Source organism: Rhineura floridana, chromosome 11 (genome assembly GCF_030035675.1).
Source record: "Rhineura floridana isolate rRhiFlo1 chromosome 11, rRhiFlo1.hap2, whole genome shotgun sequence".
Lineage (NCBI taxonomy): Eukaryota > Metazoa > Chordata > Lepidosauria > Squamata > Rhineuridae > Rhineura > Rhineura floridana.
Window position 1 is genome coordinate 29976849 of NC_084490.1, and position 72089 is coordinate 30048937.

The 72089-nt window shown below is 40.6% G+C and overlaps 5 protein-coding genes across 5 annotated transcripts; all 5 read left to right on the forward strand.

Annotated features, from left to right (window-relative positions):
* The first annotated feature begins 4430 nt into the window (after positions 1 to 4430).
* Positions 4431 to 5381, forward strand: LOC133367704 (olfactory receptor 14A16-like). Its single transcript, XM_061591802.1, has one exon. The coding sequence runs from the start codon at positions 4431 to 4433 to the stop codon at positions 5379 to 5381; it is 951 nt and encodes a 316-aa protein (XP_061447786.1).
* Positions 5382 to 17425: 12044 nt separating this feature from the next.
* LOC133367705 (olfactory receptor 14A16-like) lies at positions 17426 to 18373 on the forward strand. The gene has a single exon (XM_061591803.1). It carries the CDS (start codon positions 17426 to 17428, stop codon positions 18371 to 18373), a length of 948 nt encoding a protein of 315 aa, XP_061447787.1.
* A 19315-nt stretch (positions 18374 to 37688) lies between these two features.
* On the forward strand, positions 37689 to 38636 carry LOC133367706 (olfactory receptor 14A16-like). The gene has a single exon (XM_061591804.1). The coding sequence runs from the start codon at positions 37689 to 37691 to the stop codon at positions 38634 to 38636; it is 948 nt and encodes a 315-aa protein (XP_061447788.1).
* Positions 38637 to 50467: 11831 nt separating this feature from the next.
* Positions 50468 to 51415, forward strand: LOC133367268 (olfactory receptor 14A16-like). Its single transcript, XM_061591309.1, has one exon. It carries the CDS (start codon positions 50468 to 50470, stop codon positions 51413 to 51415), a length of 948 nt encoding a protein of 315 aa, XP_061447293.1.
* Positions 51416 to 69312: 17897 nt separating this feature from the next.
* LOC133367707 (olfactory receptor 14A16-like) lies at positions 69313 to 71736 on the forward strand. The gene is made up of 2 exons (XM_061591805.1): positions 69313 to 69375; positions 70757 to 71736. The coding sequence occupies exon 2, from the start codon at positions 70786 to 70788 to the stop codon at positions 71734 to 71736; it is 951 nt and encodes a 316-aa protein (XP_061447789.1). The 5' UTR covers positions 69313 to 69375; positions 70757 to 70785.
* Positions 71737 to 72089: the final 353 nt, after the last annotated feature.

Here is a 72089-nt window from a genome sequence, read left to right on the forward strand (position 1 = left end):
CCATTTCAAGTTATGAAAACAGTTTCCTTTTCCTGCTTGTCTCACATCAGGAATTCCGTAAATATATAGCTTTCTGTAGCATAAAGAGCACTTTCTCTGTAAAGGATTCGGACTTGCTTCTGAGTAAACATGCATAGGATCGCACTACAACAGAAGTTCACAGTAGGATATTGGTAGGTATAAAAGTGTACATGAAGATTTTTTTAATTACTTGCAAAAATGGCATATTATACATATCTTTCAAATAATGTTTGAACAGAAGTTTTAAAAGTATATATGCTGCAGTGTTATAAATTTCTAATTAAGGAGTCAAACAAGTTTACATTTTACTGGACTGTTGAAGATGGCAGTTTATTTGTCTTATTCATAATCTGTTTTGAAAACCTTCCCAATATGAATCTTTTCTGGGAGTAAAGCTGCAATGCTAATTCCACATACCTGGGAGCTAACCCCAGTGAATTCAGTAGGACTTACTTTTGAGTATACATGGTTAGGATTGTGCCAGAAATCAATGGGACTTTAGAGTGAACATAGAAAGGAATTGTGTTGTAAATCTTTCTATCCCGATCTGATCCTGTGGTGTTTTTTTAAGCAGTTATGCAAGTCTTACTTAGGTGTCATTGCTTTTATTTGGCAGGAAACTAATACTTATTTTTTTTAAAAAAATTATTCAATGGCCATTTGGTTTTGACAATCAACTATTATATAGGGTATATGCATTTTTACATCTCCAGTGTGTGTATATGGAATATTTCGAACAACCCTGTGAGGTAGGGCTGGAAACCAAGGAAGCTCACAACAAGAAATAAAGCCATTTAAATAGAATGACCATAATCAAGTATAAAACAGCTTCAAAACAGCTTAAAATGGCATGATTCTGAATTTTGGATTGGGTGAGTGAAGTTCCTTATCACTGAATTTGCAGTCCTGTGCATGCTTCCCTGTCTGAGTAAACCACTTTGAATACATTGGGACTTGCTTCTGAATAAACATAAATAGGATTGCACTATAAATATATTTACAGGTTGTGTAAATAACAAACATCTTGGACATTCATGCTTATATAAATATTTCTTCATATTATGTCTTGATATGTATCTGATTTCACACTATCATTGTAAATTATTATTTACAAATTATTATTTCCTGTACATTTTAAGTGGGCCCTTCTTCCTTGGGCTGGTCATGTTCCCCCTCTGTTGTTTTCACCCTGAAGGGCAGATTAGGCTGAGAGATGGTGCATAGCCTATGGTCACCCAGTAAACTTTGTAGCTGACTTCCATTTTAAAATTTAATTAAAATGGTTTATATGCAGGCAAAGTTTATGAAGTAATGCAGAGCCACATAATACCCTTAAAGCACATCCAACTATCATTTAAAGTGCATGACTTCCCTCAAAGAATCCTGGGAAGTGTAGTTCCTCCCTCACAGTTATAGTTCCCACCCCAAACTACAGTTCCTATGATTCTGTTTTGGGATTCATGTGCTTCAAATGTATGTTGAATGTACTTTAAATGCATGGTATGGAACTGCCCTAGTATGTTATGCATTTCTTAGTGAATTGAAAATAACAATTTTAAAAGTTAATTTTTAAACATGGCTGTAGTTCAGTGGTAGGGCACAAGCTTTGCATGCAAAGGTCCAAAATTCAATCTCTGGAAGGGAGTATTGCCTGGAGTCCTGGAGAGCTAGTCCATGTCATCAGTACTGAGCTAGATGGTACCAAATAGGGTTGCCAGGTTCAGGGCCTGAGACTGATCCTGTATCTTTAGGAGAAGAGAAAGTCAGCCAAGTGCAAGTGTTCTTGCAACATTGTAATGGGAAAAACCGCAAGGTAGAATTCTCCCTTCCCCCTGCACAACTTTTAAAGACACAGAAGACCTCTTTGTGGCCAGGCCCAGCCTCCAAGAAGTCTTCTGTATCTTTAAAAGGTGTGCAGGGGGAAGGGAGAATTCCACCTTGTGGTTTTCCCCATTATTGCAAGAACACCTGCACTTGACTGACCTTCTCTTCTCCCAAAAATACAGAATCAGTCTCAGGCCCTGAACCTGACAACCCTAGTACCAAATGGTCTGAGTCAGTATAAGGCAGATTCCTTTGTTCCTAAAAATGGAAAGAGACCCAAGGGCCACAGTGACTCCAAAATGTATTTATGTATTTTATTTACAAGATTTATATACTGTTTTATTGTAAAAAAAACCAAACTCAAAGTGGTTTATAGAAGGAATTAAAACAATAAAATTATTAGCAAAAACAGTTAAAGACACGTATTAAAAACATTCAAAATAATAAAACCAACAATGTGTTAAAAACAGATAAAATATATACTAGCTTCTACATGCCTGGGTAGGCTTGCCTAAACAAAAATATTTTAGCAGGTGCCAAAAAGATTAAAATGGAGGCACCTACTAATGTCAATAAGCAGGGAGTTCCAAAGTGTAGGTGCTGCCACACTAAAGGATCTATTCCTTATAAGAGCAGAACACTTTGAACGTGCCCTGGTAGCAAATCGGCAACGAGTGCAGATTTCAGAGCAGAGGTATTATGTGCTGATAGGGTCTCACTCATGTCAGCAATTGTGCTCCAGCATTCTGCACTAACTGCAGCTACCAGGTCAGGTTGTGCTGCTTGGGGATTTATGTGACCTTGGCTGACTGGCTGCCAGGATATTTTCAGTTTTGGTTAGGAACCCTGATTGGTTGTAGGATGCTGAGTTTTCTGTCTTACTCATAGGGATCTTGTTGTGCTTGGTATGGTATTGCATTTAGCAAATTACCACTGTCTTTCCTTTTTCTTTTTCCATTTGCATTTCATTTACCTCTGACCTTACTCCCTTGCATCCGTGGGAGCAACAACAATGGTTCCATGTGGTCAGCTCAACCCCTTTAAACCCACTGATGATGCACCTTGTTATTTGCATGATGGTTTGTTTCTTGCCCAACAGTGGTAAAAGAGGATTCAGATATTGGGAAGTGAGGCTTCAACTGCTGTTGTTCCCAATATACCGCCTGTGAAGGTAGACCAAACCATGTGTGTTTTCTCTTTGTCAATTACGACTCACTGGAATTGGGTTGGCTGTCAAAGTGGGTTTATAGCAGCCCACAGAGTAGGCAGGAGATAGCAGAGAATCTTCTTAACTCTTACTCATTTTTCAGTCCTCTCTTTGCAGTGAAGGGTCAAGTCTGTCAAGAAGTTTGGAGCAGCATGTTAAAAGGCAGGCAGAGCATTCCAGGCAGGGGGTTGCCAATCTTACTTTGATATGGATATAATTGCAGAGGATCCCTAATCAAGCCTTACCAACAGCACAAACCTAATGATATCTACTCAGAAATAAGTCCTACTGAGTTCTATGGGACTTAGTCCCTTAGTAAGTCCCTTCAGAATTTCAGCCTTTAGGGACATCCATCTTTACTCCTGAGTGCCCCCATCTAATATCTCCACTAATACTAGGCTCCTTTCTTCCTACAGTGGCCTTCTGCTGACTGGACTGGCCTGACGGCCAGAAGCCAGAAGCAGGTAGGCTAGATTAAATGTTCCTTACCCAAGATCTCTAAGCAAGTGAGAAGGAATAATCCTGTCATTTCATCTGGACATGGGAACACTCTCATTCAGCTAAGATTTCTCTTAATTTCGAATCAGAGTATTTTTTTTTGTTTCAGTGGTATGCTCCAAGAAACTGTGGTTGATGCTTATTGTATCATGCTTAATGACATCACTAGCATTCACCTTATGACATCACTAGGGCACACTCCCATGATATAACTAGGGCCCGCCCCTGAAATCTCAGGGTTTGGGATTCTTCTGAGCTGGCAACCCTAACATGGATAGGAGAGCCTAATCATCTACATTAGCTGAATTGAACAGGTAGAGGGAGAATTCTGGGAAGAAGGAGGAGGACACTGAAGTGATGACAGCCCTGAGAAAATCAGTCTAACCAATCAGAGGCATGCTTAAACTTGAGGAAACTAACATGGAGAGAATTCAAGCAGGGCCTTTTCAACTGACTATATCTATTGTCCCTAATGGTCAATAGATTCAGAGCACATAGCAAGACAATGCATTGACTGAAGTTAAACTTCCAACACATGTAGGCGTCCTTGTCTGGCACTGAATGTTCAATTAAACTGGTTTCTATATTAACACTTTCTGTTTTAATGCCGTCAGTCAGTACTTTTCTGAAGTCCGAACAGCTCTCTTGCTCTGACTTTTACTTAAATGAAGTTTTACTTAAATTTCTTCTGATAAACTGTAGTATAGGACTGGGATATCTTTATTTTACTTTAATTTTATTTTTATCCCATGACAATTTCAGCAAAGGAGTGTCTGGCAGATTTGATCATCAAAGTAAACTGGCGAATCAATAGTTCTACATTAATAGTTGTTATCTTCTTCCTTGTACAGGCAGCAGATGAATTAGTACTGTGAACAAAATGCACAATCAAACCTCCATGCCTACATTTCTGCTCATGGGATTTTCAGAAATCCGGCAACTACAGATCTTACACTTCTTTGTGTTCCTAGCATTGTACTTGACAGCAATAACAGGAAATCTTCTCATCATTGTGGCAATTGCCTTTGATCACCACCTTCACACTCCCATGTACTTCTTTCTAATTAATTTGGCCATGATAGACATTGCAACTATTTCAGTCATAGTACCAAAATCAATGGCTATTTCCCTTCTAAATAGCAGGTGGATTTCTTATTTTGGATGTGTTGCTCAGGTTTTCCTTTATTTCTTATTTGGATTATCAGATTTTCTCCTCCTAACCATAATGGCACATGATCGCTATGTCGCTATTTGCAACCCACTCCAGTATGAGACCATTATGCACAAAGGGGCCTGTGTTCAGATGGTAGCCATTGTGTGGGTGACTAGTCTTCTTTATGCCATGTTACACACTTGTGGCACTTTTGCAAACACCTTCTGTTCTATTGCTGTCAAACAGTTCTTCTGTGAAGTCCCTGCCTTACTGAAGATCTCCTGCAGTGACTTTTACTTAGTTGAAGTTGGGTTTCTTGTGATAAGCTGTAGTATAACACTTGGATGTTTTATTTTTATCATCATAACATACATGCAAATCTTTTCTTCAGTGCTTAGAATCCCCTCTACACATGGTCAGAAAAAAGCTCTCTGCACTTGCCTTCCCCACCTCACTGTTGTCTCTGTGTTTCTGTTCACTGGAGTATTTGCCTATGCAAGACCTCCCACTGATGCTTCTTCTGATCTGGACATGGTTTTTGCAGTGATATATACCATCATTCCTCCCACATTGAATCCATTCATCTACAGCATGCGAAACAAAGAGATTAAAACTGCTTTGTGGAAATTGTTTGATCTCTGGCATTCCTCCAAATCTTTCTCCAGGGTTGTTTTTTAAGAGTGGGATGGTATGCAGATGGTTGTCCTGCAGTTTTTACCTTAGTGAAATTGCAGTAAACATTTCAGCATTCAGAAAACATCATTTTTATCTCATAAATGTATCTCTGTCTCTTCTAGCTTATATCCAGTGTCATTGTTTTCTTGTGCATTGCAATTTGTTGGCTACCTACAACCTAACATTCTTTGAAACCAGTTCCACAAGCTAATTTCTAATATAAGCGGATATATACAATAAATGTTAATATTTTCCGTAGAGTATAGACTGGGATAATTTTGCCCACACTAGTAATGCAATTGATAAAAGCCTTCCTCCTAGTATCTTTAATCTTAATATTGTGGGATCTCCTACCTCAATTGCAATTGGTATCTAGATTCATTGCAGACTCAGTGGCAGCCCGACACAACTCACACAACAGTCGTGTAGGGGAGTATGGCATGAGTGAACTATCCCTGTAGGTGGTTATTTTTCTGTCAATTAAGATGAAGCATATGCTGGACCATCAAGACATTGCATATGGATTACTGAAGCTGGCATCCAGAAAGGAAATCTTGTTTTCATGGATAATTCCAAATCTGTTTTTCCAGAGAAGGGGGGTTATTCCATTCATATTTCTCTATCATCATTTAAAAGCCTAACATTTTCTTGAAATGCTAAACAAAGGGCTTCCTTGCTGAATTAGTGAAATGGCCCTTCTGGATCAACTTTCAAATCTCATGCTCTATCCCAGTGGTTCCCAATCTTTTTGGTATGGTGAACCGCAAGTTCAAATTTACTCTCTATGCTGTGTCAGAAAAATGGCTTCTCTGCTTAAGAAACTGATTCCTGGCTCAGACCTGGGGGAAAAATCTGTTCTCACCAAGTGGGATGAGCTTGTCATAGTGGAGCACCTGTGTTATCTGTGCTTGAAAGTCAGGGAATGAGGTCTATTAGTGCCTTCACATCAAAAGGATTTAACTCCCTGTGCAAGCACCTTGTGGCAAACCATCGTCAGGACAGTTCCCCAGTGTTAGAAGTTAAAAAGTAAGATTTAAGCCTTTCTGACAGTATTGTTCCCCTTCTTACTGCAGGAGTGCATTTGCTTCCACCACTCCTCCTTGAAAGAGGACTCGGGAGATTGAATCTCAAAGGGTTGGGGTGGGGGGGCACATGGATGTCACTGACCAATCACGGGGTTTATAAGCCTGCTTGTTCCCAGAGCTCTTCCTCCTTTTCTGTTTGTTATACCCACCTTGTCTCCCTATATGCAGTGTGGGCTCTGACTCATCTCTTGCTTTAAGGGGCTGAGTAGGAACTTTCTGAAGGGAATCCTTGATTGGCCTTCGGATCCCTCTTTTTTCCTTCTACTGTACAATGCTGGGAAGAATTTGATTGACACCTTGGGAGTGATGTGGACAGTTTTCTCTTTGGGCATTGAATCAAGGAGGGAAAGAAGGTGAGGAGAGAAACGTTAGGTATATTGGGACATTGTTAGGTTAAGGGTTTAGGGATCTGCCAGTGCATTAAGACTGGTGGCACTTGTGTGTGTGTGTGGGGGGGTGCCTTTTAGGCCTGACATGCATGTTTTGGGAAACTTCTGGAATGCAGGGCCTGGGTTATGTAGGTTGGGTTCACATATCCCATGCTCACCCAGCAAGACGGGAGTAAGTTCCTCCCCATCCTTTTCTGGGGAGCCAGAGACTGGGGCCGCACTACATGCCCAAGGGTCTGGAGGGATGTTCCTTGCCATAATCAGTTAAAATCCTCACCTGCCCTTACTTTCTGAATTCGGTTTATAGCTCTTCCAATTTGTTATATTGCAAACTATGACCATTGTTTCAATGTTTTACCTCACGGGTCTTCTCTTCAGGTGTGGGGGCAACTGGTTACAAATGTAAAAACACAGCATTATAATATGCCAATAATACAAAAATATGTAAGATGTATTTTTCATACCAGTTAAGGAGAAAAAGCAATAATTATTTTAGGTTTACTATAAATCCTGTGAACCACTTGCACAGGTTTCACAACCCACTTGCAGATGATGATCCACAGGTTGGGAAACAGTGCTGTAACCCATCATTTCACATAAAACACACATTCTAGCAGTGTAACATTAAATAATTTGCCAACTGTAGTTGGATATAATTAACGAAATCTGAGATAATGCTAGTGCAATATGCACTGAGACACATATTGCAAGCATTAATTATTTGTTTATGTTCTCTACAAAAACAGAGTAACAGGGAATTGAGGAATTTCAACAATGTTTTCTGATCAGCTGTGTGACACTCGTGGGAGGGAGGTCCTAAAAGCCAAAGGTGAACTTAACTCACCTAATGCTGTCAGTATTTGGTAATGCATAACATGATCAATATTGTCATTACATATGCAGTAATTTAAAGACCTGTTTTTGCAAGAAAAAAAAAAAAACCAGCTATATACACTGTGGCAAGTGCCACAGGAAGATCGAATGTGCTTTGTTGAGGGGACTCACACATCATCTACACATCATACCCTAAAGAAGCTGAAGGAGAAACAGACTCGTACAATTAAAGGTATTTCAAAATTTAAGGCGTTTGGTAAAATGATTTGGTTATACTCAAGAGGTGTTTGTCAATTTTTCCCTTTGTGTCACCTATCTATTTTCAAGTGGTCTGATGTATAGTCAAAACTTCAAAAAGCTGAGACAGCAAACATTACACTGTTTGACTTAAAAATAAACAATGACCACTTGGCATGGTATAAATATTCCAAAAGAATAGAGAAAATAAATATTATACTAACAGCCAATGCATGAATGGATTCCACTAATGCCCTGCAAATTACTGTTCTTTCAATTGCAGTGCATATTTTATTTATTTATTTATTTATTTAAAATATTTATGCCACGCCCTATTTCCAAGGAACTCAGGGCGGCTTACAAATAAAAACCATAATCAATTAAAAACAAGCAATATACAGTTTAAAACAATTAAAAATAGATTAAATCAGTAAAAGTTAAAAAAGACAATATTAGTTAAAAGCCTGTCTGAATAAAATAGTCTTAACCTGGGCACGAAAGGATGAAAGTGAGGCAGCCAGTCGAACCTCGCTAGGGAGGGAATTCTACAATCTACTGAAAAAGCCACTGAAAAGGCCCTATTCTGTGTTTTTACAAAGCAAGCTTGTGAGAAAGATGGAATATTGAGCAGGGCCTCACCAGATGATCTCAAAGTTCGGACACGGTCATAGAGGGAGACACGATCTAACAGATAGCCTGGACCTAAGCCGTATAGGGCTTTATAGGTTAAAACCAGCACTTTGAATTGTGCTCGGAAACAGATTGGAAGCCAGTGGAGCTGGTACAACAGCGGGGTTGTATGTTCTCTGAGCCCAGCTCCAGTTAACATCCTGCCTGCAGCTCTTTGTACCAGTTTAAGTTTCCGAGCAGTCTTCAAGGTCAGCCCTACGTAGAGCGCATTACAGTAGTCCAATTGGGATGTAAGTAAGGCATGTGTCACCGTAGTCAAGTCTGACAGGTCAAGGAACGGGCGCAGTTGGCGTACCAATCTTAGTTGAGCAAAGGCACTCCTTGCCACAGCCGAGACCTGTGCCTCCAGGTTCAAGGCCGAGTCCAGGAGAACTCCCAAACTGTGAACCTGTGATTTCAGGGGGAGTGCAACCCCGTCCAGCACAAGTTGGATCCCTATTCCCTGATCCGCCCTTTGACTGACAAGGAGCACCTCTGTCTTGTCAGGATTTAATTTCAGCTTGTTTGCTCCCATCCAATCCATCACTGATACCAGGCAACGGTTCAGAACCTTGACGGCTTCCTTAGTTTCGTTAGATGGAAAAGAAAAATAGAGTTGGGTGTCATCCGCATATTGGTGACTTCGAACCCCAAAACTACGGATAACCTCTCCCAGCGGCTTCATATATATATTAAATAACAAGGGGGACAGAACAGAACCCTGGGGGACTCCATAGGTCAATGGCCAAGGGGTCGAAAAGACATCCCCCATAATCACCTTCTGGGTTCGTCCCTCTAGGAAGGACCGGAGCCACCGTAAAACCATGCCTCCAAGTTCCATCCCAGCTACGCGACCCAAAAGGAAACCATGGTCGATGGTATCAAAAGCAGCTGAGAGGTCCAGCAAAATTAACAGGGACACACTCCCCCTGTCCATTTCCCTGCGTAGGTCATCCACCAAGGCGACCAAAGCCGTCTCAGTCCCATAGCCAGGCCTGAAACCAGATTGAAAGGGATCTAGATAATCCGTGTCATCCAAAAATCTCTGGAGTTGGGTCGCCACCACCCGCTCTATTATCTTGCCCAAAAATGGTATATTAGAAACTGGGCGATAATTACCTAATAATGAGGGGTCCAGGGAGGATTTTTTCAATAAGGGTCTTATTACTGCCTCCTTTAAGCAGGACGGTATTCTGCCCTGAAGTAAGGAGGCATTAATCACTTCCCTGACCCATTCAATTAGTCCTCCTCGGGTATTTTTTATAAGCCAGGAGGGGCAAGGATCTAATATACAGGTGGTAGGATGTGCCTCTCCAAGGAGTTATCCACATCCTCGGATTGAACAAGCTGAAAAGAATCCATTCTAATCAAGCAAGTAGAGGCCAAAGTTACATCCACAGAGACTGTATTAACGTTGGTGTCTAAGTCAGAGAGAATCTGAGTGACTTTATCTGCAAAATGTGGTGCAAATTCATCACAGCGGACTGTTGCATGGTCACTATCATATTCACAGGGGTCAGAATTTAAGAGGCCCCTGACCACTCAAAACAGTTCCGCTGGATGAGACTTGGCAGACGCAACGGAGGCGGAAAAGAAGACTTTCTTTTGAGCCCGCACTGCCACGGAATAAGTCCTTAAATAGGTTCTAGCACGTGTTCGATCAGATTCGCTCCGAGTTTTCCGCCAACAGCGCTCTAGCCTTCGTCTTTCGTGTCTCATCGCCCCCAGCTCCTTCGTAAACCAAGGAGCAGATTTGGTTCCAATCCGCGAGAGGAGGCGCTTAGGAACGATTGTGTCCACCACCCTGGTCATTTCCTCATTCCAGAGGTCAACCAGGGCTTCGACAGAATCACCTGCTGAGGTGACAGGAAACTCCCCAAGAGCCGTCAGGAAACCGTCTGGATCCATCAGTCTCCTGGGGCGGACCATTCTAATTGGTCCCCCACCCCTGCGAAGGCTCTGAGTCCCAGTAAGTTTAAATCTGACCAGGAAGTGATCTGTCCATGACAACGGAACTAATGAAAGGTCCTCCACACCAAGATCACATATCTGTCGACCAACACAGAAAACAAGGTCCAGAGTATGACCAGCAACATGAGTGGGGCCAGATATTACTTGGGACAGACCCATGGTTGTCATGGAGGCCATGAAATCCTGAGCCACTCCAAAAAGGGGAACATCGGTGTGAACATTGAAGTCCTCCAGTACCATAAGCCTAGGGGACTCCAATACTAACCCCGAAACCACCCTGGTTAGCTCAGGAAGGGAGACGGTTGGGCAGCGGGGTGGGCGGTACACCAACAGAATCCCTATTCTGTCCCGGGCACCCAACTTCAAGTAAACACAGTCAAACCCTGAAGACTGTGGGAGAGGATACCTGGTCAGCTGTATAGTATCTCGAAAAACCACTGTGACTCCGCCTCCCCGCCCCCCGGGTCTAGCCTGCTGATGTACAGAGAAACCTGGAGGACAAAGCTGAGAGAGATTAACCCCCCCCGCTTCATCCAACCAGGTCTCAGTAATACATGCCAGGTCAGCATGCTCATCCAGAATCAATTCCTGAATAGCACTAGATTTCCCATTTACTGACCTGGCATTGATCAGCAGCATTTTTAACCCGGGGTCATCAAGGCTATCCAGGTTATCTGAGTGGGAGAGCAACTTAGGAGTTATCAGCATTCTATTAGATTCTTCCTTAGTTCGATTAAATTGCTGTCTCCCAAAACCGTATCTCCCTTGACCCATCAGAGTGTCAATGGCCGCCCCTGGAATCCCCTCCATTGATTTACTATTCCATCTAGCAATATTTTGACTTGATTTAAGTCAATGTGATGAATAGTGCATGGTTGAGTTGGCTTGGGATAGTGTTCCTCTGGTTTCATTTTCCATGGCTATATGGCATTGGGAACTCGAGGGAGTAATGCCATTTACAGTAGGGACAAAAGAGATATGAGGGGAACATGTTACAGATGCATTAAGAAATCTAGTATCTGAAACATGAGCCAAAGATGTCGCATGTATTGAGACTGCATCCTCCCGAGAATTAGATGTGTTTGAAATTTCATATGGATCAGTTGAACAGGACATTTTCCTTGCACTTTCCAGGGATTGAAGTAGATTTTTTAGTCTTTCAATAGTCTCCATTTGTTGGTCAGGGTTGAAGTCCGGAAATAGGTCCAGGAGCAGCGTTTCTTCAGGTAATGTATTCTGTATCTCAAGTTTGTTATGCCTGTTTGCCGGAACATCGATGATGTTTTCTGTTCTTAATTGCTGTTCATCTAATACTTTAGCAGGGTTGATGAGATGTTTCTTTACTTCAGCGTTGGTCTCTTTTGTAGATTTTAAATGATTGTTTTGATCCAGACTTAATGGTATTAAATTTAAGAGGCTTTGGGGCAGGGTCTGATTTTCGAAGTATCTTGTCATCTCTAATTGCTGAAATAGAAATTTGGCTTTATTTTTGTATAATAGATCCGGGGTTCTGGTATCTCGAAATGTAATAACTGCTCTAGCCATAGCATAATTTTGAAAGAGATATTGCACATTTATTATTGAGCTTTTGCTAATAAGTCCTGGGACTATTCTCTCAAATAATTCCCATAGGTGATGTTTTCGCTCCAATTGTGTAATCCATCCTCTGGGTTTAGGAAAGTTCAAAAATACTAGTTTTCTTTGGTTCAAGATCAATTCCCAATGTGGCCATATGTGTGTATGTTGGTGGAAGAATCCGATGTTAGATGATAGCTCCACTTCCATTAATATGAAAATTTGCCATTTTTCCCTTACACCAAAAGGAAGGGTGATGACATGTGAATTCATTCTTTCAGCATCAATGCATGTAATTGGTGATCTGCAGGGTTACCTGGCTGTACTAGCACTATCTTGCATTCTATGGGAACAAAAATCCATCCTGGATCAGTATCACATACTGAACTCTTAGAGACAAATGACACTTCTGGCCTGTGAAATTTATCAGGTGGCTATGTGTCATGACATTGCATAAAGTTAACAATTTTATTGTAGTGGTCTACATTTGAAATACTTGGTTGCCTTAGATTTTGACCTTATTCATAAAGACATGTATAATCTATGCTGCATCTCTGAGTGGTTCAGAGTTGAAAAATAGGGAGAACCCATAACCTAAGGAGAGAACATATTCATTGCACGTTGTAGATCCCAACTGCAATCCTTGGCATCTCCAATTAAAAACAAATGATTGAGTAGTAGGATTGCAATATGAAAGATCCTTGCCGGAGATAGTGGTGAGTGTAGACCAGAGCTTGGAAAAGTTACTTTTTTGAACTACAGCTCCCATCAGCCTAATCCAGTGGCCATGTTGCCTAGGGCTGATGGGAGTTGTAGTTCAAAAAAGTAACTTTTCCAAGCTCTGGTGTAGACTTAGTGCTAGTCAGAAGAGACCAGCCTTCTCCAACCTGGTGCCCTCAAGATGGTTTGGACACCAAGCTCCCTCAGCCCCAGTCAGCATGGCCAATGATCAGGGGTGACAGGAGTTGTAGTACTTAAGATATGGTGAGCACTAGGTGGAGGGAAGACAGGAATAGACACTACTGGGGAAGATGGACATGGGGAAGGTCTGTAGCTCAGTGGTGCAACATATGCTTCACCTGCAAAACATCCCAAGTGGGCAAATTAGTGCAGGGTTGGGAGCTGGGTGTGGGCCAGTAATCATTCTCACTCTGTATAGGGATATTGCTTAAAAATATGCACCCCTCTCCCAATCTCAGAACAATATTGTAAGGATTAGTTTACTATATGGAAGCCTGATGTTATCAGAGATCCAAAACTTCTTCAGAAACTCCCAGACCAACACTTTCTTCATCAGTTAATGACAGATTACCAAACTACTTATGTGTTTAGCATCATGATTATCTTTTAAAAAAAATTACAAAGGAGTTTGGGGTCCCACTTATACTACAAGGGGTGAGACAGAGAATTTAACTGTTTTCCTCCCTGTTACAGTTGCACAGTTGCAGTTTGTGTTTGAAATTGATCTCCAAGTGGCATGAATGGTAGCTCTCTTTCCATGGCAAACAAAATAAAGGAAATGGTTGAAAAGCCCTTGGATGGCTTTATATCACTGTAAATTAGTGAGAAACCTCCCCCCACAACCTGGCAGGCTATGCAAGAACCAAAAATGTTACTCACAATCAGTCATATTTTGTATAAAAAACATGTTTTATTTATTTATGCACCTGTAGGCAAACAACCCTTGCAGTTTAAGAATGTACCTTACAGTTTAATGATTGTTGCTTCCTCCCTGCTAAAACAAGATCAGCACAACACATCTCTTGTTTCTCTTGTTTGGGCTGATTACAGGTGTTGTCCCCACTCACCATATACTCAGAGGCATATGTTACCAAATTCTTCCAAGCTACACAGCAAGTGGATTGGACTGTGGAAGTTCAACCCAAATTGTGTTTCCATTGTGACAAATTTGTAGGGCAGTTTAATATCTCAGAGAGGAGATCAGGTTCCCTGCTCCCCTTGTGTATTCACTGTAACTGCCCAATTTCCCCAATCCTTTGCATGCTTATTGAGTTTAACGGGATTTACTCCCCTGCAATCATGCTAAGGGTAGGTGAAACTGTCCTGGGGGAGGGGGGGGGAGGAGTAGGGATGGGGAGGGGAGAAGATTGGGTGGGTGGACAAGCATTGAGCAGAGGGAAAGTTCTTTCCTTTCCAAAAGGAAAACATTGTGAACACTATCATTGTTTTTCAGGGTTTCCCCCAGCTTTTTATTCTACAACAGACACGTGTAGTCTCCCGCCCAAATTTACACCCAAGCTGTCCCTGGTCACACCCACACCAGACATTTATTCCACTTAAAAAGTCATGGCTTCCCCAAAGAATCCTGGGAAGTGTAGTTTGTGAATGATGCTGAGAGCTGCTAGCAGACACCCTATTCCCCTCACAGAGCTACAATTACCAGAAGAGGGGCTGACTGTCAAATCACTCTGGCCACTGGAGCTTTTCAGAGGAATAGGAGTCTCTTAACAACTGTCAGCACCCTCACAAAGTACACCTCCCAGGATTCTTGGGGGGAAGCCATGACTGTTTAAAGTGGAAAAAAAGTCTGGTGTGAGTGTGGGCATCTGGCTTTTAGAACGCTGACAGTTGGTTCTTAATGAACATGCTTGCACTATATAGAGTCCAAAGTTAAATTTTCTACATTAATTAAATTTAATTTAAATCAGCATACATGTTTTAAACTTTTAAACTGCAGAAGATGAAGGTCAGAGTATGGGGCAAGGTCAATAGTAGGATTACAGGTACTCTGTGAACATGGCTGATTTTTAGTTACTTTCAACAAATTATGAGTCCACTAACAGAAAAACATCCAACAAGGGTCCGGATTTTTTTCCCTCTGGTTTTACACTATGAACTCTCGATGCTCTCTGACTGTTTTGTGTATCACCATGAAAATTCAGAGGGTTGTTAAGCAAGAGTTTCTTGAGTTCAGGACTCCACATTTTGAAAGGTTTTGTTTTGAAATGTGCTTATGGGAAGCCGCAGAGTATTTTCAATTTAACATGACAGAATGTGAAAAATCCATGGTGGCTATAGTATACCACCACTGTATAATAATTCTTTTTTTACCCATGCTTTACCATACAGTTCCAGGGTGGGTTACAACAATATAATATACACATATCAAAGCAAATAAAACCATTAGAATTGTTAAAGTCATATATTGTAAGTTACTGTTCCAAATTGAATAAAGCAGTATAAATTCTGAAAAAGTGGAGGATCCCATGTTACAAAATATTTTTAATGTTAAAGATCAGGGTAACAAGGTGTGTCTTTAACAACCTGCAAAAGCTATACAATGAAGATGCTGGATGGGCCTCTTTGGGGAGGGAGATCTACAATTTAGGGGGTGACACAGAGAAAGCCCTGTGCTGGCTCATCTTTCCCTATACTTCTGACTAGGGATGATGGAGAATTTCACAGTACTCAGATATGAATCTGAGCTCAGCAGCTTTTCATTCATTTGCCAAGCTGGCTAGTGAACTTTACAGATACAATTTTCTTAAAAAAAATTAAATTTGACAAACTTAACAACACTGTTTTCAAACTCAGGACTTTTCTTAATTGATTTATTTGAGAGAGGTTAGGGGAGGGGAGGGGGAGGGGGAGGGGGAGGGAGGTCTTTGTGTGTGAGAGAATGAGAGTTAACATAGTAATGCTTAATGATACTAGTAGATTTATAAATATATAAGAAAATAAATTTAAAAGAAAGAATTGTTCTTTGAACTTCTCAGTCACAGTTTCATACATTGCTGCAGCAAAGTGAGATCATTCTGAAGATCACAGATTGCCATTTCAACATACATAAATACCATTTTCTAGACATTTTAAATGGAATACGTTTTTTATAAAAAGAAAAGGATTTTTTAAACAAATTGTGTTTCATCTGAAAAATCTTAATTTAAACATATATTTTGTTTATAAAAAGCTTCCATTAAATAAAACATTGATTTCATTTCTCTCTGTTATGAGTGTTATTGAGTCATCTTTCTGTTAGCTTCTACTAAAGTATCACTTCATGCATTAATGGCCAAAGGGATTTTTCCCCAAGAAAAAGTAAATAAAGGGAGCTTTACAAAGATTTTTGGAAATTATCTCCCTTGCCAGCTTTTCTTCTGCATGTGGGCATTCAAAGCTTTGCAAGAAAAAGGAAGATGAGAGAGAGGATTGGATTTGTTACTTTAAAAAAAAAACCCAACAAACCATAGGGGATGTTTTGCTGATTCTCTGTATCATTCACACACAATAATTTTAAATGTTTTGTTTTGTTTCCTGCATAACAGAACAATAACCAGTATGTAAGAGGCAATCACACTATCATCAGGAAAATGGAAATCAGTAATGTTATTAGCACCAGTCGCCATACAGGGCCAGGACCATATAAGTTAACAAAAAGCTAACAGCTCTGGACCAAGTGTGAGTAATGATAGTGCATACAAAAGATGAACAGATTCAGAAGAGTGAACCCCATCCTTACTTCTGAAGGTGACAGAACTCACAAGAGAGCCCGCTTTGCAGATCTCAACACTCAAAAAAAGTTGGTAGGGCTTTAAACACTAATGTGTTTGTTGGATTGAAACAGGACTCATGCACTTGTGATAGATTTGATAACAAATATAGCATATTCAATTTACAAAACAATTATTTTGGAGTCATCACTAATCACAATTGTTTGTCTACTACTGGTGGATTTTATAATGGATTTTGAAACCTGTTTAACTCATTAATCATCATTGGTAAATTAACACTTCTCAGCTTCTTCCTCCTACAGATAGGATGCAAGTACTAAAGGACCTCAATACCTTGAGGTGAGACCTCAATACCTTGTGGAACGCCTCTCTCGCTATGAACCTACCCGTTCACTTCGTTCAGAATCTTAGGCCCTCCTCCGGGTACCAGCTCATCGGGAAGCCCGGAGGGTGGTTACTAGATCTAGGGCCTTTTCTGTGGTGGCCCCTGAGTTGTGGAACAGCCTCCCCGAAGAGGTACGCCTGGCGCCTACACTTCTATCTTTCCGGCGCCAGGTAAAGACCTTTTTATGCTTCCCAGGCATTTTAATCTTTTAATTTTCTTAATCTTTCTACTTTTAACATGTATCCTTCTTAATTTGTGTTCTATTTCATTTTTGTTGTGCTTTCTGTTGTTTGTTTGTACATGTTTTTGTGATTTTTTTACTATGATATATTGTATTTTATCTTGTTTGTTCACCGCCCTGAGAGCTATTCTGCTAAGGGCGGTATATAAATTGAAATAATAAATAAATAAATAAATAAATAAAGACAAAATGAGCAATCTTACTTCTATGTCCATGTTTCTGCTGTGGGAATTCTCAGAACGACGAGAACTACAGATCTTACACTTCTTTGTGTTCCTGGCATTGCACTTGACAACAATGACCAGGAATGTTCTCATCATTGTTGCAGTAGCCCTTGACCATCACCTTCACACACCAATGTACTTTTTCATAACAAATTTGGCGATGATGGACATTGGCTCTGTTTCTGTCATCATGCCGAAATCTATTTCCAATTCCATCATGAACAACAGGTCCATTTCTTATTCTGGGTGCATGGCTCAAGTTTTCTTCTATTTCTTCTTTGCAGCATCAAATATTGCTATTCTAACAATAATGGCACATGATCGCTATGTTGCCATCTGCAACCCATTACAATACGAGACAATTATGCACAGAGGAGCCTGTATTCAGATGGCAGTCACTGTGTGGATTAGTAGTCTTTTTTATTCCGTGTTACACACTTGTGGTACCTTTGCAAACACCTTCTGTTCTCATGCTGTTAATCAGTTCTTCTGTGAAATCCCAACATTACTGAAGCTTTCCTGCTCTGACCTTTATGTAATTGAAGTTGGGTTTCTTCTGTTAGGCTGTATTATAGGATTAGGATGTTTTATTTTCATCATCATAACATATGTGCAGATCTTTTCTGCAGTGCTCAGAATTCCTTCAATGCATGGTCAGAAAAAAGCTCTCTCCACTTGCGTTCCGCACCTCACTGTTGTCTCTGTTTTTATGTTCAGTGCAGTTGTAGCTAATGCAAGGCCTCCAACTTATGCTTCTTCTGGTCTGGACATAGCTTTTGCTGTGATATATGCTGTCATTCCTCCCATGGCAAATCCATTCATCTACAGCATGAGAAACAAAGACATCAAGATTGCTTTGTGGAAACTCTTAGATTTTGGGCATTCTCCAAAAACTATCTTGAGAATTCTGTAAAAACGGGACTGTATCCTCTTCTATGTGTGAATGGTTGGCCCTGCAATTTTTAAACTTGCATTATAACCACTTGCAGAACATCTGCTTTGCATGCAGAAAGTCCCTGAGTTAATCCCTTGCATATCCAGGTACAATCAGGAAAGATTCCTTGTCTGAAATCCTGGAGTGCCACTACCAGTCAGTGCAGACAAGACTGAGTTAACTGTACTAATGGTCTGATGCACTGTAAGATAGCTTCCTTTGTCACACAGATTGCTCTCCGATTCCTCCATGTCTTTCATTATTGTTTGTTCATGTTCACCCTCTTTTTGAAATTGTTTATTTCACAGTTACACTGATATACATAGAACATAATGAAATGTCACCGTATCAACCAATGTTCCTTCTAAAGCCGTTAGTAAGAAAAACCATAAAGCCTTTAGTAAGAAAAAGGCTGAAAAACATAAAAGGATATCTACATGAAGCCGCTGGGTGCGGTCATCAGGAGTTTTGGGGTGCGTTGTCATCAGTACGCTGATGACACGCAGCTCTATTTCTCCTTTTCATCCTCTTCAGGTGAGGCTGTTAACGTGCTAAACTGTTGCCTGGCCGCGATAATGGACTGGATGGGAGCTAACAGACTGAAGCTCAATCCAGACAAGACTGAGACGCTGTTGGTGAGTGCCTTCTCTGCCCAGATGGTGGATGTTCATCCTGTTCTTGATGGGGTTACACTCCCCTTGAAGGAACAGGTTCGTAGCTTGGGAGTTCTTTCCGATCCTTCCTTGTCTCTTGAGGCCCAGGTGGCCTCGGTGGCACGGAATGCTTTTTACCATCTTCGCTTGGTAGCCCAGCTAAGTCCCTATCTGGACAGTGACGACCTCACCTCAGTTGTTCATGCTCTGGTAACTTCTAGATTGGACTACTGCAATGCGCTCTACGTTGGGCTGCCCTTGAAGACTGTTCGGAAACTACAGCTAGTCCAGAATGCAGCGGTCAGATTGCTGACACGGACCAGAAGGTCCGCTCATATAACACCTGTTCTGGCCCGTCTGCACTGGCTTCCTATTTGTTTCAAAGTGCTGGTTTTGACCTATAAAGCCCTACACAGCATGGGACCGCAATACCTGGTGGAATGCCTCTCCCAATATGAACCTACCCGTATACTGCGCTCAACATCTAAGGCCCTCCTCCGAGTGCCATCCCATCGAGAAGCTCGGAGGGTGGTGACTAGAACTAGGGCCTTTTCAGTGGTGGCCCCCAAACTGTTGAACAGTCTCCCCAATGAGGTGCACCTGGCACCGACTCTACTATCTTTTCGGTGCCAGGTGAAAGCCTTTTTATACTCCCAGGCATTTTAAAGTGTATTTTAACAGTATTTCACTATTATTTTGTATTTTGGACGTTGTTTGGTTCTTTTATTGTTTGTTTGTTTTTGTTTCTTGATTTATTGTATTTATTGTATTTATACACTGTACTTGTTTTATCTTTATGTACACCGCCCAGAGAGCCTTCGGGCTTAGGGCGGTATATAAATTAAATTAAATAAATAAAATAAATAAATTTTCTAATGATAATTGTCAATGTTACTATCATATTCCTCTAATATACATTTCCACTCTTGTGCTGATCTGCAGAGGAGTGGGGTTGAGGGGTTCACCCATCACAGAGCTGGACTGAGAAGACAGAAATCACTCCTAGTTCAGCGCTGAGAAATTTTAGGATTGTATTATGTGGATTATGACAAATCCCACATCCTGAGCCAAAGCAAGGTCATTTTCCTCATTCTCAGTGCTATTTCTGGAGATGCCAAGGAAACAGGAAGGAATGTTCCTTCTTGTTTCTGGAGCATTTTGGCATTCTACCAATGGCAGTGTGGAAGAGGAGGGAATCTTTGCTTTGACTCAAAAGGCCCTATACAACTCCCATTTCAACTCAGGCAAGCCCAGAAACCCACACACCCCTGAGCCATCCTGGTTTTGCTCAGGAGCTACTGAATCCACTGCAACCTCCCCCTCAAATATTCATTAATCTGTGTAGAAATCTAATCCACTTTACTTTAATCTGGTCTAAATGGAGCTGCTTTTAAAAACCATTGAGAAACACCAGTTAGTACAGAATATTTTATTTATGTACTTATTTTCTACGCCATGCTCCACCTTATAGTGTACAAAAATAAAACATGTATAAACTTAATAAAAATATACCATATTAAAATTACAACATAAAAAAGCAAGAACATAAAACAATAGGGAAAACTCATCAAATTCATCCAATCTATGTGACCTTCCAACAATGCAAGAGCTTGGCAGATATTGTCAAACTGTGGGATGAGCACAATAGCTAGTTAAACAGCACTATCACAGAAGAGGGAATTAAACTTGCTATTAAAAACCTAAAAACTAGGAAAGCCCATGAACTGGACAGATTTCACAGTCAGTTTTATAAAACATTTTGTGATTTATTAACTCCTCATCTCTATAGATTATTTAATTATAGAGCCACCAGAATGGCTGTATACTATAGTCAGTATGGATTTTTTGCATTCTGCATTGTTAAATTGAAAATGCCTCCCATGCCATTCTGATGCTTCCCATAAGCTCATTTCAAAACAAAATCTTACATACCTTTTATTGTCCTGAACTCAGAAACACTTTCTTAACAACCCCCCAAATTTATAGTCCTGAACCCAGAAACGCTTGCTTAACAACCCCCCAAATTTTCATGGCAACAGTCAGAGAGAATCCAGAGTTCAAAGTGTAAAAAGAGAGAGAGAAAAACCAGACCCCCTTTTGGACTTTTTTCTCATAATCTGTTGAAATATATTAAACATCAGCCATATTCACAGAGCACCTGTAATCCTATTACTGACCTTTCCCCATACTCTGACCTTCATCTTCTGCAGTTTAAAAGTTAAAAAAAATGCCTGGCTGATTTTTAATTAATTTAATACATTTTACATTGAAGTCTATTATAACATCAGACATGTTCAGTAAGAACCAACTGTCAGTGTTCTAAAAGCCAGACTCACAGCTGCTTGGCCACACTCACTCCAGACATTCATTTTAATTGTGACAGTAATGACTTTCCACAAAGAATTCTGGGAAATGTAGTTTGTAAAGGGTGCCGAGAGGAGCTCCTGTTCCACTGACAGAGCTCCAGTGGCCAGAGTGGTTTAATAGTTGTGGGGTGGACTGAATGAACAGCATACGTTGGCAAACCACGCTGCTGTTCTCAGTACACTATCTCTCAAGACATTGCGATCTGACCAGTGGAAAAACAGGATGTGGTTAACTTTATGGCTGTAAACGATACTGACATCTGTAGTGGTTAAATAACTGCCTGCATATTGCCACGTAGATAATGCTGTTGTACTATGTATGTACGTGATGTTATACAATAGTTAAAGGTCATAGGCTGTTTATGGAGAGAAAATAATCCACGCCTCCAAGCGGAGGTAAAATAAAAAGCGGAGACGAGAATTACGAAGGGGGCTCCGAAATTGAACTCTGGTCTCACCGTGTCTCACTGTGTCGTGATATCTACATCTGGTGACCCCGACGTGATTCAGAACAAACACCCTCGTACCCACTGGCAGGATCAGCCAACGGTGCACCTCAGCGTACAGCTCCCATTCGTGAGTATGGGGGGGGAATTGTCAGCTCAGCAGAAGGTTCATGCACAAGAGCTACAAAAAATTTTAAAACAGGATACCTCAGCTTTTATAAGTCGTTCTCACATTGAATCATTGTTAAAAACAATTCAATGTCAATGTCCATGGTATCCAGAGCAAGGATCACTACGTCAGTCAGATTGGATAAAGATAGGGAGAAAATTACATGAAGAACCAAGAGCACCTATTCACCATCTCTTATTATGGCAAAAGTGTGCTGAGGCCATTAGTCATTTAGGGATAAAAGAGACATCGCTGTTTGCCAATTCTGACCAGAAAACTCCTCTTTATCCCCAACTTTCTTTACCTACACCTGAAAAGGATATTGAGAAATTTGTAAATGCTCCTCCATATAGCCCTCCAGTTCAACAAGAACAGGTTACTGGGAAGGTTAAAGCAGCCATAGCTCAGGCTGCAGCCTCAGGATTATTATCTATGGAAGAAATGGGAGACTGGGAGGGTACAATTTCAGCTTTTCCCGTTACATATCAGCCAGATCCTAATAATGCTAATAATCGCATAGCAACTTGGACAGCTCTTCCGTTTTCTGTTATTAGAGAAATAAATAAGGCAGTAAGAGAATATGGGATTACGGCTAATTATGTACAAGGGATGTTGGAAGGAGTAGCTACTGGATATAACATGATCCCTCAAGATTGGAAGGATCTCTTTAGGATGATTTTGACTCCTTCGCAATATGTAGTTTGGGACCAAGAATTTAGACATGCTGCTATAGCAGCTGGGGATGCTAATATCATTCCCGAGCAAATTTATGGGTCAGGTAATTTTGCTACCATAGCACAACAAGGGGTATTGCCTGAAGCCGCATTTCATCGAACTGCTGAGTGTATACAGAAAGCATTTAAAAAGGTGCCTGCTGGGAAAGAACCCTTACGTTCTTTTACGAATGTACGGCAGCAAGCAACAGAGCCCTATTTTCAGTTTGTTGACCGTTTGAAAGAGGCTCTGACACGGCAGGTTGATAACCCTCAGGCACAAGGGGAATTATTGTTAAAATTAGCTTACGAGAATTCTAACACAGACTGTAAAAAGATTTTGAAAAACATTATTCATAGACCGCAATATGAATTGGGAGACATGATTCAAGCTTGTGCAGAGGTAGGTACACATGTTCATGCCATGACATTGTTAGCTGGGGCATTAAGACAGGGTAACAAACCTACAGGCAATTGTTTTAATTGTCAAAAGCCTGGTCATTTCAGAAGGGAATGTCGGGCTCCTGGCGGAGGAGCATTTAAAGGTGGGGGCACTGTTACAAACCGGCCAAAGAAAATCTGTCCGAAATGTAAAAAGGGTTATCATTGGGCTAATCAGTGTCGTTCAGCTCCCACTACCAATACCAATGTGTCTTCCCGTCCTATTGAGGGAAACTGAACTTGGGGCAGGCTTCCAGCCCCGAATCTCAAGGAAGTGTACCCACCCCTGCTACTCAAGGAAGCGCTGGAATTGATTTAATACATGCAGAGTCAAAAGATGTTCCTTTGCCTGGAGCAGTTCTTTTAATGCCTACCACACTCACTGGCCCTTTACCAGAAGGCACCGTAGGCCTTGTACTACTGCGATCCTCTGCTTCCAAGAATAATATAATGGTGGTACCTGGTGTTATTGATTCTGATTATCAGGGAATTATTTATATTCAGTATTGGAGTCACCTTCCCCTTCAGTTGAAGAAGGGAGATTCTTTTGCGCAACTATTGTTATTGCCATATCGTCTTTTCACATCGAACACTTCCTCCCAAAAACGTACTGGTGGATTCGGATCTACAAGGACGAAATCGCCGAGTGTGAGTATTTCAGGTAATCCTTTCCATCCACAGGTAGCTGCAGTACTGGCAGAAGTGACCAGGGAGAAACCGGTTCGTAAGTATTGTTTAAACAATGTTATTTTTGAAGGTATTATAGATTCTGGGGCAGATGTCACAGTAATTGCTGAACATAACTGGCCATCCTCTTGGCCAGTAGAAGTGGCCCCTTCTGTGTGGGGAGTGGGCGGAGCTCAGGATTCAAAACGGAGTAAGGATTGGATACAAGTTGTTGCTCTTGATGGTGATCGTATAGCCCACATTCGCCCTTGTATTTTGGACATTTCAGTAAATCTGTGGGGAAGGGATTTACTGGAGCAATTCCAGACCACCATTGTTATTAATGATTAGCCAACAAAAGGCAGCTCTTCCTTTACAATGGAAGACAGACATACCCATTTGGGTAGAACAATGGCCCTTACCCAAAGAAAAATTAGAAGCTCTGCACCAACTGGTAAAGGAGCAACTGGAAGCTGATCATATAGTAGAAAGTCATGCCCTTCATCATCAAAATGCTAAAGCACTCCAGAAGCAATTCCATCTTACTGCCCAGGAAGCCTCTGCCATTATTCAACAATGTCCCCAATGCACACAGTTAACTCTATCCCCAGAACCAGGAGTGAACCCACGAGGTCTCATAGTTAACCAGTTGTGGCAAATGGATGTTACACATTTTCCTACTTTCTCCCCATGGAAGTATTTGCATGTTACAGTAGATACATATTCCGGATACATATGGGTAACTCCTCAGAAAGGGGAAAAAACTAAGAATGTTATTAATCATGTCATTCGTTCTATTGCCATCATGGGCCAACCTCAGACGATAAAAACTGATAATGGTCCTGCATATGTTTCACAGCAATTTGCACAGTTTTGCACTAAGTGGTCCATTACACATTTGTTTGGTATTCCTTATAATTCTACAGGTCAAGCTGTCGTCGAACGTACCAATCGTACCCTTAAAGAGCATTTGCTTAAACAAAAACAAAAAGGAGGAGTACCACTGGGATTGGCCACCAAAGAGGAGTGGCTGGCACAAGTGTTGTTTACCATTAATCATTTAAATTTGTCTCAATCTCCCAATACTCATTTTTCCTTTTCTACTCGAGCGCAGCGGCATTTTCAGCAGTCGGAGTCTCTACCTGCCCCGCGGGTGCAGTTTCGGCAACTACCAAATCCAGAGTGGAAAGGCCCAGTTCCGCTTATAACGTGGGGTCGAGGTTACGCGGCTGTGTCTACGCCTGACGGTCCTGTGTGGGTACCTGCTAGGTGTATCCGGCCCTGGAAAGACGATGTCCTGGCACGATAATCTTAAGAATCCCATCCCTAATTTTTCTCTACAACTTCAGGATACTGGGATGTCTTCCAGGAAGCGTGGTCGGAATGTTCCGCAACCTCCCGTGACTTGGGGCCAAATAAAGAACTTAGCAACACAAGCAGAAAAAGCAATGGAACAAGCCGGGGTGGACAAGACAACTGAGAATACCATTCTTGCTTTAATTGCGTCTTTAAATACAAATTCTATTTTTGTACTTTGCATTTGTTGGATTTTAGGAAGCGCCGGGGCTGACAGGTTGGGGCAGGAGTTGGGGATGCGGTTTCAACACAATATCTGGGTTCAGTTAGCAAGAATGACAAATGTGAGTGACTTTTGCATGACTGAACATGTACAGGAAATGGGTATGTTGGGAACATGTTTAATACCCGTATGCAAAGCACCTGGGGATATTGGGAACATTACAGGACTTGGGCGGTTCATGAATACTTCAGAGATTAAATATCATACTGTTTCGAATTGGGGAACTCCAACCTTCCAGCTGCCTGTTAATGCTTTTCAATTATTTACATCACATGTTGCAAATTCCATTAATAATACGTGTGCTCGGATGGTTAATTGTAGTCGACATAAGGTGCAGAAGGGATGTCTAAAGGTTGGGAGACCCACATGGAATTGTACACAGCACATTAACATATCCAGTATGTACGGACACATTCCTTTACCAGGTGGATGGTTTTGGACATGTGGAGAAACCACTTTTAATTATGTTCCCGCTAATATTTCTGATACCATCTGTTGCCTGAGTCGACTGGTTCCCATTTTCCTTCATAAAAGGGAGTTGCTAGCCCAACGTAGGAAAAGAGAAGCTGTTGCCATGCCGGCTGATTGTAATGACAAGGTGGAATTGCTTAATAAAGCAGAAAGTGTATCACTAGCCATCTCCCTTGTTGGACTTCCTGCATTGGCAGTAAGTAACAGCAATCAATTACATAAATTAGCCTGTAATTATGTTAAGATGATAAATGCCACCTCTCGAGCCATTGCTTTGTTAAATGAAGAGCAGGGTATATTAAGACAAGCTATCTTGGATAATCGTGCAGCTATAGATTACCTGCTATTACAACATCAGTTGGGGTGCGAAACTATAAAGAATATGTGCTGTTTTAATTTAACTGACAACAGTTTTGAAATCAGAACACAGGTAAAAAACTTGAAGGATCTAGCTAATAACATTTTGCAGGACGCCCCTACAACTTGGTGGCAGTGGCTTTGGAGTTGGCTGCCCACTGGATGGCTAAGTCAGATTCTTAGATATGCTATTCTTTTACTCATTTTAAGTATAGGCTTATGCTGTTTTTTACAATACCTTTTCCAGACGTGTACACCTGTTGCTCCGCGACCATTACGTAGTAATTACTTTTTGCTAAAAAATAAAAAAGGGGGAGATGTGGGGTGGACTGAATGAACAGCATACGTTGGCAAACCACGCTGCTGTTCTCAGTACACTATCTCTCAAGACATTGCGATCTGACCAGTGGAAAAACAGGATGTGGTTAACTTTATGGCTGTAAACGATACTGACATCTGTAGTGGTTAAATAACTGCCTGCATATTGCCACGTAGATAATGCTGTTGTACTATGTATGTACGTGATGTTATACAATAGTTAAAGGTCATAGGCTGTTTATGGAGAGAAAATAATCCACGCCTCCAAGCGGAGGTAAAATAAAAAGCGGAGACGAGAATTACGAAGGGGGCTCCGAAATTGAACTCTGGTCTCACCGTGTCTCACTGTGTCGTGATATCTACAAATAGTCAGCTGCTCTGACTGAAGCTCTGTGAGGGGAACAGGCCCTCTCCTAGCAACTCTCAGCACCCTTCACTAACTATACTTCCCAGGATTCTTTGGGAGAAGCCATGACTATCTAAAATGAAATAAAGGTCCAGTGTGGATGTGCCCAGTGACAGCTTTGGTTTAAATTTGGGTGGGAGGTTGCATGTGCCTGCTGTAGAATAAAAAGGTGGGGAAAACCCTGAAAAACAATGATACTGTTCCCAATGTTTTCCTTTTGGAAAGGAAAGGGGCTTCCCCTCTGCCCAGTGCCTACCCACCCACTGCCCTCCTCCCCTCCCCATCCCCATCCTGCTCCTCCTCCAGGTCAGTTTCTCCAGTTTGATATACAAAAGGCTGTCTTCACCATCATATGACATTGACCAATAACAAATTGTGTTTGCATTTTAACACATTTGTAGGGTAGTCCAATATCTCAGAGAGGAGGTCAGGTCTCCTGCTCCCCTGGTGCGTTCACTATAGCTGCCCCCCCAAAAAGTTTTATTTTGATATATTGTTCCATGACTATTATAATATATTAATTGGGGGTATACAGTATACAGTGAGTGGCTCATAAATAAGCCAGCTGAATGGACAATGGTGTAAGTACTGGTTACAAAAGCATTGGTTGCTGCTTTGCCAAGCTCTGCTTCAACCTGGAACCAATGTAAACATTCTCCTTAAGTTGATTGGATTGGATTGGCTGTCCCAAACTGTTTGGAGATGGTGAGGACAATGGGGGTAGGTCAATACGTGTGAGAGGAGTGATACAGGGTGCTGCCCTTTCAATACTGGTTTATTTCTGTTGTTAAAATGAAATATATGCTGATCATCAAGAACTGCATCTGGATTACTCTCTGGAATCCAAAAATCAAATCTGGTTTTCATGGATAATCTCAAACCAAATCTCATCTGCCAAGTCACCATTAGAAGCTTGGCATATTTTTCAAATGTTGTGAGGATGGTTAAAGCCCCACCCCAAGTGTGTTAGTAAAATAGGTCCTTCTGGAACAAATTTCACATTTTCTGCTCAGTTCCATCTTTCGAGATAAGAGGTTCCTCAACATTAAATTATTTGCCAACTGTATTTGAAAATAACTAAAGAAGTAATGCTTGGCATAAAACTCACCCAACTGTGATAATTTTTTTATATATCAAGCACATATGTTAGTTATTCCTTTATGTTCACTACAGGAGTGGCAACAATGTTTTCTAATTAGGTGTGCTAAACTCTTGGTAATATGATCCCAAGATGCGAAAGCAGACTTGAGATAATCTTCCATCCCATGTGGTATGTCACTAATAGCTGATGAATAATTTGTTGACTGTTATGCTTATATATGTATCTGAATACATTTTTTAAAATAAAGTATAGGTAAAAATCAGCTACATGTACTATGACAATTGCCACAGGAAAGTTGAAAGCAAGGCTTGACTTGTACATCATCAACCCATCAAACCCTAAAGCACCTAGAGGGAAAATTGAATCTTACAGGGAAAGGTATTTCAATATGTTTTAAGAGAGCTGGATATTTTCCTGTTATTTTGATGTAATCTAGAGATGTTTGTCAACTTTTTCTTTTCCTTGAAAATTACTGTTCATTTGATTGGGTTATATGTATTTGATGAATCTGTGATGGAAATGGGCTGTATTCAACTCGGATATTCATGTGTGATGGAATAAAATTCAGTGCTAGATCACTGCTCCTTTTCCATGAATATGATAACCTACAACATGTTCTTTTTCTAGTTCATAAAAAAGAAAGGATGTCATGTGAACTCATGCTTTCAACATTCACACATGTAATCAATGATCTGTAGGGTTAGCTGGCTATACTAGATCTGTGTTGCATGCCACAGGAACATAAATCCACTCTGATCAGTATCACTCACTGAACTCTGAGAGATATGCTTTTGGACTAACAGTAACCCTTCTGGCCTGTAAAATTCATCAGGTGAGTTTGTGTCATAGTCATGCATGCACTTAACTATTTAACTGTAGCAGTCTACATTCAAAATACTTTGCTCCCTTAGATTTTGACCTTATCTAAGCATATATATAGTCTGTGTTGCATCCCTCAGTGGCTGAGAGTTGAGGACTCCAAACAGTCAGAGCATATCATAGATTGCAATTTCAATCCCTGGCAGTTCCAATTAATAACATATGATAAGGTAGTAGGTCAGTAACATAGAAGCTCTATACCAGTGACAGCAGAGGCCTAATGCCAGTCAGAGTAGATCAGGTGTACCCAAGTCAGTGCCCTCTAGATGTTTTAGACCCATTTCCTATTACCTCCAGTCAACATGGTCTGTGGTCAGGGATGATGGGAGTTTCAATGCTTAACATATGACCTTACCGCCATGGGTGACCCTGCTAGGAGTACATGACTCCTGACAGCATGACTCTTATGATTCATTGGGCGTACAAGCCCACTCACCACTGCAAGGTGATGTTCCAGCGAGGGGGAAAACCTGTAAGCCTGATTCAAGCCGTAGGTAATAGAAGAATAAATCCACTAATAGGCAAAAAACCTTGCGGTTTAAGAATGTACCTATAGCCCACAGATATTTCTACCAAACTTTAAAAAGCAGGGAAATTGGGTAGCTATAGTGAATGCACCAGGGGAGCAGGAGTCCTGAACTCCTCTCTGAGATATTGGACTGCCCTACAAAGTTGTCAAAATGCAAACACAATTTGGGATGGTCTTTCACAGTCCAATCCACTTGCTGTGTAGCTTGGAAGAATTTGGAAACATGTGCCTCTGAGCATATGGTGAGTGGTGGCAACACCTGCCATCTCCAAAGATGGAGTCTTATATTTTTGTATGTTTGTTGGTGTTCTTCTTACTTTGCTTCTTTCCTGTGTTACTAATGTTTCTACAGAGAATCTAAACTAGAAAATTTTATTTTCCTCATTATTTATCCTAGAAATCTGTGTCAAATTTATTTTTATTAATTTCAACGCCTTTTTATTGGTCAATGTCATATGATGGTGAAGATAGCCTTTTTTGTTTCAAACTGGAGGTTATGGTCTATTTCTATTTTGGGTGCATTAACAGTTGGACCTGATACTGCAGTTTAATGTAAAATCAGACTGATTCCAATATGCTGGTACTTTAGCAATGACTCTAGTTGTTGGAAAAAAGAGGATGCATGTTTTCAGCCTGCTATGTTTAAACCACTTTATTTAAGGCAAGGTGTTCACGATCAATTAAAAGCATAGAGCACACCTAGAATTTTGCTAGAATAGATTTCACCTTCCACTGTTTTATCTTGTGTAAATTGAGACACTTCGGAGGTCCACTGGAGACTATTTTGCAGAAGTCAGTGCCATTATTCCACAATTATGTTTGGAGTTTTTTTAGTATAAATTTTGCAAAGTGTTGCTGTACTTCACATATTCATAGAAACAAAAGCAAAAGAAAATGATTTCCTATAGAAAACTTCACTAAAGTTGCAAAGGAAATCAGACATATTTAAAGTGACCATCTGAACGATATCAACTGTCTTAATAATGTTGCTTCCTCCCGGCTAAAACAAGATCAGCACAGGACATATCTTCTTTCTATTATTTGGGCTGATTCCAGGTGTTGCCACCACTCACTATATGCTCAGAGGCACATGTTACCAAATTCTTCCAAGCTTCACAGCAAGTGGATTGGACTGTGAAAGACCAACCCAAATTGTGTTTGCATTTTGACAACTTTGTAGGGCAGTCCAATATCTCAGACAGGAGTTCAGGTCTGCTGCTCCCCTGGTGCATTCACTATAGCTGCCCAATTTCCCTGCTTTTTAAAGTTTGGTAGAAATATCTGTGGGCTATAGGTACATTCTTAAACCATAAGGTTTTTTGCCTATTAGTGAATTTCCCTGCTTTTTAATCCGGGAGGTAAGAAATGGGATCCTGTGCAAGTTTGCTGAGAATGGATTGATCATTTGCATGCTTATTGAGTTAAGTGGGATTTACACACACACACCAGGCAATCATGCTTAGGATAGGTGAAACTGACCACAGGGGATGGGGAAGGGAGGAGGGGGAGGGGGGAGGGGTGGAAAGACAGAGGGGAGGACTGGGATAGGAGATGGCGGGAGGGGGAGGGGAGAAGGACAGATGTGGTCGTTTACATGTTTATTGAGTTCAGTGGGATTTACTCCCATGCAATCATGCTTAGGATAGGTAAAACTGTGTCCTTACTGAGCATGCCCCGTGTTATAATAGGCTTCCAGCCAAAAATTCTTAAATTAATTAAAAATCAACCAGACATGTTTTTAACTTTTAAACTGCAGTAGGTGAAGGTCAGAGTATGGGGCAAGGTCAGTATTAGGATTACAGGTACTCTGTGAACATGGCTGATTTTTAATGAATTTCAACAGATTATGAGAACTCGCAGAAAAAAGTCCAAAAGGGCTCTGTGTTTTTTCCTCTATTCTTAGACTTTGAACTCCCGAATCTCTCTGACTGTTTTGTGTATCGCCATGAAAATTGACAGGGTTGTTAAGCAAGCATTTCTGAGTTTAGAACTATAAGTTTTGTAAGGTTTTGTTTTGAAATGAGCTTATGGGAAGCCTCAGAATGGCATGGGGGGATATTTTCCATTTAACATTGCGGAATGTGAAAAATCCCCGCTGACTATAGCATGCAGCCACTCTTGTGGCTGTATAAATTCCCTTATATATTTTAATTCATCACTTTAAATGCTGGAAATTTCCTTTGAAATCCATTTCTTCAACAATAGCTACTTTAGAGTCAACAGTAGACTGTCCTTTTTGGTTTAAATCTTTTACCACAGATATCTGAATATAGTTTGATTGCAGTAGTCCAGGTACTGATGATTTCAATATTAGATTCCTCCAATGCACTCTATGTAGGGCTGCTTGTGTTTGTTCTGGAAACTGCATTTAGTGCAGAAAGCTACAGCATGATTGCTGACAGGAATGAGACTATGTCAGCATATGATACCCCTCCTCATAGAACTTGCTCTGCACTGACTGCCAATTTGTTAGCAGGCTAAATACAAAGTGTTTTATATTAGCATAGTGAGCTCTCACCAGTTTGGGTTCCATTTAGCCCATATGTACCCACTTGACTGCTTCAGTTTGTGCAACTGCCACATTTACAGCTGCGACATTATTTTCATTTTACTCTTGCAAGAAATCGATCCCTTAGTGTGACAGCATCTGCTCTTTAGAACCCCCTGCCCATTAATATTAGGCACATAGTTTTGCTATAGTATTTTTTGTGCCTATAAACTTCTTTGTTTCAGAAAGCCTTCCTGACCACATAATTCTAACATTTTATTTCGCTACGTATAATGATTTTTAAGATTCTGATTTTATTTATATTTTTAAAAAATTATGTTAACTTTTTAACATTCGCTTTTAATTGTTATTTTAATGAATATTTTGCATTGTCCTTTGTAAACAGCTTATAGGGTCTTTTATCAAATAAGCGGTATACACATTTTGTTAAATGGAAATAGAATGAAGAAGGTGTAAGACTGCAGTAACATTCACATATTCACATGCATATATTTATATGGATAATTCACTAATAGGCAGAAAACCTTGAGGTTTAAGAACGTACCTATAGCCCACAAATATTTCTGTCAAACTGTAGAAAGCTGGAAAATTGGGCAGCTATAATGAATGTACCAGGGGAGCAGGAGACCTGACCTCTCTGATATATTGTACTGCCCTACAAATTTGTAAAACTGCAAACAAAGTTTGGCTTAGTCTTTCCAGTACAATTCACTTCCTGTGTAGCTTGGAAGAATTTGGTGACAACACCTGCTATCTCCAAAGATAGAGAATTACATTTTTGTATGTTTCTTGGTGTTCTTCTTACTTGGCTTCGTTTCTGTGCTACTACGATTTCTACAGAGAATATAACTGTATTACTGTACAGTTACTGTAAACCACCCAGAGAGCTTCTGCTATGGGGCGGTATACAAGTATAATAAAATAAATAAATATAACCTAGAAAATTATATTTCTCTCATTATTCATCCTAGAAATCTGTGTCAAATTTATTTGTACTAATTTCAAAGTCTTTTTATTGGTCAATGTCATATGATGGTGAAGACAGCTTTTTGTGTTTCAAACTGGAGGTTAGGCTCTATTTCTATTTGGGGGCATTAACAGTTGTGGTGTAGTGGTTAAGGTGTTGGACTACAACCTGGGAGACCAGGGTTCGAATGCCCACATAGCCATGAAGCTCACTGGGTGACCTTGGGCTAGTTGCTGCCTCTCAGCCTCAGAGAAAGGCAATGGTAAACCCCCTCTGAAACCCGCTTTCCATGAAAACCCTATTCATAGGGTTGCCATAAGTCGGAATCGACTTGAACACAATCCATTCCCATTTTCAACAGTTGAATCTGAAACAGCAGTTTGATGTAAAATCAGACTGATTACAATATGTTACTACTTAAGCAATAATTCTAGCTGGTGGACAAAACAAACTTGGCCTGCCCATAATGCATCTTTTCAGCCTGCTATGTTTAAACTACTGTGCTTAAGGAAAGGTGGGCATGGTCAATTAAAAACACAGAGCACAGTAAGAATTTTGCTAGAATATATTTCACCTCCCACTTTTTAATCTTGTGGAACTGAGACACTCGTCATGTTCATTGGAAATTATTTTGCAGAACAGTCAGTGCTATTCTTCTACAATTGTTTTTGGAGCTTTTTTTTAGTGTTGGAAGTGTTGCTGTACTTCACATATTCACAGAAAAAGAAGCAAAAGCAAATGATTTACTATAGGAAACTTCACTAAAATTGCAAAGTAAATCAAACATATTTAAAGTGACCTATCAACTGTTTTAATATTGTTGCTTTTTCCCTGCTAAAACAAGATCAGCACAGCACATATCTTGTTTGTGTTATTTGGGCTGATTGCAGGTGCTGCCACATACTTCTGAGTGCTCCCACCAAACATCTCCACAACACTAGGCTCCTTTCTTCCTACAATAGCCTTCTGGTGACTGTCCTGGCCTGAGGGCACTTAAACCCTTTTTTCCAGAAGCGAGTTGGCTAGATTAAGTGTTCCCTACCCAGGCTCCATCTTTTAGCTAAGACTTCTATCTTAATTTACAATCAGAGAAATGTTTTTGTGTGATTGTATGCACCAAGCAACTGTGGTTGATGCTTAATGTATCATGCTTAATGACATCACTCGGGCCTACCCCATGATGTCTCTCAGACCCGTCCCATGACATCACTTGGACCTGCCGCATGATATCACTCGATCCCTTGGGCCACCCCCAAAATCTCAGGGTTTGGGATTCTTCTGACCTGGCAACCCTACCCAAGACCCTGCAGGCAGCAGCAGGGATCAGCTTGGACTGGGAACTCCATGAAGTCCCAAGACAAAAGGCCATGTGGGCAACTGCATGGTTTGGGGGGGGTTGTGCATAAGCTGTGTACTGGTTTGCTGTAGGAATTCTTCCTGATGGTTTTAGTATTGCCCTTTAAAAGGCTTTCGATTTGTGCTTTTTGCATGCTTGTGGTGATAAGGACTGTATAATGATTTCTAAGGAATGATGCTGATAGGTATTTGCACTGCTGTACTATGCCTGTCAGATTTTGTGCATGTGCAACTGATGGTAAATTTTGTAGTTCATTCGGCTCGGGGTCCTTGAGTAAATTTGAAGACATTAGCTTGCAGCAAAAAGGTAGGCCTTTATTAAATGTCAAGAGTACGCTTGGTCAGTCTCCCTCTGAGTGAGTGGAGTACAGCAGCATGGTACTACTTGCCTGGAGTTTTTATACACTTCACAGCAAAGAAATTAGCATTAATGAATCAGGAGTGTAAACATCAGTATTACATAGGCATTACAGTATTACATAGGCATTGCATAGACATTTCATAAGCATTGCATGAACATTACACTATCTACATTATGTTCTAGTCAATTTGGCAATGCACAGTACTTTACATCTTAGTACCTTTTCTCTATGAGTTGAGTACTCCAGCTATTGAGCTAACCATATTAGCTAAGCATTTTAGCTATTGTAATTTTTCCTACATTTTGGAGAGTACAGATATGTTCAGTGTCTGTTCAGTGTTATCTTAATTGTTTAGAGTACAGGCTGTTCCAAACAAACCAGCACAGTCAGGGAAGACAGTTCCAAGTTCAAAATGGGTTCTGGCTGGCTACTAAACTTATTAAAATGTTAAACTAAACTATTAAAATGTTATAAACCTTTATAGCTTTATAAAAGAATATATTTGCTTATTGTTTGTATATAAAGAATTTCCGCAACACAACTGTTTGGGGGAACAAGGGAAAAATGTGTGTGGGTTTGAGGACTGCTGTGCTATAGTGGCACAAGGCAGGACAATGAAGCTCCAGCACTGAGGTTGTAATCTGCCTTAAATATGTTGGGACTTCACTATCTTGGGCACTGCCAAGTATGAGGACTGGGTAAGTGGTCTGGATGTGGAACTGTGACTGGGAGCTTCAAGAAAGAAGAGGAAGCCAAAAGAGAGAGTAATTAATTGAAAACTTGCTGCAAAGGAAAGGACTGTTTTTGTACTTGTGTTGTGTGGAAATGCATTTGTACTGACTATGCTTTTGATGATGTATATTTCAATGTCTTATTAACCTGTATCTGTTATTTCTTTATAGGAAAAACGGTTATTCTGTTGTTTGTTTGCAGACCTATGTCAGGGAAGGGAGGAGTGTCATGGGTTTGGGGTTGAGATAGATGATTTCTATGAGTCCCTTTCCTTCCTCTGATTTGGGACCCTGCAACTGGAGGTGGGCTCTGCAGCTGAGAAACCTGCTCTGTTAGTCAGATGAATCTCCTTTGTTAGTCTAACAAAGGCCAGTCAATGGGTTTGTCAAGTGCCCATTAACTGGAGAATTAGCCAGGAAGATCCTATTGTTATTGAAACTCTCCAGGAGAGCCCCCCCTCCTGGAACCAAAGTGTTGTGAGTTTGGGGGTTTGGGATGGATAATTCTGATGAGTCCCCTTCCAGCCTCTGATTTGGAGACTTGTGCCTGGGGGCGAAAAACTTTCTGCTGGTCAGATGAGTTTCTTTTGTTAATCTAATAGAGTGGCCCGGTGGGTTAATGGGTCTATCAGGTGCCCATCAACTGGTGAATGGGCCAGGGAGATCCTTTTGTCATTGGAACTCTTCAAGAGAGCCTCCCCCCTCCTGGGGCCTAGGAGAGGCTTGTGATTTTAATTGTGTCTGATAAAGACTGGGAACTGGAGGCAGGCAGAGAGACTGGCTCTCTGCACCATGGCTTTGGGGGTGCCTCGTGTAACCCTGATTGCAAAGCTGGATATTGGACGGGCAATGCCTTGAACCACTCCAAAGCCATATTTCATAATGACACCATAGACTCTGCTGACCTTCTTTCCAAGGAAACCAAGCCCTGCACAAGCGCAAGGACCCCTGGAGAATTCTCACCACTTGGAAATTGGGGTGACACACAACAATATGATTCCAGGGTGGGTTACAGCAATAAAATGTACAATTATAAAAAGAAATAAGTCCATTATAATTGTTAAAGTCATACAGCTTTTGAATAAAATAGAATAAATTCAGAAAAAGAGGAGGATCCCATAATAAAAAAACATCTTTTGCTGTCAAAGGTCAGGATAACGAAGAGCAACTTTAACATACTGTGAAAGCTATACAATGAAGATGCCAGGTGCACTTCTTTGGGCATGGGGACTAGGGATGGTGGAGAATTTCACAATATTCAAACGTGAATGTGAACTCTGCAGTTTTTTGGTCATTTGCTAAGCTGGCAGGCCAGTTGTTTTTACTGCAGGCATTACAATACAGATTTTTTTAAAGACAAAATTAATGACATTGTTTTCAAATACAGGACATATTTGAGGATGATCTCTTATATTTACATTCATTTCTTTGTTGTCAATCTTGCAGAGTTACTGAAATGTGTGTTGCATTGCACTCTCTTCTATTGAGGTGCTAATGGTAGCCATTAACATTTTTTCATCTTTGTTATCCTGTCACACACACACACACACCCATATTACATGATAGTGTGTATGAGAGAGGGGGGAGAAAAAGAGAGAGTTATAGTAATGCTTAATACATAAATGAGAAAATAAAGTAACAAAAAAGAATTATTCTCTGAGATTCTCAGTCACACTCATATTGCCAAAGAAAACTAAGATTATTCTAAAGTACACGTTTTCTTAAGTTTCATATCTCATCATCAATTCATCATATATTAATATGTTTACACACAGAGACAGACATGTTGCTTATTTATATCAATAAATACATTTAAATGGAATATATATTTAAAATAAAAATATTTCTTTTTTTACATTAAAGGATTATTACAAACAAATGGTATTTTATTTGAAAAATGTGAATGTAACATATATATTTGTTATAATTTGATTTAATTTCCCTCTTTTATGTGTGTCCAGTCAACTTTCTGTCACTTTCTGCTAAAATATTATCTGTGCAATAATGGAAAAAGTGAGTATTTCCCCCAAGGAAGGGTGTTTTTTTTGCAATAATGTGTTTTTGGATTGAAATGAGCACTTGTGATATCAGCAAACAGAGCAGATTCAATTTAGCAACAGATTATTTTGCAGTCACCACTAATTAGAAATTGTTGTCCAGTATAGGTGGATTTTATAGCGAAACCTGTTTAAATTAATCCATTCATCAGTATTGGCAGATTAACAGTTCTTGGCTTCTTCCTCCTACAGAAACTATGCAAGTACTGAAGAACAAATGAGCAATTTTACTTTCATGTCCATGTTTCTGCTGTGGGACTTCTCAGAACGACGAGAACTACAGATCTTATACTTCTTTCTGTTTCTAGCAATGTACTTAACAACTATAATGGGGAATCTTCTCATCATTGTTGCAGTAGCCCTTGACCATCACCTTCATACACCAATGTACTTTTTCCTAACAAACTTGGCCATGGAGGACATTGGTTCTGTTTCTGTCATCATACCCAAATCTATATACAATTCCATCATGAACAAAAGGTCCATTTCTTATTCTGGGTGTGTGGCTCAAGTCTTTTTCTACAGCTTCTTTGCAGCTTCAGATCTTTTCCTTCTAACAGTAATGGCACACGACCGTTATGTTGCCATTTGCAACCCATTACAATATGAGGCAATTATGCACAGAGGAGCCTGTATGCAGATGGCAGTCGCTGTGTGGATTAGTGGTCTTCTTAATTCCATGTTACACACTTGTGGCACTTTTGCAAACACCTTCTGTTCTAATGCTGTCAGTCAGTTCTTCTGTGAAATCCCAAAGTTACTGAAGCTCTCCTGCTCTCAAATTTATTTAGTTGAAGTTGGCCTTCTTCTGCTGGCCTGTATTATAGCATTAGGGTGCTTTACTTTCATCATTGTAACATACATGCAGATCTTTTCTGCAGTGCTCAGAATTCCTTCAGTGCATGGTCAGAAAAAAGCCCTCTCCACTTGCCTTCCTCACCTCACTGTAGTCTCTGTGCTTATATTCAGTGCACTCTTTGCCTATGCAAAGCCTCCCAGTAATGATTCTTCTGGTCTGGACATAGTCTTTACTATGATATATACCATAATTCCTCCCATGTTGAATCCATTCATTTACAGCATGAGAAACAAAGAGATCAAGACTGCTTTGTGGAAGCTCTTAGATTTGGGACATTCCTCTAAAGCTATGTTTAGAGGTAAATAAAAATGGGATTGTATGCTGTTATGTGTGTGAATGGTTGACCCTGCAATTGTTAACCTTGTATTAGAACCATTGGTAGAGCAACTGCAGAAGATTCCTGATTGTGAGGAAGATTCAGGATGCAGCCTCACATCAGCCATGGGAATAAAAGAGCCAATAATGATTTGTGGGTGAAAACAGGCCACATCTTTATTTGATTACAACAAGTAAGTGGGGTGCATTGGCATCAGGTTGAGGATCTGCTTTCATTCCAACAGCCCTTGCTGAAGGAGTGTTTGTCCCCCAAATAGCAACTCGGGGAGCCACCCTTGGGTATTGCTCTGCGTTAGACCCCAGTAGGGCACAAGCCAATGCCCTTTTGATTCCACTGCACAAAGAGTGCTGGAGGTGAGTGAGTGCTGGATGAGACCTGAGCTAAAGACGTGATGCATGGGTATCCCACAAGAACCCTTATGGTGGCCCCTTTTGTGTCTGATCCTGTCCAATGCCATTTTATCTTAAGTTGTAACAGAAGCAATCCATGCATAACAGCTAAAGAAGTAACCATTGAGGAATTTGATTCGGTGAACAATTCATATGTGATCCTGTCAGTCAGCAACCCTTTTAAGAAATCATATGTGATCCTGTCAGTCAGCAACCCTTTTAAGAAAACTCAGTGACGCACAAAACCAAGGGTGGGTGGTGGGGGTAGTAGCTGGTGCATGAAAAAAGAGGCCAGCAGCAGCAGGGCTGAAGCCTTTAAAGGCTTTGGTCTGTCCCACCTCTATCAGTGAGTTCTTGTGGGATTGCCTAGGACCATAGGTGGTCCCCTGAGAACTGGAATGTCAGTGGGAAGATGATCTCTTGCCTGTTGTTGTCTGGGATAACAAGCTGCCCAACAACTATGCCCCATGATTACAGCATGGGGCTAGCATTTCAATCCCCAACATCTTTAGGTAGGAAAATACCCTGTCTGAAACTATGGAGAGCCACTGCCAGTCAGTGCTGGCAATAATGAGCTAATTGGACCAGTGGTATGAACCAGCATAAAATAGCTCCAAGTTCCATATTCCTAAATCTCTCTCACAGATTGCTCTTTGATTCCTCTACTTACTCAGTTTTGCCTCTTTCTCTTCCTCCTTTTCACAAACACAGCCTATAGCAATGTTTTTAGACCAGGATGCCATATTTCCAGTTTTTGAGTATCCCTGTGTACAGATTGGATACTGGTGCAAAATAAAGAAATAAATATATTAATTGATGGACCAAAGTGGAGCAAGAGAAAGAAAAAGTGTCCTAACCCTATCTTTTTAAAGAAGCCTTCATCTGGCGACTGGCCTAAAAGAATGAAAGAAGCTATTTAAAACAGGCCTTTTTGCAACCTTCATATTTTTACTGGTATCAACATCCCTGTGGCATATATTGAGCCTTCCCAATTACATTCTGCAGAAGACGTAGGGTCCCCTGACACTTGTGGTGATCTCTTCCACCTACCCCTGTCTTTTGGGATTAAGGGTGCTGAGTCCTATGAATAGAAAACGGCCATTTTGACATTTCCTCAATATCAGTCATGGTATTTGGTGCAACACCAACTCAGACTGTAGGTGAGAGGCATGAGAGTAGATATGGTCTATCAGAGTTCATTCTCCATTACAGAAAAAGTCTTCCTTCAGAAAATGGAAGTCTTGTCCAAATGAAGAAAATAAAAAAGAACACAAACTCTGGCAAAAGAAATGCAAGACGACAATAAGGGATGCTAAAAAAGAATTTGAGGAGTACATTGCTAAGAACATAAAAACCAACAAAAAAAATTCTATAAATACATTCAAAGCAGGAGACCATCTAGGGAGGCGATTGGACCCTTGGATGATAAGGGAGACAAAGGTGCACTAAAGAATGATAAGGAGATTGCAGAGAAGCTAAATGAATTCTTTGCATCTGTCTTCACAGTGGAAGATATAGGGCAGATCCCTGAACCTGAACTCGCATTTGCAGGAAGGGATTCTGAGGAACTGAGACAAATAGTGGTAACGAGAGAGGAAGTTCTAGGCTTAATGGACAATATAAAAACTGACAAATCACCAGGCCTGGATGGCATCCACCCAAGAGTTCTCAAAGAACTCAAATGTGAAATTGCTGATCTGCTAACTAAAATATGTAACTTGTCCCTCGGGTCTGCCTCTGTGCCTGAGGACTGGAAAGTGGCAAATGTAATGCCAATATTCAAAAAAGGATCCGGAGGGGATCCCGGAAATTACAGGCCAGTTAGCTTAACTTCTGTCCCTGGAAAACTGGTAGAAAGTATTATTAAAGCTAGATTAACTGAGCACATAGAAGAACAAGCCTTGCTGAAGCAGAGCCAGCATGGCTTCTGCAAGGGAAAGTCCTGTCTCAGTAACCTATTAGAATTCTTTGAGAGTGTCAACAAGCATATAGATAGAGGTGATCCGGTGGACATAGTGTACTTAGACTTTCAAAAAGCGTTTGACAAGGTACCTCACCAAAGTCTTCTGAGGAAGCTTAGCAGTCATGGAATAAGAGGAGAGGTCCTCTTGTGGATAAGGACTTGGGTAAGAAGCAGAAAGTAGAGATTAGGAATAAACGGACAGTTCTCCCAATGGAGGGCTGTAGAAAGTGGAGTCCTTCAAGGATCAGTATTGGGACCTGTACTTTTCAACTTGTTCATTAATGACCTAGAATTAGGAGTGAGCAGTGAAGTGGCCAAGTTTGCTGACGACACTAAATTGTTCAGGGTTGTTAAAACAAAAAGGGATTGTGAAGAGCTCCAAAAAGACCTCTCCAAACTGAGTGAATGGGTGGAAAAATGGCAAATGCAATTCAATATAAACAAGTGTAAAATTATGCATATTGGAGCAAAAAATCTTAATTTCACATATACGCTCATGGGGTCTGAACTGGCGGTGACCAACCAGGAGAGAGACCTTGGGGTTGTAGTGGACAGCACGATGAAAATGTCAACCCAGTGTGCGGCAGCTGTGAAAAAGGCAAATTCCATGCTAGGGATAATTAGGAAAGGTATTGAAAATAAAAAAGCCGATATCATAATGCCGTTGTATAAATCTATGGTGCGGCCACATTTGGAATACTGTGTACAGTTCTGGTCGCCTCATCTCAAAAAGGATATTCTAGAGTTGGAAAAGGTCCAGAAGAGGGCAACCAGAATGATCAAGGGAATGGAGCGACTCCCTTACGAGGAAAGCTGAGGGGTGCTCAGCTGGGAAACATCAGGTTGAAAAAGTGGCATCTCTGGCATGGGCAAGGGATGTGGGTCTAATGGAGCAGTCTCTGACAGGGCAGTCTCTGACAGTTCAGGTTGTGCTCCAGTAGGGGGGGCAAGATTGGGGGAGTTGAATGGTCAGGGCCACGGGTCTGGGCACACTGTGAGCTCTCCTCACTGCTTGACCCCTCCCTCAGCTTGTTGCCTCAGTCCTCAAAGTTGGTGTCACCCTCATCAATGCCTTCCCTCCCAACCTGGGTCACAACAATAGGAAGTGGCATGGACTGTGAAAGACCAACCCCAATTGTGTTTGCATTTTTACAAATTTGTATGCAATAAAATATTTCAGAGAGTAGGCCAGGCCTCCTGTTCCCCTGGTGCATTCATTATAGGTGCCCAATTCCCCTGCTTCCTAAAGCTTGATTAGAAATGTCTGTTGGCTATAGGTATGTTCTTACATTGCAAGGTTTTTGGTGTTTTTTTTTTTTTTTACCTATTAGTGAATTTCTCTGCTTTTTAATCCGGGAGGTAAGAAACTGGATCCTATTTAAATTTGCTGAGAATGGATTGATCATTTGCATGCTTATTGAGTTCAGTTGGATTCACTGTCATGCAATCATGCTTAGGATAGGTGAAACTGTCCATGGGGGGAAGAGGGAGGGAGGGAGGGGGCAGGGGAGGAGAAAGAAGAATGAATGGAAGGGAGAAGAATGAAGGAGGAAGGAAGAGAAAAGAGGAAGGCAAGAGGGAGAAGGAGAGGAGAGAGGGGGAAGGGAAAAGGCAGGTCTGATCATTTACATGCGTATGAGTTCAATGGGATTTACTCCCATGCAGTCATACTTGGAACAGGTAAAATAGGAGGAGGAGGGGGTAGGGGTCAGGAGACAGAAGGAGGAAGGGAGGGGAGGTGGGGGGGATTGAAAGGGGAGGAGGAGGGGTGAAGGAAGGGGAAAGGGTAAAAGGGAAGGGAGGAGGAAGAGGGTAGAGCAGGTTTGATCATTTGCATGCTTTTTGAGTTCAGTGGGATTTACTCCTGTGCAACCATGTTTAGAATAGGTTAAACTGACCTGGGGGAGGGGCAGGTATGGGGGAGGAGAGGGAAGGGGAGAGAAGAGTATGAAGGTAGGGGTAGAGAGGAAGGTGGAGGGGAGAGGGAGGTGGAGGAAATTGGTTGGGAGTAGGGTTGCCAGGTCCATGGCCTGAGACTGATCCTGTATCTTTAGGAGAAGAGAAAGTCACCCAAGTGCAGGTGTTCTTCAAACTCTGTAATGGGAAAAACCACAAGGTGGAATTGTGTTGGCATTTTGACCAATTTGTAGGGCAGTCCAATATCTCAGAGAGGAGGTCAGGTCTCCTGCTCCCCTGGTTCATTCACTATAGCTGCCCAATTTCCCTGCTTTTTAAAGTTTGATAGAAATATCTGTGGGCTATAGGTACATCCTTAAACCTCAATGTTTTTTGCCTACTAGTGAATATACCCAGTTGATCACTGTGGCTCTGCAGGTGAGGGCCTCCTGCAGATACCATCTTATCAGGAGGTCCATTCTGCACAATATAGGAAACAGATCTTTATTGTGGCCACACTTACCCTGTGGAATTCCCTCCCCTTAAATATTACGCAGGAGCCATCTCTGTTATCTTTTTGGTGCCTTTTGAAGACTTTCCTCTTTCAACAAGCCTTTTAAGTTGAGACCTATCCCAGTCTGTGTCTGTGTTAGAAATGCTTTTTCATATTTTTAACAATATGTTTTAACCCTTTTTAATGATGTTTTTAAAGCCTTTTAAAAATGTTTTATCGTTGTTTTGTTTTTAATGTATTTTAAGGTCTGTTTTTATGATGCTTTAGGGTGTTTTTACCATTTTTGTTTGCCTCCCTGGGCTCCTGCTGGGACGAAGGGTGGGATATAAATATATAAAATAAATAAATAATAAATAAATAATGATAATTGTTAAATCATCCTGCAATGTTGTGTTTTTTCAAACAAGACATCTCAGAGCATTCTAAATCTTCATCCTCTTGCAGGGGAAACATGATGAAGATGAGAGAGACTGACCCATGCAACCCACGCTGGCCCCGCCCCACTTTCACTTCTGCTGTCCTCAACTCATCACAGGCTGTTTCTCTCTGTCTCTGTGCTAAATGTGTTTGTGTGAATAAAAATACAAGGTGGCACTTGTGGTGGTAATGATGGTGCTGGAGTGCTGCTGACAAACTCATTCAAGAATAGCGAATAGTGAAAGGGAGGGGAATAATTAAGCAGCACATTGGTTAGTCCAAGGCAAGATTATTTGTTTTTAATGTTTTTAGCTACTATAAACCGCCCAGAGAGCTTCGGCTATGGGGTGGTATGTATGTGTATATATATATATATATATATATATATATATATATATATATATATATATATATATATATATATATATATAAATAAATAAATAAATAAATAAATAAATAAGAAACAGACTCAGGTGGTTATCTGCCCCATTGATATGTAAATAGGGAAATATATGGAATACCTTGATGATTTACTAAGCATTTAAGTTAAAAATTACACTTTTTGCTACAAAAAGAAAAAGAAAAACAAACCCAGATCGAATCACACACACCCCAGAAAAGAAGCAGATTGAATCGGCAAGTGCCAAAGCAAGCAGGAACAAAAGAAGGCACCAGCCTAATTAGGGTAGTAATGCAACAAAGCCAAAAGCCTCCAAACCCTAATTGGGGTGGGGGCCCTTACTCAGGGGCTGGCCACCAGATCTAGGCTTCTTCCCATGCTGTGCCCCTTTGAAGCCGCACACTCTAGGGCAACCTGTAAAGGAGTGGGAGCCAGCACAGGTGAAACATTCATGCCTGAATTTACAGGAATTCCTATTACAGAAGCCTTTAACACTGAACTCCCAACAGAGCAGGGGGGGTTGAACCCCCTGCCCTGTGGACCATGGGAAGGCACCAGTGTGGGAGACTTACCCAACAAATGCCCACTGTCAATTTTGTCCCATTGAACAGGGCCACCATCATATACTGCAGCCACAATTCTGGGTCCTTCCTGTCCCACTTCAAATTCAAATCAACTGCTGCCCTCATCCGAAAAGATTCATCACAGGCCAGCATGCTGATCCCATAAAATCAGTGTGAGCTGTGAAAATAATATCTGGGTATTTACCAAAGTGGAAACCCACATAGGCTGCCACTGAAGCAAAACCCTGATGTAAATCAGAAACCCTGCAAACCAATTGCCCCATCAACCTTCTTCTTAAATTTCTCATTGTCCCTCCTGCTTATCCTTGTCCTTCTGCTCAGGCTCCCGATAGAGCAAGGAAAATACAACTACATATTCATATTTCCAAATACACTCTATTGGTTGCCAGCAATAGATAAGCCCCCAAAGGAGCAGATGTCTCACCCAATGGAATTGCCCCAGCCTGAACAGAAGGATCTGCAACCCCTTGAGCCACCCCTGAAATTTGACTGGCTGGCTTCACAGCCACAAGTTGCCATACCTGTTTACAGGCATCCCAAGCAGGCTGCTGTAATGAAGAGGAAACACCCCGCCCATGCATAGTGGGAATTGCTCCTGCCTAAGCAGGGTAAGTTCATCCTTGACCAGTATCCCAAGGCATGAACTAAGAACTCATACAAGGCCACCTGGGAAAACCCCAAGATTGACCCTAACTCACCCAGAGCAGATTGAACAGCAGCCTCCACTTTTGGCATCCCTGTAGCCACAGGTTCTACTTCAGGTACTGCAGTCTCCAGAGCAAACTGACCAGACAAACCTTCCAAGGCAGCTAGATGGTCCAAAACATGTTCCAATCAGTATCACAAATAACCTTTTTAGTCTTCTTCCCCTGAACCACTTTAGCCCTTTATTGTCTGCCCTCTGAAAATTGATGGTTCATTTCCTCCAAAGACTCAATGTGTGCTAAAACTGACACCTTTATTTATTTATTGTTGTCACCGTTGTTTTCATCCCTGATGAAGGCCCACAACATTAACCAAATAAATTATTGTTTGTGTTGTTGTTGTCACTACTGCAGGCCCACAACACTAACCAAATAAACTGCCCAAAAGTTGAGGCCATATAAGGAGTGCTTAATCAAAGCCAGGCCTCCCACTAAAAGCCCCAGGTCTGCCTTCAAAACCCAATGCAAGTAAAATTAATAATCCACAGAACGGGGGGGGGGGCTAAATTGCCCACCAAATGGCCTTCAATGCCGAAAACCTATTCAAAATGGCCACTGCCAGCAAAAAGTCTACCCAAAATGGCCACCAAAGCATGAGGCCTCCAAAACGGCCCACACAAAAAGGCCGGCTAGGCCCCAAAATGGCTGCCGGAAACCTGGCCCTCCAAAAGACAGCCAAAAGGCAGGCTTATCAGTTTAAGGAAAGGGGCTTATAATGCCAGGAACATATATCACCAGGGATGATAATGCTCAACCAGTGGGCCTACCAGGCCCCCAAAACAATGGCTACAATGTATTCACTTGTATGGTCTGAGGGGGTGGCTGTACCTGATTGGCTTTCCTGCTGCTGCTAGGGCTATGTCGTATGAAGGGCAATAAAATGGTGGATTTAATGGCTGGGCGGCAGTTAGGGTGTGATCTCTACTCCAGTGAAGTACTCCACTGAGTAAACAACCTTAAAACAGGCTTTGGTTTCTTTATTGAGTCTCCCACAAAACAGAACCTTTAAAAAAAACCTGGAAGTGTGAATATCCATGTTTCCTCTGGAAGGATACAGCTGAAATACAAGTCTTTGTTTGAGCAGTGTTATGCTTTTGTGGATAAGATAGGGGGAAAGAAAATAAAGGCACTGCTTGAAGCAACATAAAAAAGCCCTAGAGATATGGAGAGAATACATTTTTCCTTCCCTTTTTGGATTATCAGAGGATTGGGTTAGTACGGATTTATGGGGGGAAACTGCATGATAGCATCTGTTTCCACGTCATGTGAACCATGCAAATGTAAAGGAGATGTGAGTAGCACCAAATACACAGTAAACCACCGTGTAGATGAGCCCTTTGTTTTTTCATCTATGTCCCATTTTTTATATAATATACAACTGATTCAAATATAATGGAATCAAATGCAACCATATCAACAAAGCCTTGAGGAAGAAAAAGAAGACATTTGTATGAAAAACATAAAAAAAATATCAGTTTTCAATATTATAACTATCAATATTATTATATTGTACATCCAACAAAATCTCTGCTGTAGATTCTTAATGCAGAATATCGTTGTGGCACATTTTGTATGAAGCCATTCCGTTACATTATAAAACTCTATTCTTCTTCTTAAAATATTCTAAACTAGTGGGGGCTAACTTTTTTTGGCCCCAGGGGTGCATTCATAATTGGCCAACATTCCAAGTGCTGCGTGTCAATGGGGGCATTGGTCAAAGTGAATGTGGGCATTGAGAAAGGAACAGCTTTCACATACAGCACACCCTTACCACACATGCAGCACACATGTTGACTTAGTAAGTGTGAATTAGGAATGTTTTCCTTTAAAGGCAAACTGAACAAAATTTCTCCTACGTTTCTAGGATCAACTAACAGTTATTGTTATCTTTTGAATTCAGGGCAACCTATAATTTTCTTGATTTCCTTATTTAAAGTTTTTTTTAATAATACTTTAAATCATAAGCCTGAAATTGACTGATATGAGGCATAGCTTAGGACCTGCCCTACCCACATGTTTATTCAGCCACCATCTCTCTCATGCACACAAACCACAATCTCCCTCATAAACATTTTTTTATGTGGTAGCTGTCACTGACCACTCTCTCCTCTTTTCAGGGCTATGTAGCACTGGTAACTGAGCAACAGCTAGCATCAGCGTAGCAGATAGGTATTTCCAAGTTTGGGATAACCATGCTTGAGCCAAGCTGCTGTTAGACCACTACTATTAGAAGAGCTTTGTTGACTGTTGTTGGTCAGGAGAAGCAGATGGAGCCCAGTGTACATCACAGTCACTTCTTTCAGGCAACTTTTCTAAAGTGTACTGAAAGTGTATAGAGAAAAGAAATCTTCCTCTCTCATAACACTAGAACTTGGAGACATGCAAATAAACTGAATGTTCAAATGTGACTGTTTCATGCATTAATGAGATGCATATTGCATGCACTAATTATTTGTTTACATTGCTAGAAATGTAGAAGAAGCAACACAGAGCTCAGGAGGTTGCAACTGCATTTTCTGATCGGGTGTGCTAGACTCTTGGGAGTAAGCTCAAAGAGCCTTCAATAACTCTACTTCACAAGCATGCTGTCACTATTTGCTGATGCAACATTTGGTAACTATCATCATTACACACACAATCTTTTAAAGACAAAAACATTGATTACATGTACAGTGGTAAGTGCCAGAGGAAGATAGAAAGTGCTTGGTCACAAGGATGTATGTCTTAGCACATGATCAATACACTGTATCTTAAAGCAGCTGGAGGAGACATCTGATCTTACAACTAAAGGTATTTCAAAGTTTTTAAGGGAATTTGGTTGCATCCTATCATTTTGGCGTAATCTAGAGGTGTTTGTCAACTTTTACTTTTGCTGTCACCTATCTATTTTCAAATGGTCCCATATAATAACATAACAAGGGTCACTTGATTCAGTAAATAAGTTCAAAATAAATATAATATTATAGTATGAACCAATGCAGCAATTATTATATCTCACTAATACCCTGCAAATGACTGTTTATTCAACAGAGATGCATCTTGTGATGATGGAAGAATGAACCCATGCAGATAGCAGCTCTCTTCCATGTCTATTCTATGCTGCATCTCTGGGTGACTCAGAGCTGAAAAATGGGGAGGACCCATATCTCAGGGGCAGATATATGTTTTCATTTTCAGTTGCAATCCCTGGCATCTCCAGTTACAGAAATAATTAGGTAGCAGGTCAGTATTGTGAAATATCTTTGCTAGATCGGGGAATACTAGAGAAGACAATACTAGGCAAGATAGATAGGAGAAGGGTTGTACCTTAGTGGTACATCCCAGGTTCGGGCATTGGAGTCTCCAGGTAGTACTGGGAAAGACTTCTGCCTGAAACCCTGAAAAAAATGCCCAGCCAGTTTAGGTATTATTAAGCTAGTTGGACCAGTGGCATGTACAAGGTAGGTTTCCATCTTTCTTTGAACTGCCTTCATATAGACTAGTATTGTTTTAGAGCTATTGGGTGAATTCTGACATGCAAATATGCACTTTATGTTGTAGTTATCAGATTGTTCATGTCCATCGCACATCATCATTTTCTTGTCAACCAAATCACAAACTAGTAGCACCGCACATGATGAATCTTTCTGCTCTCATTGGGGGGGGGGAGGAGACAAAACATCCCACCCTTCCTCTGACATCTGCTGACCACATGCATCAAATAAGATTTTAAAAAACACTTAGAGCCACCTCCTGAATTTCTTTGAGGATGGACCAAGGTGGAGACAAAAGACTGGCCCAACCTGGGCCAACAGATCAGGGCCACATGGCAGATGGGGGAGCTGTGCACATCACTGGTAAAAAAAAGTCCCTAGGAGTCCCCATTTTAGCTGGTGCATCTAACACAAAATCAAATTACACGTGCATGCCATAGAAAAAAACCAGGCCCCTTTAGCACATGCTAGCATAAAACATGGAAGTCAGTTTTGGGGAAGTCAACTAGGATATGTGTCAAACCATTGAAATTTTCTCGGGGATTCTGTGGGATTGCTTCTCTGGGACCCATCCATGGGGATAGTTCCCATACTGAGAAGGTATGTCTGACCTTGAAAGATATTTGCTCTGGCATCCTTTTCTGTAATAGATATATCTTTTAATAAAGCTTATTGATCATCAGCACTACTGACTAATTGCATTAAAGGCGCCACTACTTTCTATGAAATCTGATTTCTATAGAATGACTTGTGACAGGAGTTTAATCAGTAATTTGGCCCAGTCAGGTACTCCATTAGGTAGTAGAGACAAAACATATCTTTAAGTTGCCAGTTCTGCTTGAAACTACAGCTATGTAGCTGCAGTTTCTATTTGAAATTTATTTCCAAGTGACATCGATGGGAGCTCCCTTTCCAAGTAAAGGAAATAAAGAAAATGGTCAGTTGACCACCTCATATGTCTATTAGCATGTTAACTATGAAATCCTATTTCCCCCTGCCGAAATCATGTAGACAAAGTGTGGTCAATGTCATTTTCTCCAGATGATCTTCAGTTACAGTCTCTGCCAACTGTGATCATCCTGGCTGCAGCTGATGGGAGTTTCAGTCTAAAAGCATCCGGAGTTTGCTATCCATGAAGCAGAGTATGCAGGAATAGAAAACATGTTAACATAATCAATCTTACTTTGTATTACAAAAACATTAATATTTGTTATATTGACATCAGCACTCTTGATAATTTGATAACAATACATATACCATTTTCAACTTACAAATTTGATTATTACAGCATCTTTGCTAATCACAATTGTTTGCCATCTATTGGTTTAGTCAAGGAATATCTGGTGGATTTCATAGTTATAATTAATGAATCCTGTTTAAATTAACTAATAAAAATATGAGTAGTTTAACACGTCCTGGCTTCTTTCTTCTACAGACTGCATGCAAGTACTGAAGACAAAATGAGCAATTCTTCTTCTGTGTCTACATTTCTGCTATGGGAATTCTCAGAAGTACGAGAACTACAGATCTTATATGTCTTTTTGTTTCTAGCACTGTACTTGACAGCCATGACTGGGAATCTTCTCATCATTGCTGCAGTAGCCCTTGACCATCACCTTCATAAACCAATGTACTTTTTCCTAACAAACCTGGCCCTGATGGACTTAGGTATTGTTTCTGTCATCATACCCAAATCTATGACCAATTCCATTATGAACAATTGGTCAATTTCTTATTCTGGATGTGCAGCTCAAGTTTTCTTTTATTTCTTTTTTGGAGCATCAGATCTTTCCCTTCTAACCGTAATGGCACATGACCGCTATGTTGCCATCTGCAACCCATTACAATATGAGACAATTCTGCATAAAGGAGCCTGCCTTCAGATGGCAGCCATTGTGTGGTTTACTAGTCTTCTTTATGCCATGTTACACACTTGTGGCACTTTTGCAAACACATTCTGTTCTAATGTTGTCAGCCAGTTCTTCTGTGAAATCCCAAAGTTATTGAAGCTCTCCTGCTCTGACTTTTACTTAGTTGAAATTGGGCTTATTGTTCTAGGAATTTTTATGGGACTAGGATGCTTCATTTTCATCATAATAACATACATGCAGATATTTTCTGCAGTGCTCAGAATTCCTTCTGTTCATGGCAAGAAAAAAGCCCTCTCCACTTGCCTTCCTCACCTCACTGTTGTCTTGCTGCTCATATTTAGTGGACTATTTGCCTATGCAAGGGCTTTCAATGATGTACCTTCTGATCTAGATATATCTTTTGCTGTGATATATACCATAATTCCTCCCACACTGAACCCATTTATCTACTGCATGAGAAACAAAGAAATCAAGACTGCTTTGTGGAAATTCTTAAATTTTGCAGATTCCTCTAAAACAATACCTAGAGTTGTTTGAAAAAAGGATTTTGTCCTGTTCTGCATATGAATGTTTGGTCCTGCAATGTTTTACCTTGTAATAGTACTATTTCAATATTTGTAATTGTGTCATACAGATTGCCCACTGCCACCTCCACTTTTTTCTCCGTCTTTATTTATCTTCACCCTCTTTTTAAAATTGTTTCTTTCTTGTATAATGGATATAAAAAATGGAAATTCACATATATGACTTCTTACAGCTGCCTTTAAGGGATAGACTGTGTGGGTGTTGTTATGTGTCTTCAAGTCAATTACGACTTATGGTGACCCTATGAATTAGCAACCTCCAATAGCTTCTGTTACAAACCACCCTGTTCAGATTTTATAAGTTCAGGTCTGTGGTTTCATTTTTGGAATCAACCTGTCTCTTGTTTGGCCTTCCTCTTTTTCTACTCCCCTCTGTTTTCCCCAGCATTATTGTCTTTTCTAGTGAATCATGTCTTCTCATTATGTGTCCAAAGTATGATCACCTCAGTTTCATAATTTCAGCTTCTACTGATATTCTGGTTTAGTTTGATCTAACACACAGTTATTTCTCTTTTTCACACCCCATGGTACCCACAAAGCTCTCCTCCAACACCACATTTCAAATGAGTTGATTTTTCCCTTGTCCGCTTTTTTCACTGTCCAACTTTCACATCCATACATAGAGATTGGGAATACCATGGTCTGAATTATTTTGATTTTAGGTGTTCAAATCTTTGCATTCAAATCTTTGCATTTGAGGACCTTTTCTAGACCTATCATAGCTGCCCTCCTCAGACCTAGCCTTATTCTGATTTCTTGACTGTTGTCTCCATTTTGGTTAAAGATTGTGCCAAGGTATTGCATTGATAATAAGGAGCACTGTGACCCTGCTTGGGCTCCTTGATCTCTCAGCTGTTTTTGATGTTGTTGACCATGGTATCCTTCTGGAGCATCCCAGAGAGGAGAAGTTAGGGTCACTGTGTTTCAATGGTTCTGTTCATACCTCCAGAACCACTTCCAAAAAGTATTTATGAAAGGCTATTTTTCCACACTGTGGGAACTATCCTGTTTGGTTCCACGGGGTTCCATCTTGTTCCCCATGCTATTTAACATTTATCTGAAGCCACAGGGCGCTGTCATAAGGAGATATGGAGTGAGGTGCAATCAATATGCAGATGACACTCAGCTCTGCTTTTCAATTCAATCTGAATCAAAGGAGGCTGTTGAGGTGTTGAACTGGTGTTTGGAGATGGTGATGGTCTGAACTGGAGCAATAAATTGAGGATAAATCCTGAAAAGATAGAGGTGTCATGTGTCCAGAATTTTCATGATCAGGAGGTGGGGAGACATCCTATTATGAGTGGGGTTAGTGATGTGGCCTATGCTGCCATTAGAGCAAAGTCGAGGCAGACATTCACTCTATGCTGCTGTAATCTCTGGCAGTGGCCATTTTGAAGGACAGAGAATGTGTAAAAAGTTGCAGTTTACAATGTTTACCTGAAAGAGCTGATGTATTCACTTGTATGGTCTGAGGTGGTGGCTGTATCTGATTGGCTGTCTTGCTATTTCTAGGGCTATGTCGTATGAAGGGCAATAAGAGTCTGGACTTAATGGCTGGGCGTCAGTTAGGGTGTGATCTCTACTCCAGTGAAGTACTCCACTGAATAAACAACCTTAAAATAGGCTTTGTTTTCTTCATTGAGTCTCCCACAAAACAGAACCTGTCATAAATTCCCTGACATTGGTCTCCCCTGGAAGTGGTAGGTCCACAGCTTGGGGGTACTGCTGGATCCAACATTGTCACTGGAGACAGGTGGTTCAGTGGCTGGGAATGCCTTTTTTCAGCTCTAGGTGGTTTGACAGCTTCAGTCCTTTTTGCAAAGAAATTACTTTCAGATTGGATTATTTCAGTGTGCTCTACATGGGACTACCCTTGAAGATGACTCAGAAATTTCAACTGGTCCAAAATGCAGCAGCCAGTTTACTGGCTAGGGGTTCCTTTAAAATCCCCATTTAAATAGCTGCATTGGTCAACAGTTTGTTTCCAGGCCAAATTCAAGGTGCTCACCTTACTTTTCAAAGCCCTAAATGTCCAAAATATCTGGAAAGCCTCCTCCTTTCCTACAGACACTCTCGGCTGTTGAGTTCAGCAGATGAGGCCCTTTTGGTAGTTCCACCACCCTCAGAAGCTCAGTGTGGTGGTGGCCCATTAGAGGACATTCTCTGTTGCATCCTCTAAGTTGTGGAACAGTTGTGTTTCTGATAACTGTACTGTACAGTCTTTGGCAAATGCTGAAGATGCAGCTCTTTACACTGACGTTTGACACCTGAGATGTATAGGTTAAGGACACATCACATTATGATTTTAGGTGTTTTTAACTTTATTAATGCTGTATTTTAAAACAGTTGTTACCAGCCATGAGACCTTTGGTTAAAAGGTGAGCAATACTAATACTAATACTAAATACAACCACGTGAGTGGCTGTGTACTATAGTCAGCATGAATCTTTGATTGAACCACCACTCAACATATTCTCAGAGGCACATGTTACCAAATTCTTCCAGGCTAGAGAGGAAGTGAATTAGAAGCTGAAAAAGTAGAGGTGTCCCTGCACTTATAGTTATAGTGTGAGTTGTTTCCGATTCTTAGGGTGATGTCTTGTGATGTTTACTAGGCAGACCGTATATATGGGGTGGGATTGCCAGTTTCTTCCCCGGCCTTTCTTTACCCCCCAGCATGTGCCGGGTACTCATTTTACTGACCATGGATGGATGGAAGGCTGAGTGGACCTCAACCCCTTTTACTGGAGATTCAACTTCCTCCTTCCGTTGGAATCGAACTCCAGCCATGAGCAGAGCTTCGGCTGCATTACCGCCGCTTACCACTCTGTGCAACGGAGTGTCTTAGAAGCTGAAAGACCAACCCAAATTGTGTTTGAATTTTTTACAAATTTGTAGGACAGTATAATATCTCAATTTTCTTGCTTCCCTGGTTCATTTACTATGCCCAATCTTCCTGCCTTTTCAAGATTGATATAAATATATGTTGGCTATAGGCATGTTCTTAAACAGCATGGTTTTTTGGCTATTAGTGAATAATACTAATATACCATATTATACAACCACAAGATTTTTCACATTCCACAATGTTAAATTAAAAATGCCTCATGCCATTCTGCTGTTTACTATAAGCTAATTTCAAAGCAAAATCATACAAACCTTAGAGCCCTGAAGTCAGAAATGCTTGCTTAACAACCCACTAAGTTTTCATGGCAAAACACTCAGAAAGAATCCAGAGTTCAAAGTATAAAAAGAGTGTAAGAAATCCAGACCCCTGTTGGACTTTGGTCTCACAATTAGGTGAAATTAATTAAAAAAAACAGTTTTCACAGAGTACATTTAATCCTATTGCTGACCTTGCCCCATACTCTGACATTCATCTTCTGTGGGTTAAAAGTTCAGAAAATGCATGGCTGATTTTTAATTAATTTAAGAATGTTAACATTAGAGTCTATAATAGTGCAGGTATGGTCTGTAAGAACCGATTGTCAGTGTTCTAAAAGCCAGATTAACAGATGTTTGGCTTTGCTGATCAGAGGGCCACATCCATACCAGACATTTATTCCACTTTAAACAGCCATAGCATCTCCCCAAGTATCCTGAGAAGTGTAGTTTGTGATGGGTCCTTAGAGTTGTTAGGAGACTCCTATTCCCCTGACAGGGCTCCAGTGGCCAAAGTGCTTTCACAGTCAGCCCCTCTTCCCAGAGAATTGTGGTGATTATACCTATGTGAGGGGAACAGAGTGTCTCCTAACAACTCTACACACCCTTCACATACTATACTTTCCAGGATTCTTTAGGGAAAGTGATGATTTTTAAAAGTGGAATAAATGTCTGGTGTGGATGTGGCCAGGGACAGCTTTCATTTAAATTTGGGTGCTAGAATATGAATCTAGCAATTAAGTTAGATATTGGAAAACACATACATGGCCTACCCAAGATGCAAGTTTTCAACCTGCTATGCTTAAACAAGTATACTTAAGGAAGGGTTGGCATGCTCAATTAAAAATTTAGAGCACACCTCGAAATTTGCTAGAATGTATTTCACCTCCCACTGTTTTGCTTGTGCAAACTGAGACACTTTTCATGTCCACTGGAGGCTATTCTGCAGAATAGTCAGTGCCCATTATTCCAGAATTGTGTTTGGAGGGTTTTTTTTACTGTAAATAAGGCAAAGTGTTGCTGTATTTTACATATTTACAGAAACAGAAGGAAAGAAAATAATTTACCATAAGAAACTTCGCTAAAATTGCAAAGTATATTAAGCATATTTAAAGTGAATTTCTGAACTATATCAACTCCCACCCAAATTTAAACCAAAGCTGTCCCTGGCCACACCCACACAGGACCTTTATTTCACTTGAGACAGTCATGGCTTCTCCCAAAGTATCCTGGGAAGTGTAGTTAGTGAAGGGTGCTGAGAGTTGCTAGGAGATGCCCTGTTCCCCTCACAGAGCTTCAATCAGAGCAGCTGACTATTAAAGCACTCTCTCTGTCAGGGGAATATGAGTCTCCTCTCAGCACCCTTCACAAACTACACTTCCCAGGATTATTTTGAAGAAGCCATGACTGCCTCAAGTGAAATAAAAGTCTGGTGTAGGTATGGCCCCCTGATTAGCCAAGCCCAGCAGCTGTGAGTCTGACTTTTGGAACACTGACCATTTGTTAACATTTAAACAGCAGAAGATGAAGGTCAGAATATGAGGCAAGGTCAGTAATAGGATTACAGGCACTCTGTGAACATGGCTGATGTTTAATGAATTTCAACAGATTATGAGAGCTCTGACAGAAAAAAAGTCCAAAAGGGATCTGGGTTTTTTTCTCTCTTTTTAGACTTTGAACTCTCAATTCTCTATGACTGTTTTGTGTATCACTATGAAAATTTAGAGGGTTGTTAAGGAAGAATTTCAGAGTTCAGGACTGTAAGTTTTTTATAGTTTTGTTTTGAAATGAGCTTATGCGAAATATCAGAATGGCACGGGGGGTGTTTTCAATTTAACATTGCGGAATGTGAAAAAGCCATGCTGACTAATAGTATACAGCCATTCTCATATAATAATATACTATATAATATACCATGTCAACAATAGGGATGTAATTTTCTATTTTGTAATGTTTGGTTCACCACTTCGTTTGATCTTCTGCTGATACTGCTCTATAAGGATAGAAAAAAAGCAACTCCAAAGTGAATTTAATTTACGTAGAAGATATAATCAGTTGCAAATGGAAATTCTGTCCCAACCAATCACAGAGAGGGTGCGCGCACACGCGAGCACACAGACACACATTGTGGCACCTCAGCACTTAACAACTGTACTTTGATATAACTAAAGAAATCTGAGATAAGGCTAGAAATAGATTTCACCAACAAGTGTGATTGTTTTTCAAGCACCAAAATACATATTGCATGCATTAATTATTTGGTTATGTTACTACAAAAGTAGAAGCAGCAGCACAGCTTATTTCAGAATGTTCAACACTGTTTTCTGATCTGGTGTACTGGAGTGTTGGGTGCAAAACCTCGAAAGTCAAAACAGACTCGTACATGTTGTCCTTCCCATCCATCTTGTCACTATATGCTGATGCAACATATGGTGACTATTACCATAGACCTTTTTTTTTTCAAGTGTTAGCAAAAATCAGCTACAAGTACTGTAGTACTGTAGGAAGTGCCACAAGAAGATGAAAAGTGCTTGGTTGAAAGGATATATCAATCTATACATCACCAACACATCCTACCCTATTGCTGATGAAGGGTAAATTAAATCTTAAAGTTATTTAAAATATTTTAAGGGGGTTGGGTCATTTCCTATGCTTTTTAAGTAATCTAGATGTTGTTAGGTAAAAGTCATTCCCTAGACCCCAAGAGATGTCAAGAAACCTTCATGATTGTCAGAACCAGTGTTACAGTGAATCATGGGACTTGGAGAGGATGGGAAGGACAACAACTCTAAGCCTAGTTTTTCTTCCTGAGAACCAAAAGCTTAAGGCGCCTCTCAGACTGTAACATCTCTGTAAAAATGAGATAAAATGTATCCACTCTAGATGTTGTTATTTCTCTCTGTCTCAGAAGTACTATACACATTCTGTAACAAAATGGTTAAGTCAGCACAAGCAAGAAGCTCCCAAAATATCTTACTACAATTGTATCCATAAGATTTACGTCATGACTGCTGAGTTGATACTTTTTACAGGCACACTGGACTAATGTTTATCTCTTTTGGTGTCAATCTGCTCCTCTTCCTCGCCTTTTCTGAGCCCTTATCTCTGACAAGTTTTCTTTAGACTGACAAGTGTATGAATTCTGTATCAAAACTCTCGCTTTCTTAGAATCAAAAGAAATGCAACAATGAACAAATGCGCTTACTTATCTCTGTAATACTGTATTCCCATCTTATGATTTTAATAATATTGTATCTTGTTTGCTTTATGAAACCCTATATAAAGGATGCTTTAATTAATAAATGCTGCTCTTTGCCCTGACAAGACTTCTGTCTGATCAGAGCAGAAATCCCTCTTGATCAAGCTGTAAATTTTGTGTGTCTCTTTCTGTTTGGTATCTGGCTGAACCACTAAACAGGTAAATCAAATTGCTAAAGCTTGCACTCTTATTCAGGACTGAGGCGTGTGCTAGCTCACCCTTCCTGGGAGGGGAGGGGGTTTAAATTTGAACCCAAAACAATGTATTTGTCAATATTTTGCTTTCCTGTCACCTGTCTATTTTCAAGTGGTCTCATATGTACTTGAAATGTCAAATACTGAGGGTTAGGAACATAAATCCATCCTGGATCAGTGTCACCCACTGAACAGATACATACTTTGGCATGAATAGTAATACTTCTGGCTTATGAAGTTTATCAGCTGATTTTGTGTCATGATAAAGCATACAGTTAACTATTTAAATGTAGCAGTCTAAATCCAAAATACTTTTTCTTGTGCCTTTGCTGTTGCATAAGGAAAATGGGGTAAGTGCACCACAAATGAACAAGCAAACAAAAGAAGGAGTGAGGAAGACTGATACTCCCTGATGCAAAAACTTTTTACTATACACATTTTGTACAAGGACTCATACTTTTCAAGTATAAGAATTCTGGAAATTTTGAGAATGACTAGTACTTCAAAAGAAAAAAAATATTCTTTTCTCTCACCACATCTATGTTCTTACATTTTTCAAGATCGTGAAGGACTCTTTTTTCTCTGAAATCCATAGAGCACATAAAGAGTTCTTCCCTTGGATTTTGACCTTATTCATAAATCCATGTATTCTCTACAGTGCATCTTTGAGCGACTCAGAGAAGAAAAATGGGGAGGACCCTTAACTGTGGGGGAGAGCATATGCTTTGGTTGTCATAATTCCCAGTATGAATCCCTAGCATCTCTAAGTAAACACAAATTATTAGGTAAAAGATCCAGAGATGGTAGAAACCAGAAATGGTAGAAACCAATGCTAGTCAGAGTAGAATAGGTGATAGGGGAATAGATGAGATGCATCCTGAAGTATCTGTGTGCCCTCGCCCTGTTATATAATTGTGAAGGCTCAGTCTGTAGCAGAAGAATATTAAGGGCAGGAATCAATCCATCTCTTGTTTGCCTTCCTCTCTTTCTACTCCCTTCTGTTTTTCCCAGCATTACTGTCCTAATGAAGCCGCCTCTGCTCTGCTCTGCTTCCTTCCCGGCCGCAGCTATCAGCCGAATTGGGCCTTGCCAGGCCCAGACTCAATCTACGGTCGGCACCTAAAATGGAACCGACCATGCGGCCAAAGGAAATGGCCGGCAAAGGAAGTCCCACGCAGCTCATCTTGGCTCTGCCTCCGTCCTCCGTTGCGAGCCAAGAGGAAGTCGGAGGGGGCGGCCTGGGCTTAAATAGGCCCAGTGGCTCCACCCCCTCTGTGCAGCACATTGTGCATCATCTCAGCACGATGTGCAACATTGCCCTCACCTCCAATGGCTTCTGCGGCTTCACCCTGGGCTGCAATTGCGCTGCATCCTCCCATGGCTTCGGAACATTTCCTTAAGCTATTTGGACAGGAGGTAAATTCTGTAGCCCCTAAAGATCTACCAACTGATATCCCCGAATGGGATCCAGTTGGCCCCAATGAAATCATTGAACTTATAGCCAAATTGAAATCTAATAAGGCCCCAGGCTCTGACAGTATCCCAGCCGAAGTGTTCAAATTGAATGTTCAATGGTGGGCCCCTTTATTGGCGACATTATTCTCACACATTGACCATTCAATGCTAATACCTAGAGATTGGGGAACAGCTATAATTATCCCAATTCATAAAAAGGGCCCGCTTAATGATCCTGCCAACTTTAGACCCATGAGTTTACTGAATATTGTCAGTAAACTTTACTCTGCACACCTTTATCAGAAATTGAGTGCTTGGGTCGAATTAAATGATATCTTAGCCCCTGAACAAGCAAGCTTCCGTGAAGATCATTCAACCCTGGACCACGCATTAGTCCTCCAACATTTTGTGAATAAATACAAGGGTAGAAATGGAAATTCTTTGTATACTGCATTCATTGATTTAAAAACAGCTTTCGATACCATCTCGAGGGAAAGACTCTGGCATAAACTTGCTAGCCTTAATATTGACATCTGTTTATTGACGCTAATTCGGGGCCTTTACGACAATACTTACTTGCGTGTTCGTTGCAACCATATGGGTCAGTTGAGTAATCCCATTCCTACCTATAAGGGGGTAAAACAGGGTTGCATCTTGGCCCCTTTATTGTTTAATATCTACATTAATTCTGTTGTCCATCAGATGTATCTGATTGTTTCACACTCCCCTAAATTGGCAGAAATCTCAAGACCTATTCTGTTATATGCCGATGACATTCTGCTTATGTCTAGAACTTCGGTAGGATTGAGACGCTTGTTGGCTGGGGTGGCTACTTTCTGTTCTGCTGAATCTTTAACGATCAACCATGGGAAAACTAAGATAATGATATTTACTAACAAAAGAGTTAACCATGCTTGGAGAATCAATGGCTATTCCATTGACCAGGTTAAAGCTTTCAAATATTTAGGAATGACTTTTCAGTCCAGCGGCTCATGGTCTCTACACATGAAGTCCGCCATTCTAAATGCAAAAAGAACCACGAAAGCATTACTATCTTTTCACTATACTAAAGGGGGACAGCTCCCTATACCAGCTATCAATATCTTTAGAGTTAAAATAATTCCTCAATTACTGTATGGTTCTCAAGTCACAACCTCTACGAACTTTGAACAATTGGAAGCTGTTCAAAATTCTTTTCTCAGATCAATATTTGCAATTCCTACCAGTGTCCCTAGCTTCATTCTGCGAATGGAAGCGGGACTATTGTCACTAGAAGCCCGAATCTGGTGTTTGAGAATTAGTACTTGGCTTAAACTGCTATTCAACCCCATAGGACTTACATCCTATATCCTGCAGGACCATTGCCCCTCATCATGGCAATCGATGATTTTAAAAAAGATAACAGCCTTGGGATACTCTGTTCCTGCTATTTTAGCCACGGGCTTTGTAAAAGCCAAAGAACAAATTATCCAGAGAGTCAAAGATGTGGATCTCCAACAGCATTTTGCTTTGATTAGAAAACAGATATTTAACACCAATCCCCAACAACCAATGTCGTATCTTTCTAATTTATCCATACCTAAATATTGGAAGGCATTTGTGTGGGCAAGGTTAAATTGCCTACCAAATGCGGTATTGATAGGCAGACATAATAAAACACCCTATAGTGAACGAACATGCCCTTGCAATGCTGGAGAGGTTGAATCACTAATCCATATCTTCTTGTACTGTCCTTTATATCATGACTCTAGACACCGTCTGATTAAGCCTCTAATTACTTCCTTCCCAGGAAGAAGTGAGGACTTTTATGTCAAATATCTCCTTGCTGACCATTCTGTTCATATTATGCAATCTGTAGCAAAATTCAGTACTACAAGTATTTCCATTAGGAGAAATTTAACCATGTCCATTTAAGTGGAAAGAAATCTGAATGTCCTCTCTCTGTACCTAACGTTATTAAAATTAAATACCTCTGACCCTCATCTAAATGGCTAACCCATCAGGTAACTAAATTTATGATGCATTATTTTTATATTAAGTCTTTCTCTTCCATTTTATTGACACAAATGTTTTAACTTTTCTATGTATGTATGTTTTATAACTGTTTTATTGGTCTATGACCGTAATAAATATATCCATCCATCCATCCATCCTCCCATGGCTTCCAGGTAAGCGGAGCTACATTTCTGCATGGAGGAGTGGGCCAAATGTCTACCACAGTGCTGTGAGAGAAGTATCAGGAACTACAGGAAGTGTTTGGTTGCAGTCATTGCTGCTAAAGGTGGTGTAACCAGCTTTTGAGTCTAAGGGGGCAATTACTTTTTCACATGGGGGCATTGGATGTTGCTTAATTTTTTTAATAAATAAATGAAATAAATATCAACATTTTGTGTTTGTTCACTCAGGTTCCCTTTTCTCTAATTTTAGGCTTTGGTTCAAGATCTTTCAACATTCAGGGAGAAAATACTTTTTCATGGCACTTTATAAGTGCACGTTATGATGTATGGTCACTTCTTGGGTGCATTTTAAAAGCCTTTTCACCTGTATGATGGTGAATTCACTAGCAGCTCCTAGCAGCTCTAAAATGATTAAAAGAAAGAGGGCAGGCCTCAGACCGCTTCATAAGCACTGTTGTCAAACCCATACATGGATTGGTTCATAGATATGTGGACTGACCCTCATTCCTAGGTTCTGATTTAAACAGGGTTTCACAAAGGGCAACATGAGCAAGTTCCATCCAAACTGCAGAGTGATCTGGAATCCATTGCAAGATGTAATCTGCCCTTATTTGTTATTTGTTTACTTTCATGACAAAAACAGAGAAGCAATAATTGGAGCTTGTGTGAGAATTCTGGTTCTCATCAGCTGTATTAGACTCAAGGGAGAAATTTGCCAAAATGCAAAAGCAGATTCGTAATTAACCTCTTCTCCACACACGTTGCTATTTAAAAATCAGTTTAGAAATACTGTTGCTGCACAATATTCTGTCAAGTGCCAAAAGAAGACTCTCAGATACCTCAATGAATGTAGGATGAAGCATGACCTGAAGCAGCTAAATGAAAAACTTCACTTACCCACATTGAAACTCAACTGATTTAAAGGGGCTAGGTAAGTTTTCATTTCTTTTTTTTTACAAAAAAATAGTGAGTTTAATTCTGCCCAAGGTGTGAAGTCTATGTCTCTTTCTTTTCATCATCCCCTGTCTTTCCAACTACATGTCTGTATGACAGATACTCCTACTATATTTTCTCTTAGAAATTTCTCAGATACTAAAGTCAATGAACTGAAAGTGGAATAAAACAAGTATTTTACATTAGTTGCAGTGCACGAGTGATAATACTTTTTTCACTCTGCCAAGCTCTGGCAGGTTGGGAGAAGGTGGCTAGGCAAGACAACTGGGCAACCACATGAATTCCACCATCAAGAGGATGGGAATGTCTTGGGAGAAATGGCCAGGTGGCTGATTCCTGCATTCCTCAGCATCTGTTTCCTGAAACTGGCCTCACTCTGCCTAATGATAGGGGTGGCCCTATGCTGAATTAAGGGAGTCCTGCATTGGCATGAACTGTAACATTCTGGCAAATATTGCATAGAAATAAAATTCCAAAAAGATGAGGTATAAGAGAGAAGCAACATACAAGGTGGTGGGCCATGTTGCTTCTTAAGAACTGTTTATGTGAGTGCTGCACAGCAAAAATGTTCTGCCACACTTGTTAATAGGAAGCGGCTTGGCCCACTAGTTCATATGTTACTTTCCTTAAACAGGAGCAATATCTGGCATTTTGAGTATGCCAAGCAGGGCTATGATAGCTGGCATGCAAAAATCACATCATTCTGCAGACATCATGTAGTGATAAACAAACATGTAAATTCATGCTTAAGGTTTCAAGATGGCAAAGCAAGCCTTTGACCATGGAAGCTGAGAATATGCTAAATCACTTCATCCCCTAGGTGATACCATACGAAAATAAGTCCTCTTATTGTCATTTCAATTATTTTGAATCCATATTGTGTGGCCATGGCTCTATTATGTGATGATATCCTGTTTGTACTTGTGCTGTTTTTATTTTTATTCTGGCTGAAAACTCCTCCTTCCAGCTGCTCCTGAAAACCTAGACTAGGACAAGGTCTTCCGCTATGTTTGCCTGCTGCCAACCAGCCAGCAAAAGTGTATTGCTTGAAGGCACCACTTCTTTGGAGTTTGTGGTCATTTAGGAAGTGGGATTCTCAGTGAGTGAATCATAGGTGAAAATGGGCAGGGCTCATAGAGCTGGCAGTACATATCCTTCCCATGTAGAAGATCCCATTTTTTATTATTATTTCTGATGCCTCTGGTAAAAATAAAATAAAAAATTAAAAGGTAGCAGGTGATGCAAAAGGACTCTGGAAAGTTACTGCCAGGGAGACTAGCCAATGGGCTGGGCTGGATTTTCAAACCATCTGTTTAAGGAAGCCTCCTATGGGGCCATAAACTGCCTCCAAGTTGAATTTAATTTGATTTGATACAGAAACGCTTGGATGATTGGTGGTTGTGGCAATCATAGAGTTACTGAATATTAGCACTCTCAGGGAATGAACATACAAGTGGGGGAAAAAGAATGCTGGGAACTGTAGTTTGTTAAAGGAGCTTAGAGTTCTTTGGAGACCCTTCACAAATAATAGTTCCCAGGATTCTTTGTGTGGGGAGACGCCATGACACTTAGATGAAAAAGTGTGTTTTAAATGTATGGTGTGGATGTGGCCCATATTCGTTGCTATTCTGCTGCTTGCCAGCGACCCTTGGCAGAAAATACCCTATGTCTCTTTTTTGTCTCTTCCCTCCATCCTTCAGTTAATTTACAGGGTGAAACTGTACTTGGCTTGTCTTTTGAGTCCCCCCCCCCGAATTCTGATTTAACAGAATTGCTCAAGATCTGTAATAATAAAAACTGAGGTCAGTCAGCAGATTGTGTGTAAGAGATTTCTGTAAGTAATTCCTCTCTCTGATTTACATCCAACTTCAGTTTAAGGCACCACTGGATCCAATCCAAGGGAGGTGAATCAGTTGGTCCTGAATCTCTTCTTGCCACTTTTTCAAATATGTCCTCTTCAGTAGCAATTGAGGTTTTTTTTGGGGGGGGAGCAAGAGGAAGTAAGGGGGGTCCTGCTGCAAGAAGATTCCTGACTCTTCCTCCTGATTTCCCCCCCTCTCTACACCGTGCTGCAGGGCTTCCTCCTGCTGCAGGAGAGTTTGAAAGAAATAGCGAGAAGAGGTCCCTTTCCATTCTCGGCAACACAATCCCAAAGGGCTTTAAACTGAACTTGAAGGTCAGTTGAAGAAGACTGGGACTGGAGAGGAATTTCTTCCATTTACAGAAATATTGGCACACGCATAGACCAGAACCCCTCCATTGAGAGGAAGCAGCCCCAAGCATTTCTTGCTATTATTAGAGGTCTTTGGCAAATCTGTTCATTCAAGGAGCCAATGGAAATACGGATGTCATAATAGTGAGTATCCGTTGAAAAGTCACCACACAGGACACTGCTCCCTCCAAGGGCTAAGGAATTTCCACACCAGCAGGAACTGCAGATGTATGACAGATAATGTGCATATATGAGATTGTCTGCGGTGAGGGAAAATCTGAATCCAAGGAAGAAAAGGTAAAGGCTGGCATTGTGATGAAGATGACTTTTTGTGGATGCTGCAAAAACCTTTCCAGCATGAGCAGCACTAATCCACAATAAACTGCAGAGGCAACAATTGTTATGTGAATAAGGGTGTGAGTAATGGTTCAGTCCCCCCTGCACGGCTTTTCAGTTACTTCTGAGTAGTGCTGAACTTACATGGGTCATGAAAGACACATAAAATTGCCCAGTTGCATTTCATTCCCTCTTTCCCAAGGAGGACAATGGGGGATTACTCTATCTTATCCTCACAAATCCCCCATAAGAGAGGTTAGTCTAAAAGGGTTAGAATGTTCCAAGGGCACCCAGTGAGCTTTATGAAGAATGGGGATTCCCACCCCTTCCTTAGAGGTCCCCTTGGAACAATGTCTGCTTTAATCTTCATAGCCACTACCATTAATTGGGTAGAGTAGAGTAGAGTAGAGTAGAGTAGAGTAGTCGCTGAGTAGAGACAGGAAGACTACTAGACTAATGGCATGCCCCCTTTTAAGCCCCTTACACTGTTCCACACCCCTGTCACAATCATCCCCCCTGACGTGTGCATGTCCAGCTGTATGCTAGACAGTCTACATGTGTGCATTGTAGATTGTCCACTTGTTCGGTTAGCCTGAATACTTGGGAGCCTCAAGTGGGTGGTGACCCACATGCACATTCACATTATCTACACCCCCAACTCTTCCCCTGACATTAGTGCATTCAGTGGGACATCAGAAAAGGAAGCCTGCATACATACAGTTATGTGCACAAGTTGAAGACAGTTGCTTTATGTAGCATTGGAGTTGTAAAAGAACATAAAAGAGAATGGTGTTTATCTTAAACAAAATAAACTCATTTTATTAAGCAAGTACACGTGGATTAGGGTTGCCAGGTGTCCGGTTTTCGCCCAGAGACTCTGTTCTATTTTTTATCCTCTCCAGGTCTATGGGTGAGTCACCTTAATCTCTGGACTCAACTTTCTTTCTTTTTTTAAAAAAAGTAAGTTTCTAGGTGGTCTGGTTTAAAAGATATAAGCCAAAATGGCAGCGTCCCCCAGCTACTTCTGTTATTACCAACTAATCCCTGCCCTTTCAGGTTTTTAGACAATCAGTGAAATTTGTTTAGCCACCTCCCCCAGCTAATAGCTAAACTCCATTTCAAGTTATGAAAACAGTTTCCTTTTCCTGCTTGTCTCACATCAGGAATTCCGTAAATATATAGCTTTCTGCAGCATAAAGAGCACTTTCTCTGTAAAGGATTCGGACTTTCTTCTGAGAAAACATGCATAGGATCGCACTACAACAGAAGTTCACAGTAGGATATTGGTAGGTATAAAAGTGTACATGAAGATTTTTTTAGTTACTTGCAAAAATGGCATATTATACATATTATCTTTCAAATAATGTTTGAACAGAAGTTTTAAAAGTATATATGCTGCAGTGTTATAAATTTCTAATTAAGGAGTCAAACAAGTTTACATTTTACTGGACTGTTGAAGATGGCAGTTTATTTGTCTTATTCATAATCTGTTTTGAAAACCTTCCCAATATGAATCTTTTCTGGGAGTAAAGCTGCAATGCTAATTCCACATACCTGGGAGCTAACCCCAGTGAATTCAGTAGGACTTACTTTTGAGTATACATGGTTAGGATTGTGCCAGAAATCAATGGGACTTTAGAGTGAACATAGAAAGGGATTGTGTTGTAAATCTTTCTATCCCGATCTGATCCTGTGGTGTTTTTTTAAGCAGTTATGCAAGTCTTACTTAGGTGTCATTGCTTTTATTTGGCAGGAAACTAATACTTATTTTTTTAAAAAAATATGCAATGGCCATTCAGTTTTGACAATCAACTATTATATAGGGTATATGCATTTTTACATCTCCAGTGTGTGTATATGGAATATTTCCAACAACCCTGTGAGGTAGGGCTGGAAACCAAGGAAGCTCACAACAAGAAATAAAGCCATTTAAATAGAATGACCATAATCAAGTATAAAACAGCTTCAAAACAGCTTAAAATGGCATGATTCTGAATTTTGGATTGGGTGAGTGAAGTTCCTTATCACTGAATTTGCAGACCTGTGCATGCTTCCCTGTCTGAGTAAACCACTTTAAATACATTGGGACTTGCTTCTGAATAAACATAAATAGGATTGCACTATAAATATATTTACAGGTTGTGTAAATAACAAACATCTTGGACATTCATGCTTATATAAATATTTCTTCATATTATGTCTTGATATGTATCTGATTTCACACTATCATTGTAAATTATTATTTACAAATTATTATTTCCTGTACATTTTAAGTGGGCCCTTCTTCCTTGGGCTGGTCATGTTCCCCCTCTGTTATTTTCACCCTGAAGGGCAGATGAGGCTGAGAGATGGTGCATAGCCTATGTCCACCCAGTAAACTTTGTAGCTGACTTCCATTTTAAAATTTAATTAAAATGGTTTATATGCAGGCAAAGTTTATGAAGTACTGCAGAGCCACATAATACCCTTAAAGCACATCCAACTATCATTTAAAGTGCACGACTTCCCTCAAAGAATCCTGGGAAGTGTAGTTCCTCCCTCACAGTCATAGTTCCCTCCCCAAACTACAGTTCCTATGATTCTGTGGTGGGATTCATGTGCTTCAAATGTATGTTGAATGTACTTTAAATGCATGGTATGGAACTGCCCTAGTATGTTATGCATTTCTTAGTGAATTGAAAATAACAATTTTAAAAGTTAATTTTTAAACATGGCTATAGTTCAGTGGTAGGGCACAAGCTTTGCATGCAAAGGTCCAAAATTCAATCTCTGGAAGGGAGTATTGCCTGGAGTCCTGGAGAGCTAGTCCATGTCATCAGTACTGAGCTAGATGGTACCAAATAGGGTTGCCAGGTTCAGGGCCTGAGACTGATCCTGCATCTTTAGGAGAAGAGAAAGTCAGCCAAGTGCAAGTGTTCTTGCAACATTGTAATGGGAAAAACCACAAGGTGGAATTCTCCCTTCCCCCTGCACAACTTTTAAAGACACAGAAGACCTCTTTGTGGCCAGGCCCAGCCTCCAAGAAGTCTTCTGTATCTTTAAAAGGTGTGCAGGGGGAAGGGAGAATTCCACCTTGTGGTTTTCCCCATTATTGCAAGAACACCTGCACTTGACTGACCTTCTCTTCTCCCAAAAATACAGGATCAGTCTCAGGCCCTGAACCTGACAACCCTAGTACCAAATGGTCTGAGTCAGCATAAGGCAGATTCCTTTGTTCCTAAAAATGGAAAGAGACCCAAGGGCCACAGTGACTCCAAAATGTATTTATGTATTTTATTTACAAGATTTATATACTGTTTTATTGTAAAAAAAACCAAACTCAAAGTGGTTTATAGAAGGAATTAAAACAATAAAATTATTAGCAAAAACAGTTAAAGACACGTATTAAAAACATTCAAAATAATAAAACCAACAATGTATTAAAAACAGATAAAATATATACTAGCTTCTACATGCCTGGGTAGGCTTGCCTAAACAAAAATATTTTAGCAGGTGCCAAAAAGATTAAAATGGAGGCACCTACTAATGTCAATAAGCAGGGAGTTCCAAAGTGTAGGTGCTGCCACACTAAAGGATCTATTCCTTATAAGAGCAGAACAAGTACTATGCGGAACCCATAACATGGAAAACACACTTTGAACTTGCCCTGGTAGCAAATCGGCAACGAGTGCAGATTTCAGAGCAGAGGTATTATGTGCTGATAGGGTCTCACTCATGTCAGCAATTGTGCTCCAGCATTCTGCACTAACTGCAGCTACCAGGTCAGGTTGTGCTGCTTGGGGATTTATGTGACCTTGGCTGACTGGCTGCCAGGATATTTTCAGTTTTGGTTAGGAACCCTGATTGGTTGTAGGATGCTGAGTTTTCTGTCTTACTCATAGGGATCTTGTTGTGCTTGGTATGGTATTGCATTTAGGAAATTACCACTGTCTTTCCTTTTTCTTTTTCCATTTGCATTTCATTTACCTCTGACCTTACTCCCTTGCATCCGTGGGAGCAACAACAATGGTTCCATGTGGTCAGCTCAACCCCTTTAAAGCCACTGATGATGCACCTTGTTATTTGCATGATGGTTTGTTTCTTGCCCAACAGTGGTAAAAGAGGATTCAGATATTGGGAAGTGAGGCTTCAACTGCTGTTGTTCCCAATATACCGCCTGTGAAGGTAGACCAAACCATGTGTGTTTTCTCTTTGTCAATTACGACTCACTGGAATTGGGTTGGCTGTCAAAGTGGGTTTATAGCAGCCCACAGAGTAGGCAGGAGATAGCAGAGAATCTTCTTAACTCTTACTCATTTTTCAGTCCTCTCTTTGCAGTGAAGGGTCAAGTCTGTCAAGAAGTTTGGAGCAGCACGTTAAAAGGCAGGCAGAGCATTCCAGGCAGGGGGTTGCCAATCTTACTTTGATATGGATATAATTGCAGAGGATCCCTAATCAAGCCTTACCAACAGCACAAACCTAATGATATCTACTCAGAAATAAGTCCTATTGAGTTCTATGGGACTTAGTCCCTTAGTAAGTCCCTTCAGAATTTCAGCCTTTAGGGACATCCATCTTTACTCCTGGGTGCTCCCATCTAATATCTCCACTAATACTAGGCTCCTTTCTTCCTACAGTGGCCTTCTGCTGACTGGACTGGCCTGATGGCCAGAAGCCAGAAGCAGGTAGTCTAGATTAAATGTTCCTTACCCAAGATCTCTAAGCAAGTGAGAAGGAATAATCCTGTCATTTCATCTGGACATGGGAACACTCTCATTCAGCTAAGATTTCTCTTAATTTCGAATCAGAGTATTTTTTTTTTTGTTTCAGTGGTATGCTCCAAGAAACTGTGGTTGATGCTTATTGTATCATGCTTAATGACATCACTAGCATCCACCTTATGACATCACTAGGGCACACTCCCATGATATCACTAGGGCCCGCCCCTTAAATCTCAGGGTTTGGGATTCTTCTGAGCTGGCAACCCTAACATGGATAGGAAAGCCTAATCATCTACATTAGCTGAATTGAACAGGTAGAGGGAGAATTCTGGGAAGAAGGAGGAGGACACTGAAGTGATGACAGCCCTGAGAAAATCAGTCTAACCAATCAAAGGCATGCTTAAACTTGAGGAAACTAACATGGAGAGAATTCAAGCAGGGCCTTTCCAACTGACTATATCTATTGTCCCTAATAGTCAATAGATTCAGAGCACATAGCAAGACAATGCATTGACTGAAGTTAAACTTCCAACACATGTAGGCGTCCTTGTCTGGCGCTGAATGTTCAATTAAACTGGTTTCTATATTAACACTTTCTGTTTTAATGCCGTCAGTCAGTACTTCTGTGAAGTCCGAACAGCTCTCTTGCTCTGACTTTTACTTAAATGAAGTTGGATTTCTTCTGATAAACTGTAGTATAGGACTGGGATATCTTTATTTTACTTTAATTTTATTTTTATCCCATGACAATTTCAGCAAAGGAGTGTCTGGCAGATTTGATCATCAAAGTAAACTGGCGAATCAATAGTTCTACATTAATAGTTGTTATCTTCTTCCTTGTACAGGCAGCAGATGAATTAGTACTGTGAACAAAATGCACAATCAAACCTCCATGCCTACATTTCTGCTGATGGGATTTTCAGAAATCCGGCAACTACAGATCTTACACTTCTTTGTGTTCCTAGCATTGTACTTGACAGCAATAACAGGAAATCTTCTCATCATTGTGGCAATTGCCTTTGATCACCACCTTCACACTCCCATGTACTTCTTTCTAATTAATTTGGCCATGACGGACATTGCAACTATTTCAGTCATAGTACCAAAATCAATGGCTATTTCCCTTCTAAATAGCAGGTGGATTTCTTATTTTGGATGTGTTGCTCAGGTTTTCCTTTATTTCTTATTTGTATTATCAGATTTTCTCCTCCTAACCATAATGGCACATGATCGCTATGTCGCTATTTGCAACCCACTCCAGTATGAGACAATTATGCACAAAGGGGCCTGTGTTCAGATGGTAGCCATTGTGTGGGTGACTAGTCTTCCTTATGCCATATTACACACTTGTGGCACCTTCGCAAACACCTTCTGTTCTATTGCTGTCAGACAGTTCTTCTGTGAAATCCCTGCCTTACTGAAGATCTCCTGCAGTGACTTTTACTTAGTTGAAGTTGGGTTTCTTGTGATAAGCGCTAGTATAGGAGTGGGATGTTTTATTTTTATCATCATAACATACATGCAAATCTTTTCTACAGTGCTTAGAATCCCCTCTATGCATGGTCAGAAAAAAGCTCTCTCCACTTGCCTTCCCCACCTCACTGTTGTCTCTGTGTTTCTGTTCACTGGAGTATTTGCCTATGCAAGACCTCCCACTGATGCTTCTTCTGATCTGGACATGGTTTTTGCAGTGATATATACCATTATTCCTCCCACATTGAATCCATTCATCTACAGCATGCGAAACAAAGAGATTAAAACTGCTTTGTGGAAATTGTTTGATCATGGGCATTCCTCCAAATCTTTCTCCAGGGTTGTTTTTTAAGAGTGGGATTGTATGCAGATGGTTGTCCTGCAGTTTTTACCTTAGTGAAATTGCAGTAAACATTTCAGCATTCAGAGAACATCATTTTTATCTCATAAATGGATCTCTGTCTCTTCTAGCATATATCCAGTGTCATTGTTTTCTTGTGCATTGCAATTTGTTGGCTACCTACAACCTAACATTCTTTGAAACCAGTTCCACAAGCTAATTTCTAATATAAGCGGATATATATACAATAAATGTTAATATTTTCCATAGAGTATAGACTGGGATAATTTTGCCCACACTAGTAATGCAATTGATAAAAGCCTTCCTCCTAGTATCTTTAATCTTAATATTGTGGGATCTCCTAC

Bases quoted from the DNA above. Each gene is read 5' to 3' on its own strand.
- LOC133367268 (XM_061591309.1), top strand. From the start codon at position 50,468: ATGAGCAATTCTTCTTCTGTGTCTACATTTCTGCTATGGGAATTCTCA.
- LOC133367707 (XM_061591805.1), top strand. From the start codon at position 70,786: ATGCACAATCAAACCTCCATGCCTACATTTCTGCTGATGGGATTTTCA.
- LOC133367704 (XM_061591802.1), top strand. From the start codon at position 4,431: ATGCACAATCAAACCTCCATGCCTACATTTCTGCTCATGGGATTTTCA.
- LOC133367706 (XM_061591804.1), top strand. From the start codon at position 37,689: ATGAGCAATTTTACTTTCATGTCCATGTTTCTGCTGTGGGACTTCTCA.
- LOC133367705 (XM_061591803.1), top strand. From the start codon at position 17,426: ATGAGCAATCTTACTTCTATGTCCATGTTTCTGCTGTGGGAATTCTCA.